Source organism: Heterocephalus glaber, unplaced genomic scaffold, assembly GCF_053883595.1.
Source record: "Heterocephalus glaber isolate CG9 unplaced genomic scaffold, H.glaber_assembly_v1.0 deba00001164, whole genome shotgun sequence".
NCBI lineage: Eukaryota > Metazoa > Chordata > Mammalia > Rodentia > Bathyergidae > Heterocephalus > Heterocephalus glaber.
This window is the reverse complement of record NW_028258205.1, coordinates 210,856-280,281: the sequence shown is the minus strand read 5'-3', so window position 1 is coordinate 280,281 and position 69,426 is coordinate 210,856. Positions and strand designations below refer to the sequence as shown.

Below are 69,426 nucleotides of genomic sequence, written 5' to 3'. Positions count from 1 at the left end.
ACAGCAAGAGAAACCACCAGCAGTGTGAAGAGACAACCCAACTATCTCGAATCTATAAAGAACTTAAAAAGATCAGACTTCCCAAATTTAAAGACCCAATCCGAAAATGGGCATCTGAAATGAACAGACATTTCTCAGACAAAGAAGTAGTAATAGCAAATAAATACATGAAAAAATGTTCAACATCACTGGTCATTCGAGAGATGCAAATGAAAACGCTGAGATTCCACCTCACTCCAGAAAGAATGGTTGCTATCATGAAGTCAACCAAGAACAAATGCTGGCAGGGCTGTGGGGAAAGAGGAACCCTGCTCCACTGCTGTTGGGAGTGTAGACTGGTGCAAGCACTGTGGAAATCAGTATGGAGATACCTCAAAGAACTAGGACTGGAAGTCCCATTTGACCCCGCTATTCCACTGCTGGAGATCTTCCCCAAAGATTTAAAAGAATCATACCACAGTGTTATATGTGTGCCCATGTTCATAGCAGCGCAGTTTGTAATAGCTAAAACTTGGAAACAGCCCAAATGCCCATCAATTGGAGACTGGATAAAGAAAATGTGTTTTTTTTTTATAAAATGGAGTACTACTCAGCCATAAAAAATGAGAAATTAGAGACATTTATAGCTAAGTGGATGCACATTGAGGCAATACTCTTAAGTGAAATAAATAGGACACACATGTGTAAATACCGAAGAGTTTCTCTGGTGTGAGAAACTGAAAGTGTAAATAAGGACTAAATGTATAATAGGTCATGTGAAATAGGAAGAAAAGGGGAAAAGTGGAAGGAAGTGGGAGGGCTAGGGGAAAGGATAGAAGGGAATGGGATTAATAGGAGAAAATGGAAAAATAGGAACAAAATCTTTATAAATAGGGAGGACTGGAGGGGTTGAAGGGAGGGCTGGGCAAGGGTGAAAAATAAGAACCAAGAGAGACTATGGAAAGGTGCAAATTTCCAATGATGAATGTCATTATATTGTATACCTAAAATGTACCAATGATTAGAATGAATAATCGATAATGTAAAATAGGAAGAAAAGGTCCAAAGGGGTAGGGGTAGTGGGAGGGGCAGGGGAAAGGAAATATGATGAGAAATGGAAAAAATGGAAATAAAGTCTTTGTAAATAGGGAAGGGTGGAGGGGGTGAAGGGAGGGCTAGGAATGGGGAAACAATAAGAACCAAGATGTATTATGTAAAGGTACAATTCCCAATGAGAAATGGAATTGTGTTGTATACCTACAATGTACCAATAAAAGAATTTAATACATTTTAAAAAAATAAATGAATATACCCATAGAACTATCAAACTCTGAAAAAAAAAAAAAAAAAAAAAAAAAAAAAGATGTGCATACCAGGTACTTTGTCCCAGCAACAGAAGGGTGGCTAATACAAATGGCTCTCTGTTCGCCGAACAGACCTTCCATGATGGGTTGGATAATCTGGGAAATAAGTTTGTTTGCCATCCACAAGAACTCTTTTCATCCAGGAGGTATTTGTCATGGCTTCTTGACCCTTCCCCTTTCCTCTTGTCTAAAGAAAGTACAAAAGGAAGAAGAAATCTTGAAGTTGTTCATAACGGTCCTATGGCAGTCTTTTTTCTGAAGATATTCATGCCACATCTGCTAGCTTCTGAAATTTTAAACATGTGTCCCTAAGTAAATGGAACTATGGGATCCAGAAGCAGCTTCAAGTCTCTTTCCCACACACCTACTGTAAATGGCAGATCCTTACTGACCCCATAACCCACCAATCCCTCCACTTGGTTTTGCCTCCGGTAATCCCAAGAAAAGCTAGTTAAGTCATCGGAAACTGTGTCAGGGGCCATTCTGTTGTCTTTCCTCAACAGGAGATTCGGAGTTGTTTAGGAAAACCCTGAAAGCATGAGTGTGTGCTTGTGAGGGTAGGGAGCCTGCAGATGACCCAAGCAGTGGTAAGAATAAGAGGGTTGGGTGTAGCCCTGCATTCTAAGGTCAGTAGGGGGACCTCTGCTTTTCCCAGAAGGTCCTTAGCCCTGTCCCTAGCTTGCTGCCTGCCTCCTTTTAAAGGCAGCACAGCACACTACAGGGCCATGAGGCAGCACAAGCTTTCCATGGTGATCAGAAAGGCACCTGCATTATTTATTTGGCCTCTCTAAAGGCTTTACTGTTAACCTAGGCAACGTACCTCTCTTTGCCTCTGTCTACAGCTATCACTGCACTTGCAGCTCAGGCTGCAGATGAAATAACCGTCATCATGCTGATGAACGGCCTCTGCAGCAGGGGCAGAAATGTGAGCCACCCTAGGGCAGCCAGTGACAGCTCATCCGGCCAGGCTGTCCCACTCTGGGAGCCCAAGCCCTAGGGAACTCAGTTGGAGATCTGTGGCAATGTGCCCAAGCTCACTTGTGGCTTGTGAGTTCTTCGGGACAGCTCAGGAGGAAGGATATCAGGAAAGCCTGCTGAGGCCCCAGGCCAGCAACCCTCATAACTTCTCTTGTTAATGGAGCCTTCAGGTCAGCTCAGCTCAAAGAGATGCAAGGCCAGGCTTGCAGCCTGAGCAAGGCCACAAGTTAAGGTGCAAAGTAGAGGGTGGGAGCCCTTGGCTGCCTCTACCCCAGCTCCACACTCATGCCCTCCTACAGGCCCTGGTAACTCAATCCATCTCCACTATAGTGGATAACTTCACCAGTAACTCTGTCTTGCTCTGACTCAACAGCTTCTTCTTGAGGGTCCACCTTGACTCTCCTGCTTTGTGAGAGACTCCAGGCTGCTCCAGAATTTTTCCTGCTCTAAAAGAGAAGAAGCCCCTGGGACCTCATTCTTTCCCATCCTAATTGGCAAATTCATCTCCAAGCCTTTTGCATTGTGGCAATCTGGCTATTCTCACCCTTGATGAGTCATATCTCCTTGAGGGAAGGCTCCCAGATGTTTCTGCTGCCTGTGGTGTCACCAAATGCCACTGTGATTCTGGTGACAGACAGGAGGGGCATGTTGCAAACACCATGATGCAAATGGTGCAAAGGTCGTGGCTGAGTTCCAGGCAGTGTTGAGCATGGCTGCTGAGGGACACAAGTTTCTGCCAACAGGGACAGAAACAGTGCAAGGCAACTCCATTTGCAGCACAGACTGCACCAGTGCATGGCACAGGGCTCGTCGTGCAGCCACAGGAAGCCTTCTGCCCAAGAAGCTCCAAGTTGACAAGATCCAGTTCTTCAGTTCTCGGGAAAGGGTTGTGAATACATAAATGAATGAATGCCCACCTCACAAACAAACGAACAAGAGTATAAGAAAAGGGCTTCTTGGGCACTAAGGATATAGCTGCAGGACCCTTACCGCCTGGCAACACTTCCTGTGACTCACAGCTGGAGTGGCCTCATGAAGCAGCCCAGGCCATTTTCAGGATCAGTAGTCACACAAAAAAACACCTTTTATGTGTTAATCAAACCCAGCATTTTGGTGGCCAACTGTACTCTCTAACCTGCAGACTGATGGCTCATCTTAGGGTTTCCTTTCTGGAAACCGCATGCAGGAAGTCGTAGTCCCTCCCTCAGGATCCATTTTCAGGGCCCTCAAGAGGGTGGCCATGTTTCCCCAGGAATCTGCTCTCCTTCCCACTGAACAGTTCCTATGTGTTTCTGCCATTTTTGATTTGTTTGTTTGTTCTGGTTTGGGTTTGGGGTTTCATTGTTTGGGTGGTACTGAGGATTGAACCTGGGGCCTTTGTACTAGGCTACTGTCCTAGCCCACTTCTGATTTTCAGATGGGGTTTTGCTAAGTCATTGTGTTGCCCAGGCTTGGCTAGAACTTGCAGTCCTCCCGCCTCTTATCCTGGTAGTTTTCGTCCCGTACACCAGGTTACGCCCAATCCTATTCTAGTGCAGAGCACAGAAAGGACTTCACGCCCCCGGACATGGACTGCTTGGCGAGGAGTCACTACTTCCCCCATTCTGCCACTGCAGCTAGCTCTGTAGTCGCGGCATACTTTAGGCCCCCTTCTGAGTCTGAGGTCAACCGAGCTAGGAACTTGTCTTCTCAGTGTCTTCAAATCCCAAGCTCTTTAATCAAGGGCATAAGTTTTGTTTTTTCAAACATAACTCCTTTGTATGGGACCATTGAAAACATTATGTTATTGAGTTGCACTAGAATGCTACAACTACCAGTGACTACAGCCTTCTTTCCAAACATTCTAGCATTGACAAATTTGGCAAAATGATCCTCTATGTCTTCACTTGAATCACTTCTATAAATTCAGGACAGACCAGGGACAGAGTTCTGAGACTTGTCACATTAATCCTCTACCCAACGCCAGGCCCTAGCTCTCGAGGCTGAGGTTGTTGTGAGCTCACCCAGTGATACAATGATTTAGCTCATGTCTCTGAGAAGGTCCTGAGAGTCTTGGACAGGTATTTACCAATTAAGGATTTGGAAATCACTAAGATTCCTAAGAATGTCACAAGTGGAAGGCTCCTTGGGGATTACCTGTCCCTTTTCTTTGTTGGAGAGAGAAGACAGAAGCCTAGAGAGAGGGAAGTGTTGTCCAAAGCTACCGGGTAGCAGAACAAAATGAAACTAACTACCTACAATTCAGACCTTGTTCCCCATACCTAGATGCAGGTTCGAGTCTCAGGGGCAATGGCACTACCCAAATCAACAGAACATGGGAAGCTACCAGAATAACAGTCCCTTCTCTAGTACAGGGCTGACCAAAAACTATGGTGTGTGTTTAGATTTTTTTAAACTATATTATGCTAAAAGACACATTGCCATTCTTGAATGGCAAGAATGATGGGATAAATGTGTTCGAAGTGAGAGGGAGGATCTTGAAGGCAATTAATGGCAATGTGTCTTTCACTGTAATGCATTTTTTATTTAAACATTCACCATATCTTTGATCACAACTTGTATCTTGATGAAAAGCCAGAAAATACCCTTCTCTCTTGCTAGCTGGTGTTGACGGTGGCCAAGCTTTGGTGTACGCAGTGCAAGGCACATCCCCGGATGCTGCCCTGGTGGCCCTGGAGACACAGGTGAAAGTGGGAGCACAGTGGGTCTGGTGGGGCCAGCACAGTCATTCTTTATTCCGAGCTCCTCTCTGAGACTAAGAGGCTCTGAACCTGCCTTCGTGCAGACTTTCCACACCTCGGGCTCAAAAGGAAGAAAATGAATGGACATAAAAGAACTTGCCAGTAAACTTCTTTTTCTTTTCTTTTCTTTTCTTTTTTTTTCAGTACCAGGGATGGATCACAAGACCTTGTGCTTGTGAGGCAGGCACAGTGCCGCTGAGCTAAATCCTAGGCCCCTTCCCGTAAATTTCTTAAGCAGCCGACAAGTTTATTTTTCACTTGGCTTCCCTTGGTATTTTGGTTTTGGTCTCTCTTTTTTGTATTTAACTTCCAACTCCAGAGCTCATCTCTCCCCTTTGCCTGGAAGGAGGAAGTCATTTATCACACTCCTGCCCAGACCCTAAGCCTGTCTCCTGGGCACTGACTCGCTGGCTCCTAAGCTTCCAGGGGGCTCCAGTGCTCTGTGTCTGTGTCTCTGTCTTCTCTTGTTCTGTCTCCTTCCCTCACCCTCGCTCTGTCTTTCTCATTCCCCCTCTCTCTCATTCTCTCTCTCTCTGTCTTTCTCTCTCATTGTACCTCTCTCTCTGTCTTTCTCATTTTTCCACTCTCTCATTTTCTCTCTCTCTCTCTCTCTCTCTCTCTCTCTCTCTCTCTCTCTCTCTCTCTCTCTCTGTCTTTCTCTCCTCTTTCTGCCTCTTTCCACTCTGGTCTTAGGCTCATCTTCGGAGCCCTGAAACCTGGAGCTCACAGCATTGCTAACCCCTCCCACAAACACTAATAGTTTTCCTCCAAACTAGACCTTTCACTCAAGCCCTCAGGTGTCTAACGTTGAACAGCGACTGTTACTGGGACATTGGGTGTTGAGGACCAAGCATGGGCTTTTCCTTGGTGCCAAAACAGTGCTCCTAGGCTATAGGAAATGTAGAGCAGGCAAGGAGAACCTTCCAGACTCCCTGGGGCTGTCCTGGCCTGTCACACAGCCTGAGCACCTGAAAGCACTAGGAGTGAGCTATGCCTGGGGCCAGGTGAAGAAGGCCCAGTCTTAATTTCCATTCCTCCTAGCAGAACATACCCTGAGCCCACCTGCAGTTGCCCTGCAGACTCTGACAAAGCTGTTCAGGGGAGAGACCGCATTCCACCTTCCCCAGCACTCCCTTCCTACAACTGCTCCTACTTGTCTTTTGAAAATGCTTATTAGTATGTGTTTACAATGCATAGCAACCACCTTCATCCAGGGGAACTGGTGCATGCATATATTGACTCTTGGTCATCTTTACTTCCCCTCCCACCCTTCCTTCTTCCTCCTTCCCAAGGTTCCCTTCCCATGCCCACAGAGTCTATTTTTCCTTTGATTCCAGGAACCTCATCATTCTCTCTACCTGCCCTCTATTTCCACGAATTTGTGGCTTTGCTCATGTTGTTTCTGCACCTAGAATGCCTCTTCTTCACCAACTTTGAGTACTTTAAAAAAACCTATTTATTTCCTAAGCCCAAATTGAGAGTTTCCACAATGATTCAGTCATCTAAGAACTGTTTATTGAGCATCTACTGTGTGTCCCATACTTCTGTCATTACCAGAAGCACAGTCCCACACAGGACAGAGGCTTTGCCCTCCTGTAGCTTGTAGCAGACTAACGAAGGCTGCTGTGCAGGGGTCATGTTTGGGAGAGGGGCAGGAGCAGGCAGGGAAACCACTTAAGCAGTTATTTTAGTCAAGCAGGTGAGAGATGGTGGCCTGGACCAGTTCAGTGATAGTAAGGATGGGGAAAAAAGATGTTTAAGAATTAGAGTTAACCTAAGGTAAAATATATTGGAAGTAGAAGGGTGGGACAGCAGAAATATTTATTGAGTGTAGAATATAAGGAAAAAGGGCTTGAGTTTTGTTTTAGAGCAGTGACATAGAAGACCTACTGCATTCCAGGCTCCTTTCCCTGCGTTTGACATGTATAACCCCACTCTTGCTCAAATCCTATGAAGATGGTGATGACAGTGATGGTGATGGCAGTGATGATGACTGTTTTCATGTTTGTTGAGGGAACTGAAGCTCAGGAATGTAAGATACTTGCCTGAGGACTTGTAGCTAACCAGTGAAGGAGTAAGGATTTAAACCCAGGCAGTTGGGCCCACGAGTATGGACTGCTAAACACCCTGCTTTGCTCTCTCATATTGAAGTCTGAGGTCCTACAAAACTCAATAAGTGATAGTAGCTATGGGCTTGGTGACCAGTGCAGAGGTCTCGAGGCTTAGCTGTCACAGGTGCTGAAGCCATCACTGAAACTGTGGAAGGTGAAGGAGATGACCTAGGAGAGTTCACCATGACACCTTGCCCTCAGCTTCCCAGCCTCTGTACATTCATTCACCCAACAACCATTCAGGAGGACCACTCAGCAAAGTCCTGGCTAGGCACTGGGGGTTCAGACAAGAAGGAGCTGTCAATGAGCTCCAAGACTTCAGGGAGAGAGCCTGCTCACAGCCAGTAGGAGCAGTGCTACATGGGTTAGGACCCTAGCCTTTAAGATGGGGTCAGGATGTGGGCCCAGAAGTTACATGCACACGCACACACACACACACACACACACACACACACACACACACACGGGCTCTCTTTCTCTGGGATAAACCTTTAGATAGATAGATAGATAGATAGATAGATAGATAGATAGTAGATAAGATAGGTAGATTGATAATAAATAATAGACAAGTAGATTTATTGCACATAATTGACTGACTCAGTTGTGGAGCTGGCTAGCTAAGTCCCAAAAGCCATAGAATAGGCTATTAGGAAGGGCAGGCTGGAACACTCAGGCAGAATTTCTTCTTCCTCGGGGAAACCTGTTTTGCTCTTAAGGTCTTTCAAGTAACTGGCTGAGGCTCACCCACATTTTCCAGGATAATTCCCTTTACTTAAAGTCAGTTGATGATTGATGCTAACCACAGTCACAAAATAACCTCACAGCAACACTTAGACTAGTATTTGACTGAATATTTGGGAACTATAGCATGGCCAAGTTGACACGTGAAACTGGCACTTAATCACAGGCACCAAGGATTGGGACCATAAAAAGAGAGCTCTTTCAACAAATATGAAGTGAGCACCACCCCTGAGTACAGTGGTAAACACTCGAGATGACCTTCCTGTGCTCATGGGACTCACCTCACCCTTCCTCTCCACGGAATGTGAGCTGTGCACATCTCCAGAATTGAGCCAGGTGTGATTTGTTCCTGACCTCCCTCCCCCAGAGCCTAGCACAGGACCTGGCAGCTGGAAGATGCCAAGTAAACACTGCGGCAATGAACTAAAGCATTTGTGGGGCAGGAAAGAGCTGCCCTGTTTCGAGCAAATCAGTCCCACTGGTCATCTTAGTCAGCACCCCTTTCTGAGCCTTGGTGATCATAAACTTGAAATGGGTCATTTTCCTCAATGCCATCCTCCCTTGGCCTGCTCAGGGCACCTGTGCACAGCCATTCCTCTGTGGCCAGACCCACCCAAAAGCTCTTCCACCCGCTGGACAACAGCCCTTGGAGCTTGGCCAGAAACTTGGGTCTCCCACTTGGAAATGGCACTTCAGAAACCACAAGAGACCTCTTTGGACCAGACCAGACCCTTGCTAAGCTAATGCATGCTTTGTGTCACACAGAGTACAGAATGGAAAGGCCTAGGCCCACTCAACCAAAAAGACACCATGGATCATAGCCCTGTCAGTCTCCAGGTTCTCTGATGGAGCTGTGGGAGCTGCCACCCTTTACAGGAAGCAGGAAACTGGGAAGGCAAGGAAAACTGGGCTCTCTGTGAGCCAGGCCCCGAAGGCCCAGCCCCAGGGCATCTGTGGAAACTAGAATAAGGGCAGGACAGTCTTTGCTGACCAGGGCAGAGGCACAGTGGCCTCAAACCTCCAGACCGGAAGTGACCTCTAGATAAATGGCCCTCTAAACTGGAATTGTGACACAGTCTGGTGCTGATTTGCAGGTCCTTTATCTTAATGAAAATCTGTACAAACGCGCCCCTACTTACAATGGATGCACTTACATATTTTCACCTTTGTGATATGCAGAAGTGTTATGCGTGCAGTAGAAACTTTCCTTTGAATTTTGAACTTGGGCCTTTTCCTGGGCTAGTGACGTGCTGTGTGATGTTAGGATACAACTGAGACACTATGGTGTACTATGTTGCTAAGTTATGGTGTCTGGCAGGTTAGGTCATTAAAATGCATTTTCAACATAAGACAGTTTCATTTTATGATGAGTTTATTGGGACATAACCCCACTGTAAGTTGGGGAGCAACAGTATTAAGGTTCTGTTTTAGCAATTTGACATGTGTGATTTTGCATTTTACCAAAGCGCAGATTGTGACAGAATGGGAATGCAAAAGTGAGTCCTTCCATCATGGATACTTGAAGAAGTACCACTCCAAGCTGCTAATTCCCCACCCTGGTGGTGAATTGGCAAGGTAGAGGCTGATACGTATTTTCCATCTTTCCCATGGTGTCCCTCAAGTAAACTTGGGAACCAGTGGACCAGACATACAGAATCACCTGCACTCCAAACAGGAAGAGTGGGTACAATGTCCGAAGTTTTCAGCCACTCCTTGCATACCTCCAGCGTCAAGCAGCACCCCCACCTTGAGGCATTGCTCTGACCTCAAAATGTAGTGAATGTGAGAGCCTAGTGGCGCAGTGTCTGTGATCACGGGGTGCCTGAAGCCACGTTCTGCATGCAGTCTGCCACTTGGGCTGAGTCCCTCTTCAAGATGGCTCAGGAAGGGCTGTTTGCATGTGCCACCGCAGCTGCAGTGGCTCTGGGAAGACATAGACCTGGCCCATTGTTCACTCCCATTCCTGCACCGCCCAACACGCATGCCCCCTGGGATGTAGGAGGACTTGATTTGGTTAAGAACTGCACCACTGCTTCCATATCCACTCCACAAGCCCCCACACCTTGCCCCAGAACTACCTCCCCTGTCTCAGCAGGGACTAGGACTCTCAGATTCTCCTCTGCTTTAACCATAACCTCCAACTGTGCTTGATGTCCTTCTCATCAAAAGATGACTGGATAAAGAAAATGTGGTATCTACTGATAATGGAATACTACCTAGCTATAAAGAAGAACAAATGTGAGACATTTGTAGGAAAACGAATGCACCCAGTAAATATAATGTTCAGTGAAATAAATCAGACACACAAGCTTCAATACCATATGGTATTTCTCATTTGAGTAAATCAAAGTACAAACTAAGAGTAGAATAAAGGAGACAAGGGAGTAGATCTCTTGTACATAGCAAGGGGCCCAGGGGACCGAGGGAAGAGGGGAGGGGATGGGGAAAGAGGAAAAGTGAAGATACGCCAGGTACGGGATCCTAATCACCTCAGTGAACGTGGACATTATGTGCCATAAACGTGAGCTAAGATTAACAACATCAACAAGAATGAAAAGGGGGAAAGGGCAGCTAGAAGAGGAGGGGGACGGGGAGGGACAGAGGTTAAAAAGAAATACACTATTTTACACGCACAAGCCAGCTCCCCAAGCTGACTGTAAACTTCCTGTACTGCACACACGTACTAATAAAAGAGAAATGCCGGCCAGCCTTCAGCTTGTGCCACTTCAGAGCCACCTGGCCGTGCAGTCCCCCACCCTGGGCATCCAGGCCAGGAATGGGCAGTGGCAAGGACATGTGCTTCGGAGCACCAGTGGCTGCTCTCTCTGAACGCTCAGAACCAAGACAGGGATTCAGGCCACAGGAGTCCAACCTCCGCTCTCATCACATCACTGTGCATAGCTGGGAATCCCTGGCTCGTTCCGAGCCTCATTTACACAGTGGGCAGGTGCTGTGCTTGCAGCATCCACTCAGACACCCACTGTGGTGCCTGCCGGGAGGTGGGGAGCTCATCAGTGGGATGACTGCCATTTGCATGGAAGTGAGTCAGTTAGCAGGAGAGTGGTCTGAACAAAGCTGGCTCGGTGCCCTCTGCTCCCACTCTGTTGCCCTCCATGGTGGGAGGACAGCAACCTGGCTGGTACCCATGGCAGCATCTTCATAAGGGACTCCTTTACCTCCAGAGCCACGCAGCAGTTATGTCTTTTATTTTTATTGGCTCCTTAACTTGTTTTTTTGAAATTTTATTTTATTAGTACATGTTTGCAGTACATGAAGTTTGCATTCATTTTAAGGAGTGGGTACGTGTACTTAACAAAGCTTGATTCTTTTTATACCCCTTCCCCTATCCACCCACAACCTACCCTCTGCCTCTAGATCCCCTTCCCCATTTTCATTATTATTGTTGTTATTTTTAGTTTTAGTTCATGTTTATGACATATGATGTTTACATTCATCGTGGGTATTTGGGATCTGTACATGGCACAACTGAAATCATTTTATTTCCCCTTCCCATATCCCCCTCCCCTCACCCTTAGTCTCCTGTACCCTTTCCCATCTGCAGAAACTCTATATCCCTGTTTCCTTCTGTCAATCCTTTATTTTGCTCTTTATTTACACTTTGCCATACTCAAATGAGAGATACCATATGGTATTTAAACTTGTGTGTCTGATTTATTTTACTTAACATTTTATTTTCCAAGTGTATCCATTTTCCAACAAATGTCTCAAATTTATCCCTTTTTACAGTTGAGTAGTATTCCATTATGAATAGATACTACATTTTCTTCTATCCATCCATTTGTTGAGGGACACACAGGCTGCTCTCAGGAGTTAGCTATTGTGAATTGTGCTGCATGTATCCCTGTAATATGATGTCACTAGGTCTTTGGGGAAGATAGCTAGAAGGAGAATAGCTGAGTCAAATGGATTCTTTCACTTTATAAATCAAGAAGTGCCTGGTATTATAGAAACAGAAGTTGGACTAAGGCAACATGTATGCCCTACTCAAGAACTTCATAAGAGTCTTAAAATGAAACAAGAAATGTGAAGGACATCTGTGATGGCTAAATTACCCACTCCCTTGAAGGAGTAGCGCTCTCTCAGGACCTGAGGTAAAGGAATATTTCCCATTCCACTGCCAAGTCAGTGATACTGGCATGACCTTTTTGATATAGAAGTAGAGAAGAGAACATTGAAAGAAGAAAGGCTTTAAAATAGCTAAGTTGATTTTTATAGAGGAAGAGCAAAGAGGAAGACTTGATATAAAATGCGTAACTACAAATCCATTGAGGAAGGAGATTTGAGTTTATGCTGCTGAGAGAAATGGGCTAGAATCTCACTTTATTCCATATATGAGCACTGATTTTGAAAAGATTCAAAATCTAAGCAGAACAGGTGAAAACATAAAGCTACAGAAAAAAAAAGTAAGAAAACACATTTGTACCCTTGGAGAGGATAACGGTCAGACCTAAACTGAAAAGTTTAAGCTATAAGGATTGATGGATCCAACCCAAATTCTGGATTCTGTTCACAAATAACATACAAAACAAAAAGAAAAATGACAGAGATGAATAGTTTTGTAATGCTTAAAAACAACATAAGGAGATCAGTTAGCAAGAAGACAGGAGTCCAAATTAAGAGAATTTGAATAGGCAATTTACATGAGAAAAAAACTAAATAAAGGTTGAGGAATATATGAAAAGATGTCCAAACTCAGTAGTGATTAGAACAATAAGAATTGTTATGCAGGTGCACAGTGCTGTGTGGGCAAGGGGGAGGGTGCACTTGGGCCCCTGCTCCCTTGAGACTAGGGACCTAGTGACTTCAATATGCATGGCAGAGGTGACAGACTTTTCCCTTCCTGAGAAGAATGGCAAGCTTCATGGAAAACAGAGCAGCAGTCTGAAATAAGTAAATGTATGTGCAGCATCAACCGAGCTCAAAATTACAGTGCTGATTTCTTTTTTTTAAGTAAGAAACAGAACAAGATTTATAGCACAATAACATTTATGCAAATTAAAAACACATGCCCAAAACAACACTATATTTTATAAGAATGCATACATATTCAAGGACTCATCTCAAATGCATTAGGGTGGGTGCTCACACAGGGGGAGAGGATGAGGGACTTGGGATAAATGGGAAGAGAATATTCAAATGAAAGACGGGCTTGGCCTTGCAAATGCTGTAGGTGATCCCAGCCCTGCTGAGAAGTGCAGAGTGAATTCAATTTTCTGTACCTGAAATCCACAAGTAAGTTTTAGCAGTACTGTTGAGAAGGAAGAAAGAAAGGAGGGAGGGAGCGAGGGAAAGAGAGAGAGGGAACAGAATAAAGAGCCCCTGCTTAATGCAGACAGGACTGCTTTTAGGGTGAGGAGATGTTCTGGAATGAGACTGTGGTGATGGCTGCATAGCATTTTAAGCTACTACTCATTGTTATTGAAATGTACACTTTAAAAGGGTTTAAATGGTAGATTTCACGCAATGTGGGTTTTACCTCAATACAAACCACAAGAGAAAGAGAGGGAAGAGGGGCTGCCCACTCCCCACACCTGTCCCCACCAACTGTCCGTATCGCTGCAGCTGCAGCGTGGATGGCAGTGGCCGGCCGGGGCCAGGAGCAGGCCTCTCCCCGGATATCTGGAGCCAGCCGGCCCTTTTGCCTCACAGGCCCATTGTGATGATTGGGCGCTGATGGATGAGCAAGCACAGTGGCGCGGTGTAAAGGATTATTGGGGAATTTATTTACGACCGAGCTGAATTGCTCCTGAGTCCATTTTCTCTCCCTTACTCCTTCCTGACATGGCATCCACTTTCTATTTCAGTGACTTGGGATTCTGAGGAGGCAATATTGTGAGCCTCCCGCTCTCTCCTGATGTCAAATTAAAACGGGGACGAGAACTGTGCGGAGCTGTCTTTGGAGGGACACAGGCTGCAGGACAAGTTGGTGGGAGGCCTCGGGACCTTTCTTTCTTGGGTGGAGCTGCCAGAGGCTCTTTCTTCTCTTGGAGGCCCCCGAAGTGACTCAACTGGTGCCACTGGGTCTCAGGGCACAATCGTCAGCACCACAAATATCGAAACACAAGCGCCCTGTGTTCCTTCCACAGCCGCGTGCACCTTCTTGTCTACCGCAGTCCTTGATACAGACTGTCTGTGTTCTAACCAAAACCAAACAGCAGTAAAACAAAGATCTTAGGCCAGGTGTGGTGGCACACGCCTGCAATTCTAGCACCTGGGAGGCTGAGGCAGGAGGATGGCCACATGTTTCAGGCCAGCCAGAGCTAAATAGTGAGTTCAGGGCCAGCCTCTTTCTGCCTTTCCCCCTTTTCTCTCTCCTTCTCCTGCGCTCAGCCCTTTAACACTGCAAAACACCTCCCCACCCTTCTGTATGCACTGGACTTTTTGCCTCCCCCCTATTTTGTACATGCTGTTTCTCCCACCCTACGTCTCTGCCTAGGAAAGTACTCATCCAGAAAGTCCCTCAGCATACCTAACCCAGGGCCCCAGAGTCCTGCTACCAGGCCTGTCTTCCCACTAGGCTAGAAATCCTGGGTGGAAGGAACTTTGTAGAATTGTCCTCAATGTCCCCAGCACCCAGGGCATGGGACACTCCACTGGGGTAAGATTCTTCTCACTGATGTCTCCCATGACAGCATCACTCATTCACTCAGCAGATACTGATTGAACCCTTGCTGGATACAACAGGAAACATGGTCTTAGGCTAGTCAGGGGAGAGAGAGAGACAGACAGAGACAGAGACACTCTTTGAACCCAAAAAAGGAAGAAAGGGAGCCAACACAAGTGCCTGTGGACACAGGGTGCTATGGTGGGGAGTGACTGAGTGGTCAGAAGCGGGGACATTGCAGCTGAGGATGGAATGCTAAGAAAGCAAAGCCAGCAGTGCAGAGCTCAGTGGGTGGGGCATTTGGGCAGCAGAGCAATGAGCACTGTTCAGAGCTCCCTGAGACTACACTCCTGCACTTTCTGCTGGGGCTCCCTACTCCCCAGAGGTAGCAGCTTTGAAGTTGGTCCCTCTCTCGCTGGGCACCTGTGGCCAAGTACTTCAACTCTCTGTGCCTGGTTTTTGTGGGTGCAAACACAAACTAGGGAGGCCTGGCTTGTCAAGTTCATGAAGGGCTTCAAGGAAACCACATGTTTGAGTACCCAGAAACTCAGTGCCGCCATGCTCTGTAAGGCCTTGGTGCAGTGAGCCATGTGTGGTTTCTCCAGGAGCAGAACAGGGGCTGGGAGGTGTGGAAGGAGCTGAGAGCGCTTCTGTGGAAGGGCAGGTAGAGGAGGGAAAGAGCCAGGGAAGCAGAGAGCAGTGGGGAGAAGAGCAAAAAGTAAGCCAGCAAAAGGGAACTACAGAGGTTCAAGGCAGGGAAGATACTTCAGACGACCCTAGGACCCTCTGAAGCCCCAGCTGCAAGGGAGGGGGAAAATAGCCTGGTAGCCCTCTCCCAGGACCTGCTGCCATACCACCCCGCACCCCACCCCCATGGAGCCAGCACACCACATTACCCACCGTGACCCTTCCACTCCCAGACTGACCCCTCCATGGCCCCAGCTGTGCCAGTGAGCCCCCCGCTTTGCCCCAGAGCTGCACACAGAGCTTTGAGTGTCCAGTGTAGGTCCTTGGCCTGGCCTGAGAGGCAGCTAAGCTTTTCCAGCTGTAGTCATTCTGTGACCATGAGTCACCACAATAGGATAGGAGCCCAGATATCTCCCTCCCTTTCTTTCCTCCTTCCCCTCCTCCCTCCCTTTCTTTCTTCTTTCCCTCCTTTGCTTCCTTTCTTCTCTTCTCCATTCTGAGCTGAGCACAGGCTGATTTCTCCTCAAGATTCCTTAGCCCCACATGCGCACAGAAGCCCCCGGGGGGGTGTGACAGCAGCCACTCCAGCCCCGACTCCTCAGGTTGCAGAGGGAGAAGCCACTTCCGCCCCAAGAATGGCTTTGCAGGGCCACTGGTCCAAAAGGACTGGTCTTTCTAGGTCTACTTAAGAAAAACACTCTTAAAACAACAGGCAAATCTATTAACCAGTGAATATGATTTGCACGCCTTTCAAAAATGATTCACTACACAGCAAGATTTGAAAACAGACAAAAATCAGGTTTCAGCCAGCTCCCTTTTGAACCCCCAAATGTCATCCATCAGTGCTTACTCCCTCTGGCTATCATGTTATCACTGCAGAAATCTGGGTTTCTGGTCTGCGGTGGCTCACCTTGCATCTCCTACTGTCACATTGGGGCTCAGGAGCAGCTCTGGGGTCCCACGCCCATGGTGAGCAGGGTTTTGAACCCCACGCCAAGGTATCCAGCTGCTGACCATACCTGCAGCTGTCCTGTCTCAGAGGCTCTCAGCACTCAGCAAGATCAGACAATCACAAGTCACTGCCTCGTCTCTGGGCCAAGAAAAACTGCTCTGTGCTCCACACGGTCAGAAGGGAAAAAGAAGCGCAAGATCATACGCACTGTGACCCTGTTGCCAGGACTCTGAAGGCCGCTTTCCTCTTTCGCACACTCTGTTTCCTGCCTGCCCACAGCCCCACAACTGCACAGAGCTGGTGTACTCCTCGAAGTCACTGCTGTGGGGACTGCAGCTGTTGCCTAAAGGGCTGTGCTTTATTTTCCAGGTATCATAGGAAACACAGACACACTGACATAAGCTAAGAAGTCAAGAAATACACTGGGCTCTTCCTTCTTTCAGCAAATATTGATTGGCATCTCCTCTGAGCCAGGCACTAAATGGGGACAAGGAAATGTAGCAAACAAAATACTAATAATAACTAGTAATAATAACTTGATCAATCTGGGCTAGGAGGAATCTCTAGAGCCCCCAAAACGTTGGGCTGCCTTTTTAAAAAGTCTATTTTAACCTGAAACCGGGGGCCAGAGAGTACAAAAGAACGGTCAAAGCCAGGAGACATGGGTCACTGTTTGGGGGGTCTGGCATGAGGAAGGAGTGGGGGTCTCTCCGAGCCAGCTGCTCTGCCTAGCACATGGAATACCTGGGTACCAGGCATGAAATCCATCTGCAGAGGTGACCCACAGTGGGACAGCCAGCGCAGTCACAGAGTCCTGTCTGCATTCCCAATTCGCCTGCGCGGGTCGTCGCTTTGTTAATGCTATTTAATAAGCCCAGTGGCCCAGATGCCTGTCCGCAGCCCCAACTGGAAGGGAGTCTTCCAGACACTGTCCCTCTACATCTGTCACATCTTGTCACTGCCTCTCTGAATTCAACAGGCCCAGAGCCAGGCACGTAACCCAGAGAGCCCAGCCCTATGTCTTCCCGCGCAGGTCGCAGCTGCGCCCTTCCTTTCCCTGGGCAAGAAAGGGGCTATCTAAGGCATGTGCCAGAAGAGCCTTAGATAGAGCCTTAGAAGAGCCCTGTGCCCGCCGCTACCCTCTTCACGTCCCCTGCTGCCTGAGTGTTTTGCGCTGTCCCCCTCCCCCGGAGTGCACATCTTGCAGAAGTGCTCCCCCAACTTGCAGGGTAGTGCAGCTCCCGATGTGGAGCACGGGCGCGGGCTGTGCTCTACTCATGGCGCGAGAGCGCCCCACCCTGCTCTGCGGTCGGAGGCGGAACAGCATGAGAGCGAGCCGTCTAGAAAGGCAGCCTACCATCCCTAAGAAGGCCGGATCCCGGGGCCAGGCTGCTGCTGGCCCCAGCCCTGGCCAACCGGCCACCTGCCCACCCTGCCTCGCTCAGCCTCCAGAAATTTGGACCCCCCCACACACACGGAAGACCAGCTGTGTTTTGGTGGCAATGCGACAGCCCCCGGTCCCCAGAGCCAGAGTGCCCCAGAGACCATGGCTGTCCTGGAGATAGGAAAACAGGCTGCAAGCACAAGGCCCCCCTTTGCCCATGGGCTAACCTGGAAACGTCTGATCATTATCACTGCATCGTGCTTCCAGTCTAGTCCAGGACCTAAGACCCCCTCTTAGTCCCCTACTTTGCCCTCTTAGACCCAAATGGAGAGTTGGACTGTGGCCCAGGGACACAGAACCTCAAAGCCGGAGGCTCATCTGTAGTTGCAGGGGATGCTCACTCCTCTACATGGCCTCTGATGCCATCACTTGGAAGCATTCAGATGTGGCATAAGCCCAGGCTATGAAACTGAGTTGATATTTAAATGACCTAACAGCAAATTGCTCAATTTAATTTGCTTACTAAATCCAATAAAGAAAAAAACAAGAAAACCCATCTAATTAAAAACATTGATCCATAGAAACTGGCAACTCCAAAGGCCTTGCTGGAAGTTAGCACTTGAGTGATGCAAGAGTTATGAGTTATGATAAGAAATCTATTCTCCTCCTTCCTCCAGGAAGGCTGCAAAAGGCCCTGAGAAACTCCTCCCTTTAAAAACGGGGAAACCGTGTCCAAATGGGGAAGTACTTTGTTCCATTCAACCAGCAAGGCCAAGCTAACTCCAGGAATGGAGAAGCCTAAGAAAGAAGTGGTTCCGTGCTAAACTCCACCCACTCCCGCCTCAGACCAGGGCCCTTCTTCAACATCTTGGCTTGATTGGCCTCCTGGACCTGGCACCCCATCCTACTTGTCCAGTTAACGTCAAGACCCTGGGCAAAAATGATATTCTCAGGGACAAATTGGTCCATGGAGGGCAAAACAGCAGCTTCCTCGGCCCTTCTTCAACCGCCACCCAGTCTGAGCCAGAGGAACACACAGCAGGTCCTCACCAAGTTTACAGGAGCCATTTATGTAAGGCATTCTCACTGGAAGTATGGAGTACATGTCTTTAATCTGTTGAGAAGGTTCTGTTCTACTTCTAGTCTCCTGATAGCTCTTACCATGAACAGCTGTAGAATTTAGTCCAATACTTTTTCTCCAACTAGTGACAGGACCATATGGCTTTTTCCTTTCCTCTGTTAAAATGATGACTTTTGGGGGTGGATCTTCCAATGCTGAACCAACACTGCCATCCCTATAATAAAACCACTTTCTACATTCTGCCAGATCTGACTTCTAAGAGTTTGTTTTGTTAAAAAATTTTCTGTCTATGTTCATACTTTTTTCTTCTATTATCTTTATCCAGTTTTAGGATTAGCACAATGTTGAGTGCCTAAAATGAGGGGAGAAATGTTCCTTCTTTTTCCTGCTTTAATTGTTTGATATAATTTATCAGTTAAAATGTATATGAGCCTGCTGTTGTCATATAGGTAGGTTTTCAAGCTAGGAATATACTTTCTTTAATAGGTGCTATTCAAATTTTATGTTTCCTCCAGAGTTAGTTTCATTAATTTGTCTTCCAAGGTACTTCTTAGAAGTTGTCAAATTTATTTCAAAACAGATTTTTGTAATATGCTTTCTATGTCCTTTTAAATTCTGTAAAATCTGTGGTAATGTCCCCTAGATCTTAATATTGTAATTTTTAAAATGTATAATTGATATTGTGTAACAGGAAGAAAAGGTTTAAAGGTGCAGGGGAATTGGGAGGGGTAGGGGAAGGGAAAAAAAGGGAAAGGAAAAAATATGAGAAAAGGAAAAACAATGGAAACAAAGTCTATGCAAATAAGGAAGGGTTGAGGGGGTGAAGGGAGGGCAAGGGAAGGGGAAAAAAATAAGAACCAAGATACTCATGTAATGGTACAAGATCCCAATGATGAATGTAACTGTATTTTATACCGAAAATGTACCAATAAACTTAAGGGGAAAAAAATAAAAGAAAGACGGTTTCATTGGATACGAAGATAATGCTCCCTTCTCCAACTGCTCTTCTATGCTATTTCTAGCAAAGTCCCTAGCAACCGGAAATGGAATGGAACTGCCACCTGACTGTCATCAGGTTACAGGTCTTCCAGCCCAGTGTCCCGCCCAGGCCCCAGCCACAGTGCCGAGGTTTATTTGGACCTGCACTTAACAAAGCTGTTAGCTAAAACAAATGCATCTTCAATGCCCTCCCCATCGGGGCTAGTTGTACCTGGCTTGGTGTCAGGCCCTAAATCAGGACTAGATTGTCCTTTCAGGAGAACGTCTGCCTCAGAGAGAAGTGAAATCACTTAGTATTTGGCAGCTCAGTTCCTGCCAGGGGAAGGTGACTGCAACTGAACCCACAGCTAGAATGGTATATCCCTCCTCCTGTTGGGCCAGATGGGGCCCGTGCCTGCCTACTCCAGATCCCTATTCAGGGCAAGAAGCTCTGCTTTCAGCAGAGCCCTCTAGGGCCAAGTATACACACACACACACACACACACACACACACACACACACACACACACGACCTCCCTCTGCAGGTAACGTTAGCTACCGATGGGCAGGATGAATCCCACTCACAGACCTGAGCTCAAGGAACAGGGACTAGGAGAGCCACAAACAGATAAGCTCTAGAAGGTAGGCTGCAGAACAACCAGGGCTGTGAGAACTGGCAGTGGGGTGAGGCCGAGAAGGAAGCCAGCCATTGTGGTGCCCCCAACATTTGCCATTTAAAGGATGCTATGCCATGTCCATCGCTGCTCTAAGTACTGGGGATTCAGAAGAGCTCTTGGAAAAGATCTCTACCTCAGGGCGTGGATAGTCTAAAGAGGGAAGGGGACAGTGCACTGGAAACAGACACACAAAATGACTGGGGGAGTGAGAAGTGCTGTGGGGAGCCACTGAGGGGCTGGGGCTCTGGCAATGGGGCGCTCTCTGAGGGGTCCTTTGCAGTCCTGAAGACAAGGTGTCAGCCACAGCAAGACCCAGAGGAGGACGAGTCAGGACAGCAAGTATGAGGCCACTGAGACAGGAAGAGAGAAGCGGGCTGAGGACAAGAGGGGACCAGCACAGAATCTACTGGACAGGACCTGGGGACCACAGGCATGAGTGAATCTTCTCCTAGAGTCATGGAAAACTACCAGGAGGTTTCAAGCAGAGGAGTGATGAAATGTGTTTTTCATGTTTAAATCTCTGGTGGGCAGCTGGGGAATGGGTCACAGGGGCAAGGGCTGGAGCCAGGACATCACTCCAGAGGTGACCAGCTGTCCAGGGCTGAGGTAGGGGCAGTGGAGCTGGGAGAGGTGCATGCCTACAACATTTCCTGGGTGACTGAAAGTGGTGGGTGAAGGAAAAAGAATCCAGGATGACTGCAGTGGGTTTGGCCAATGTGGTGAGGATGAGCAGGCTTGGGAGAAAAGTGCTCAGGAAGTGAGCTATAATGATGCTAATTTTGAAGCTCCATGGTGGTGTCAAGTAGCTAGTTGGATATATACCATCATTTTTACTGCCTTTATGTAGGACTGGAAAAATCATTTACATAATAAATTTCTTTCCATCAACTTCAAATATGCTCATGTTTTACTTTAGCTCAGTGGGTTTTGCAGACTACTAGTATATTTTCCTGAACACACATGCAAAAAAGTAATGACGACCATAGTGCCCAGGTCCCCTTGGAATTCAACTGCAACATTTCTTCCTTCCCCATCCTCCAGGAGGGTCTGGGCACCTAGCATGGATGGCGCCATTGGCTTCTACACTTGGGAAATCCTGAGGCATTGGTTGGAGATAGCCTAGCCCAACAGCTCTCCCAGTCTTGGGGACATCCACCCGACTGCCCAGCAGACCCTGCTCAGTCCCTTGCTTGGTAGGGGGAGTCACAAAGGAGAGCCCACTGCACTTTCCTGAGGTCCATGCGCCCTCTGGTGGGCGGGTTCCTCATCTATGGTTTCCGGGGGCTTTGTTTCCAGAGTAAATAGGGAACAAGTGGCCAGACTACCTTAAGCTCCAAACCAAGAAACAAGTCAGTGCTGCTGAGTCTGGAATTTAGGCCAGATTAGAACAGGGATGGCAGCCTGTAAGCCACACGGGCCGCCAAGGTAAAGGGCCAAAGGAGAGGGTGAGCGGTGGATGGGAACACAGGCTTTTGTTTCCTATAAAGGTCACCAAGGCAGAGAAAAGCGAATTGGCGGCCGTATACAAATAGGGCAATTTACTCCCTGTGGGTATATTCAAAGGAAAATAAAAAGCATTCCAATTTAAACATTTTAAAATTAAGAGCAGAGAACATCAGGCTGTGCCGCATAAATACAACACATAATGGAAAATGTACTTCAGTTCTTACATTACAGCCAGTTACAGAAGAGAGACGGGGGCGGTGGCCAGCAACCGGCAGAGTCACGCTCCTGCTCCTGCGGAGAGAGCTGCTGAGAGGGAGTGGGGGGGGGGGGGCTGGTCAGAAACAGATCCTGCCTGTGGTGGCTGACATCTAGGGCCTCACACGGGTACCCACATCATCCACGGATGTGCACCTACACAAGGCACAAGGCACACACTCTCTCTCCAGGTCACTGGAGATAGACATTCGGGGCACAGCAAAAGGTTGTGGAAATTGGACCCGAAGATATCTGGGAAAAGGGGCGTTAGGGAGAGGGTGGAGCTGAGCCCTGAAGTCTGGGACCCAGAGGGACACCTGCTTTGCACAGGGAAAAGCAGCTTCGAGACTCATTGTGCACCCTGTGATGTGGGCTGGGAAGAGGACTTCCTTTGAGGGGCTGCACTGAGGGTGAGCCAGGCTCCAGGGAGCAATATGACAGAGCTCTTGCTAAAACCAAGGCAAACATGTGCAATGCAGTCATGCTCCCGGCCCTGGCCCCGGTGCCAACCTAAGTCTGCAAAAATAACAACTCTTGCAGGTTCCAGCACTTGGTGAAAAATGAACTCCTTGATGCAACCTTAGCAACAAGCATCTTAGCAAGCAGCCGCCTGAGTCCCCAAGGACTTCTCCTCCTGTTGGCTGGGCCTCTTGAGGTGAAAGGGCTTAGAGGCTTCTCTTCCATCCTGATACCCAAAGGAAGCGCAAGCACAGAGCACTAGCCCATCATGAATGCCATCTCGTGCCGCTACCACTCCAGGGACCATAACGTGGGCCTGAGGTGTCACAGACCCCCTTGAGTGAGGTTTCCCCTGGTGGACACATTACCATAAGCTAAGGATGGGCCAGGAAATGACACTGCATTCCTAAGAAGTCTGGCTAGAAGAATGAATTCACATAAAAATACCTAGTGACACCAATAGCACAAGCAATGCAAGGGAAAAACTAACAAACTGGACTGCAATAAAAGCAAAAGCTTCTGTGCATCAAAGGGCACAGTCAATGGCGTGAAGAAGCAAGCTGTGGAATGGGCTGACATGTTCTCCAATCATACCTGGTAAGAGGGTTATAACCGCAGTGTTTAATGAACTCCTGCAACTCAGCTCTGTTAAAATGGTTGAAGAACTCGAATGGACATTTCTCCAAAGAAGATGCACAGACGGCCAGCAAGCACGTGACTGTATGCCCCAAATCATGACCCATCAGAAAAAAGCAAGTCAAGGCCACAGTAAGTTATCATCTCACACCAGTTAGGTCGGCTACTGTAAAAACACCAAAAAACGAGGAATGTTGATGAGGATGTAGAGAAATGAGGAAACTTGTGTTCTGGTGGTGAACTGCAAAATGGTGGAGCCCCTCTGGAAAACGGTCTGGCAGTTCTTCCAAAACTTACAAGTAGAATTATCAAAGGATCCAGCAACTCCATTTCTGGGTATATAGCCAAAAGAATGGAAAGCAAATGAGATATTTGTGTAGCTATGTTTATAGCAGGAGTATTTAAACAGACAGAAATCATAAAATTGCCCAAGTGTCCATCAACACAGGGAATCATATTCAGCCCTAAAAGGGAAAGGAACTCTGACAGAATTCCAATGGGGCCTACCACCTGGATGGGTATTGGCAGTGGTATGCCAAGTGAACTAAGCCAGAAACAAAGATCAGCAGGATCAGCAGGTGTTTCCATTTCTATGATGTTCCTAGAGTAGTGAGATGGGGGAGCGGCAAGGAGCTGTTTAAGGGGAACAGAGGTTTGGCCTTGTGAGATGAGAAAGGGTTGGAGATAGATTTCATGGCAATGTGAATATACTTCTTCATTCTTATTTTTATTCGCCCATGTTTGCAGTGCACACTGATCACATTCCTCGTGGAGCACTGGTGCACATACATAACCCATCTTAATTCTTTTTTCATCCCCTTTCCCTCCTCTCCCTCCCCCCTCCCTCCATCCCTCGGTCCCCTTCCCTTTTGCCAAAGATCTATGTCGCTGTTTCCTATTATCTTTTATGTTGCTCTTTAATTTACTTATATTTTGGGTTTCTCATGTAAGAGAAACTATTCAATATTTAAGCTTATGTGTCTGATTTAATTTACTTAGCATCTCAAGGTGCATCCATTTTCCTACAAACGACTCGTTTATCCTTCTTTGTGGCAGAATAGTACTCCATTGCATGCAAATACATTTTCTTTATGCACTCATTTGTTGATGAACATATAGACCACATCTGAGATTTAGCTATTATGAGTTGTGCTGCTATAAGCATGGATGTGCATGCATCACTGTGATATGATGTCTTTCACTCTTGGAGGAAGGTACCTAGAAAGGGAATAGCTGAGACAAGAAGAATTTCTACTTTTAGTTTTCTGAGGACTTTCCACACTGATCCCCCTAGTGGTTACACCAGTCTCACTCCCACCAACAGCCTCACCAGCATCTGTTATTATTTGATGCCTTGATGAGAGCCATTTTTTCTGCAGTGAGATGGAACCTCAGTGTTGTTTTAATGTGCATTCCTCTAATGGCAAAAGATGGTGAACATTTTTTCATGTATTTGATGATGCAAATATACTTAACACTATTGAACTAGATTCTTAAAATGGTGAAGAAGAAAATTTATGTGGGTTTTACCACAGTGAATGAATGAATGAATATTGTGCATGAAGGTGAAGGCACAGGAGTCTGCAGCTTGACCTTCTTGCCCACAAGCCAGCACAGGTCCCTCAGCCTCCTGATCACCTCATGACCTCCAGGAGGCTTCCCCGGGCAAAGCCAGTGCTTCCTGCAGGACCTGGCTGCTGACAGGTGGAAGCACATGCATCTAGGTCAGTTGTGTCAGTTCGCTCACTCACTCACTCACTTCACTCAGTGTTCACATCTCTCGGTGGCTCTTCTGGGCCAGACATACGGCTGAGGCTGCAGAGAGCAACGTGGGTGGGAGGCTATGGTGGCCTGGCCCTCAGAGAGCCCACAGTCCAGTGGAGAAGCGTCCCTTCCAGAGATTAACAAGAATCAGGACAAGGAGGCTCCTGGGCAACGTGGCAGCCTGGAGATGGGGGTGATTGTCTGCCTCCCAGGGAAGTGGTGGGTATAGGTGAGGGCCTTCTCCAAGGAGCCAGTGCCAGGGCTGTCCTAAAGTACCACCAGTGTTTGCACAGGCAGGGGAGGATGGCACAAAGTACGCCAGGCAGAAAGAGTGGGGGGTGGGTGAGGAAGGATTAATGGAGGGAAGAAGAGAAAGTAAATACAGAGTGGAGCAATACATACTGCTCAGAGTTCGAAGAGATTTACTAACTTGTAAGTGCCCCTAATGCACATATTGACTTGAAGTCTCCCACCCACTGCCAACTTTCAAGAACTCTTCAGAAACGCCCTGCCCTTAGGAGTGGTGGCCAAAGCAGCCAGGTAGCATGGCAGGCTGGGCGCTTATCAGTAGTCTTGTTCCTTATCTCCTGTTTTGGAATAGACCAGAAGCCAAAACCTCATCATCCTTCTGCCCCAGAGAAGACTGCAGAACCCCCACTCCCAGCTGGCAGGCAGGCAGGCAGACAGACAGACCAGTCAACAAAGCCCAGTGGTCCACAGGAGGCAGGCACCATGTGTGCCATGCTGCACATAGGCTTCCCAGACCAAGCTTTCCCTGGAGACAGGACAGCTCAGCTGCTCTTCTATTCCTTCTTTAAGACTGGGCAAGCTGAAGCTCCCGGAAGCACAGCAACAATCCACACTGTCCACAAGCTCAGCTCTTAGCTACACTTGGAGGGCAACTCTTGGGTGGTTCAGCCAAAAACTAAAGCCTCAGAGAGACTCTAGGGAGAACCCTAGCGGCAGGAGAATGGAGAACATGCGTGTGAGTCTGGAGGCCTATAGGCTCGGCTAGATCTGAGGCCAAGGCAAGGCTGCAGGGGCCACTGGGCCCCAAGCTTTATGGCTGCTCCTCGCCATCGGGCTCAGGGCTGTTCAGCCCGTCTGAAAAGTAGTCATCTTCATGCTGCCTCACCTTGGTCTCCAGGACCGTGATGCGCTGCTTCAGCTTCTGCTGGGCCCCTGTGTACTCCGCCAGCAGGCGGCTAAAGCGGGTATACAAAGTCTCCATGTTCGTCTCCAGCTGCTCTAGCTTCTCCTGAACATCCACCTCCATGCTGGCTGCCACCTCACTCTCGTCCAGCAGCCCCTCTTTCATCAGGATCTCCCGGCCCCTCTCCTCTAAGACCTTCTTGGCATCAGGGTACTCAGTCACCGCTTCCATAAGATCATCCTTGGACAAGCAGAAGAGGTCTGAGTAGCCCAGGCTGCGGATGTTGGCTGTGCGCCGATTGCCCATCTTGCTGCCCTTAATGTTAAGGATGCTGATCTCTCCAAAGCAGCTCCCAGCTGAGAGGAGGGCATATTGAGTGATGCCATCATCAGCCACCACTGCCAACTTGCCCTCCTTGATTATGTACATCTCCTTGCCAATGTCCCCCTTGCGGCAGATGTAATCCCCAGGGCTGAAGACCTGAGGACGAAGCTTCAGGACCAGCTCCACCAGCAGGCCAGCCTCGCAGTCCTGGAAGATTCGCACTTTCTTGAGTGTGGACAGGTGGACGTTGATAGCTATCTCGGCCCTGAGTTTGGCCGGCAGGTTCTTGAGGACTTCCCGCTCATCTACTGACTTCTTATTGGTCCACAGGTAGTCAAACCACCTGATGACCTTGGCTTCCATCTCCTTACTAACCTTGCGGAACTGCATGTAGTGTTTGACGGCATCAATCTTGGCCTGGAATTCTGCCCGTGTGGCATTCATGTTGGAGATCATGGAGCCCACGTTTCCCACGATGGTGGCAAAGATGAGGACACCGATCAGGAAGTCAAAGATGACGAACAGGAACTCTTCATCCTTTACAGGGGGTGGTGTCTCCCCAATGGTGGTGAGAGTCAGTGTAGACCAGTAAAGGCAGTAGATGTACTCCCTGGCCAGGTAGCCATACTCAGGGTCAGTGATGTTGGGGTAAACCCACGTGTCCACCCCAAAGCCGATGGACTTGGAGATGGCGTAATAGATGCAAGCATTCCAGTGGATGATGACCAGGATATAGAGGACCAGGTTGCTGATGCGGAAGATGTTGGGGTAGCTGGTACGTGTCTCTGTGCGGTCAAAGAACTCAAACATGCGGGCAAAGTGTAGCAGGCGGTTGAAGCGCACCTCAGGGTTATGGATTCCCACAGCAAAATAGATCAGGTCCGTGGGGATGACGGAGGCCACGTCCAGCTTGAACTGCAGGGTGTGGATATAGTTGTCTCGAAGTTTCTTGGTATCTTTGACCAGCAGCCCCTGCTCTAGGAAACCTAGTAGACATACAAGCCAGTATGTCACCCCTGCCTCCAGGCATGTCCCTCCCTAGAGGTTCACACTCAGCAAGGACCAAATTACTCCCTTAGCCCTCCTTCCCAACGAAGAATAGAGCTCACATAGCAGGGCTGACCAGACAGAACTCAGGAGACCACTCCCAGACCCAAACCTCTGGAAGCACACAAGACCATGAGATTCAAAGCAAATCGGTCACCTATTGGAGTCCCAGCCAAGCAGTTGAGGCCAATAGCATGTCCAGTAGTTTCCCTGAAAATTTAGACTCAAGTCTTTGGGCTTGTGGGTCCTACTGCTAACTGTGCGTCCCAGCTTCTCACTGACCTGTGCGCAATCGGATGAAGAGGTCCGCGATGTAGATCAAGTCTGAGAAGTAGTCCAGCACCAGCCACACCAGGAAGTAGCCCCTCTGGAGGTCACTGAAGCAGGCTCTGCAAGAGAACATGGCTGGTTTCACCTTCAATGTCTGCCAACATTCCCTGGAGAGCCCAACTGGGTGCCTATTTGTGCAAGGCTAAAAATGGCCACCAGGGGCGCTAGCGAGTCACAGTCAGCCTGGTGCTAAGCAGACAACAGGTAACTCCTACCTCCACCACTGTAATTACACAGACATCACGCCTATGCGTCACTATGGCCTACTTCATCCATTAGACCATGACCTGCAGGAAGGCAGATCCCAACTCAGTCATTAGCGCATGCCCATCCCCAGCCCTGGGCACCAGGACTCAAGTGCTCAGTGGTGTCAGTTGAGAGAATGAATAACTCATCTGACGAACAAACTGCAGTGCATTGCTGACTAGCCTCTGTGCCCATCACTCTACATGCAAGGAGTGATTAAAACATATGGTGTGAATGTTTAAATTTTAAAAACACATTTATTAGAAAGCCACATAGCCATGAATCTCCCTGTCTTCCAACACACTGATCCCATTGTTCTTGCCACGTTTCAAAGCAGTTCTGAAGTCCTGTTTCCTCAGTGACTTTAGATGTGCTGCTGTGGCTGCCTCAGTGTCCTGAATGGATTCAAAAATGTTTCCCTTTCTTGGTCATTTGGCTTTGGGGAAGAGCCAGAAGTTGCATGGTGCCAGACTCAGTGAATGGTTGGTGGATGAGGACGCAGTGTAGTGTCTTCATGAGCTTGCTTTCCCTTTGGATGGCACTGAGCAGCAGCATTCAGTGTTTCTGATCACACCTAGTAAAGACACTCAGGAAAGAGGACTCTAGAACTGGTTCAGAAAGTGGGAAGAATGAAGGGATAAGTGTGTTTGAAGAAAGAGGGAGTACTTTGAGGGGGACTCATGGCAGTGTGGCTTTTACTGTCATAATTCTTTAAATTTAAACATGCATCATACATTTTGATCACCCTTTACACACCCGTGATCACTGTAAATGTGACTGTTCCTCCTGGTGCACATTCACCAGATCCCCATCCAAATGCTGCAGGACCAGCAGTGCCTGCCACCCTGATGGCCCAGCACAAGGACTTTGCATGTGCTGCTTCCACCCAGCCTAACCCTTCTGCCAACCTCACGTATCTAAGCAGCTGACTTCCTCCCACCAAGTAGGCCTAGCCTCCTCAGAAGCCTTGGCTGCCCTTTCTAGCAGTTCTCTGCCACCAGACCCTGGAATCGTCTTGCCATTTCTCTTGTTTCATGTTTGCAGTCGGTGTCCCCAACTAGACTTCGAGCTCCACGAAAGCATAGTCCATGCCTGCCTTGCTCACCATGTTCTCCCCAGCACTGAGCACAGAGCCTAGCACCCACTAAGTGCTCAGTGAAGAACCTGCTGAATGAGTGACTGAGCTGAAGGATGGAGTTGAGTGGGGAATGCTGTAGGGGGAGAGGGCTTTGAAGACCAGCCTTAGGGCTTGAACTTCATTCTGTTGGCAATGGGGAGCCACTGAAAGGTCTCCATGGAGTGAGTGGTGTGACTGAATCCATTTCTACACTGAGTGGTAGTCGTGCTGGAGGGGGAATGGGTGCCTGCAAGGAATGGAGGGGCTGCTGTAGCTGCATCGGGGAGAGCAGAGTGGTCTTACGTAGGGCAGTAGTACATACGCAAAGAAGCAGGAGCAGGTCACAGAACTGGGAAGACAGAAGTGAAGGGCTGGTGGCATACTAAGTAGTGAAGAGTGTTGGGGTTCACAGGGTAGACACAGGTGCCATTGGCAGCCAGGGAAACCCGGGGGGAGGTGTGGCTTGCCATGAGCTATGTGTCCACAGCTGGAACAGATTTGTTTCTGAATCCTGGGGCCCATACACTGTGCTGGTTTGTTTACCCCCTCCGAGGTCCCTTTCTGCTCACCTAGCCACCAGCAGGCACCAGTTGTAGAGAACGGGCATGGCAATGACAAAGAGCCAGCGGTAGTACCAGTCCCCAGCAGGGTCCAAGACAAATAGTTGAAATTTCTTCCTGAGGAGTTAAACAGAGGCTAGGTTTGGCCAGGTGCCGCACGGTATCAGCACTCAAGCTCCCAGAGGCCAGAGGCTCCCAGAAAAGCACTGCGGATGGGCATGTGTGGAATGAGGGGTAGGTTGGCTTAGGGCTCCAGTTTTCAGAGACCCACAATCTTGAGCCAGGCAGGTGGAGGGTGACAGATGCCCCTCTTCCCATTCCGACCACAGAGAGGACCTCTGGATTCACTTGCTCGAAAGGCATATCTGGGGCAGAGCTTTCAGCAGGATGCCTGTTGTCACATCCCTCCCGGGCAGAGAGAGAAACCCCAGGCAAGTGAGTGCACCTCACCCTCTCTTCTCGGTCCCTGGCCTCTAGCCTCCAAATCACTTTCTCAGATGCTCTGTCCTACCTTCGCAAGGGCCCTTTTCCTCCACTGACCAGTGGTGGCGAAAGTTGGCTTGGCCAGACATCAGCAGGCACCCGCTCATCCCTCAAAGAACAGACCCTCCACTCGGCCTTCTCTACCCTGCCGCCTCTCCTGCTCAATCATCTGGGTCTTTCGCACCGACTCCCTGCATGTCCCCTTCCTTGCCCACTGAGGAGCTGGAGGCAAGCCTGCCTTCATCAGTACAACCAGAGTGCACCCTCCTGGTGCATTTACTGACTGCCCACAGTGACTTCATGAGCCTGGAGAGAACATCTGGTATGGGAGTGTCTAAGGCCAAAAAAAGCCACCAGAGGTTCCCATGGTGTGATTCCACTGGCTGTTGGAGAAGCTGTGGGTAAGGACCGTGGAAATGTTCTGGAGTTAAAAACAGCAGGTGTCTCTGCCAGCCCTTTCCCTGCTATGACAGGAATTGGCCTATTCCCCGGTCTGCCCCTGGCAATGGCATTTGAAGCCCCATTCAGCACTCCTATCACATGTTTGGGAGCCCTTGAGCCCCACTGGCTGGACAACTGTACTTGGTGGCCTTTCTCTCGCCGTCCTTGTCTCCTTTGCCATCTCCTTGCTGCGTCTTCACCGTCTGAAGCTCAGGCCCACGGAAACGCTCAAGGAATGAGTCAGGCCTAGTTTCCTCCTCACGGAAATTCTTGTTGGCCCAATCTCTTATAATCCCCACCAGGCGTACAACCCTAGAGGAGAGAGAGAGAGAGAGAGAGAGAGAGAGAGAGAGAGAGAGAGAGAGAGAGAGAGAGAGAGAGAGAATGAGCCAGAAAGGAGACCTTTGCTGTTCTGAGAGGACTTGCCCCTGAGAGCTCATTGTCTGGTGAGAGAGATGGAACATGAAGAGGGAAACGGAAAGACAAACAGGCCAGGCCATGATTTCCTGTGTTCTAAGAGTTGGGATAGAGGCCAGCACCTAGAGCAGGGACTGGGGCTCCGGGAAGGACCCGGAATGCATTCTGGGGGTCAGAAATTAGGAAGATGCCCTGTAATGTGAAGAGCAAACAAGGAGTCTTCAGGGTAAGATAGATGTTGAGTTTAGGCAAGACATACCAGGGTGATTTCCCCGTGCATGGCCACCTTGGGACCACCTACCTAGGCCCCTCAGCTGGGAAGAATACCTCCAGCCAATGCTGAGACTGCTGGCCACTCCCAGCTTGCCTCACAGGAGCCTTGGAGCTGCTCGGACCTCTTCGGTCTTACAGAAAGACCTAGTGGGGCTGTGAGGAGGGCCATGGTGTCCACCCTGACAGAGGGGCAGCAGGTTAGTGGAGGAACCCACCTTTGGAAGCCACCCCTCCCCCGGCGAGGAGCATCCATGTCGGCCAGCCTCTGCAGTTCAGAGGAAGTATCATCATCGGCTGCAGACTGCGGCCTGCAGAGAAGAGGAACAGATTTGCTGGATGTAGCGGTGCACACCTGTAATCCCAGTACTCTGGGAGACTGAGGCAAGAGGACCACAAGTTCAAGCCCAACCTGGGGAACTGAGGGACTTAATGAGATCTTGTCTCAAAATTTTAAAAAAGAAGTTTAAAAAATGGGGCTGAGGATGTAGCTCAGTGTGAAGGCCCTGGGTTCAATCACAGTATCACATATTAAAAAAGGACCAGATACAATCCAGTGTTCTCTGGGCATGACTTGTCTCACCCCTGAAGCATGCCAAGAAATCTCAGTGTCCCATTGGAAGAGGTCATGGAGGCAGCCGAGAGGAGCAGACTAGCAGACTCACCTGCTGCTGGTCTTGTGCTCGTCTTTGCCATTGGCCTTGATGGCAGGGGCTGCGCGATGGTTGTGGTTATTGGCTGGGGAGCTTTTCACACCATTGGATTTTTCTGTCATCCTCCATGTACAGCTGGGACTCACCTGCCAAGGACACAACCATGGAAGGTCACAGAGTACCCTGGTACCCTTTGAGGACAGACAAGCTACTGCTGAGTAGTGTGAGAACAAAACCAGGGCCCAGCTAGCTAGTTCATATGCCCAAAAAATTCACAAGGGTAAAGGAAACAAGAGCACGTTTTGTAGTTTGGCACTGTCTGCATGTGCAATGTCACATCGGAGCTGGAGGAGTTCAGTCATTTTCTTGGGCTTTGGAGCCTGGCACCGAGGCAAAGCTAAGTCCCGCTGGCCCCAGAAGTACCTGGGTGCTGAGGTTTGCCCCTACATTGGGGAGTTGAGCAGAGGAGAAAGAGTATACAAAATAGACTGAGAGGAAATAGCCCAGAAGGGGCCATCAAAACAGAAGGGAGGTTGTATCCCACAGTATACCTTGCTGCAGTCGGGAGCCTGGGCCAGCGGACACTCAGAGCAGCTGTTCCCTGCCTGGGCTAGTCAGGTGCTTCAGCAGATGGGAACAGCAATGGTCATCCGGTGCCCCCAGATTTCCCAGGGCCCCTACTGCTGGACTCATAGTCCTGAAGCTGCTCCTGGTGTCCACCCCACCTAGCTTGTTCCAGCTCCTGAAGCCGTTGCCATGGTGATGGCAGACCTGTCAAGCAGCCTCAGAGATGCTTGCCTGGTGCACCAGGTTGCTAATGAGGGCACCTGAGGGAGAGGTACTGGCATCTGTGAGTCCCTGGCTGCACCCTGGAGGCAGCAGACCATGGAGACAGAAAGCTCCAGGCAGTGCAAACAAAGCCAGGCCCATGCACACTGATCGGTTTTCTAGCTGGCCTCCTGGAAAAGGTGGTGTTATAAAGACCAAGCTTGCAGGCGAAGAGGAGAGTGGGTCAGCTCTGCGGACACAGCACACCTTTATACTCTCTCTGGGCTTCTGCCTAGGCATGAGGAGATGCACCTCCCTGCCAGAACAGCCCAGCCCAGCCCCAGTCTGGCTGCATGCTGGTGAAGAGGACAGAGAGACATCCCCTGCCTCACCCAACCGTCAGCCCTGTGGTTCTCATAGGTGCATTCTGGCCAAGAACCCTTATCCAGCCCCGATGGTTATATTAGGACCCTAATCACATTCCCGGCCCAGAAGTGTCTTCCAAGCTGCCTACTTTTATCTTCAGATGCCTGTTGGACATCTCCTCTGAGGGACCTCAAATGCCAAATTTGACACAGCTAAAACCAAACCTGACACCTTCACCTACAAATCAGCTGCTCCCTCGATTTACCCACCTCATGAAGGGGGCCTGCCTTTTCCCAGCCCCTCAAGTCAGAAATGTGCATGTCAACTGTGACTCTTTCTTTGCTTCCTTCATCACATCTGAGCAGCCTCTTTCCTGGAATGATTCCCCAGAAGGGTCTGCCCGTCTATTGCCTTCTATCCCCATGGCTGTGGCCTGGTCTCCTGGCCACACCATGGACTTCTAAGCCTGCAGCAGCCAACTATGACCAGCCTGGCATTCCCTGGGGCCTGAACTGGAGGGGCCCATGGACACCATGGAGGTGGGCCAGGGAGCTGAAGCTCTCAGGGGAAATGAGCCCATCCTCCGTATCATGAAGGCAGAGAGGGCTGAGGGCAGAGCTCTGAGAAGCTACAACCATGACAGACAGCCTAAGTTGCTGGCTAAGTGGAGGAGGAGGAGAGGCCGAGGGCTGTGAGAAACAAAAGAACGTTCCCAGGGGAGGGTGAGATGCGGGAAGGGAGCAGTTGTTGGGACAATGTCCGCCACACTCCCCTGTCAGGAAGATGAGAGCAGCCTGGAGAGGCCCCGCACTGGCACTGTCCCCTGAGATGAGAGCCCATGTGGGCCACGGGGTGGGACAAGAGGGGCCTTGCTGGTGATCTTATCTACAGCAGCACTGAGGAGGCCCAGTGATAAAAGCGGGGGTGGGTGCATTCCACAGGGTTTGGGAGTCAGGAAAGAGTTGTGAGGAGCAGGAGATAAGGCGCATAGCTAATTCTCTAGAGCTTGGCTGAGAATGGGCAGAGATAGAGTGGGAACAGAGCAGGATGTGAGGTTGGGAAAGTTTCTCTGTGTTGCTATTGTTACTATTTTACATTGAGGAGATAGGAAAGCAAATCGAAAAGTTGTGAGAAGAGATTGCATAGAAAATGAAAAGATCTGCGCTTTGGCCCTTGCAAGGTGGGTGCGAGGACTGTTTCAGGTGCCAGAGGAAGTGAGTCGCAGGGAGAGGCTGCGGAAGGGAAGGAGGTGCCAGGTATTTTAGTCGCAGGCAAGGGTACCGTGAGAGGAGTTTCAACTTCAGACGCACCAGGCTGCAGGACATACGGACCTTGGTGGAGGCCAGAGGGGTTCGAAATGGCCGCTGGGGGTGATGGACAGGGGAAACACGATGAGTGTGAGGACAAACAGGCCCTCCAGCTGCCACGGAGAGCGGACATGGCCAGGGGACCCTAGGTGAAGGGTGGAACACTCAAAGATTGTGGCTTTCAATCCCAGAGGAAGATAGGTCAACTGCATAGAAAAGCCAGCTTCGGAGACACTAAGGCCGGAGAGAAGGAGCAAGTGAACGGGCAGACCTCCAAGACTCAGAGTTCCAGCCTGGTTAGCTCAAGTGCACGCTGCTGCCTGTTGCTTTCACTCATTCATCTAGTCCAGGCACAAACTGAAGACACCTACTGTGTGCCAGGTCCTGGGCTGGGTACTGAGGTGAGAGACATGGGCCTGGCAGGGTCTTTCAGCTCAGCGTTGCTCCCAGGTTAAAAGAGGAGACAGTCAGGAGCACAGTCGGTCCAAAAAGTCACTACTCTGCTCCTGTTCTGTTGTGTTTCTCAGCCGCGCCTCATTCTTAAAATAACGAGTTCTATTCTCCTCCTGCTTCACTGATCGCTTCTTCTCTGTGTCTTCAGAACTCTCCTCCTCTTCCCTAACTCTCGACATTGGAGGGTCCTGAACCCAGTCCTTGAACAGATCCCTTCTGTTGTCTGGCTTTACCCTTTTCCCCGGTCTCACAGCCTTAAATACAGCTGGATGCTAACGGCCTACACACAGGGAACACCAGCCCCACCTCTCCCCTGAACTCCAGCTTGTCTCCCTAACATAACCAGGTGGGTTTGGAGCAAGCAGCTCAGGCTCAGTATGCCCAAGGCTGAACTTTTGATCTCCCCTCCCACCGTTACCTGCATCTCAGTGATTCTCCCAGTTAGTCAGGTCAAAAACCTCAGTGCTCTCCCGACCGCTCTTTCTTTCGTGCCCCACTCTATGTATGCAAAGCTCGTTGCACCCCACGTGTCAAGTCATTTCTCGCCGTCGCCATCAGTACCATCTGGATCTGTATTTTCTCAGTGCACAACACATGGCAGGTGTTCTATGAATGTTTTGGATGAATAATCTATGAGTGATCCCTGCATTTTCCAAGTCCACTACTCCCTCTCTACTTGACTTACTCAGCTTAGGCTACTGCGATGTCAATTAGGTAATTTTAGTGGAACATGCAACACCTCTCCACTTGGCAAGGATGGAATAACAGGGACCAAACCTACCCTCCAGAATGCAGCCACCAAACTTAGAAGAAGGTATGAAACAACAGTCTTCAATCCTCTAAACAGTAAGTTCCAAAGGGTGGTATTCCCTAGTGGACAGGAAATGGGTGAGATGAGCCCTGGGATTGCCCCAGATTGCTCCCATGGAAGACTTTCTAGGCCATAGCACAGAGAGGGGAAATACAGATGGAACCTGACTGATTTCCTGGGTTGAGGTGACACCGGAAGGAATCCCAAGAGACCAAAGCAGTTGGGGTGTGCAGAGCAGAATATGGGAGAGGAGAGAACTGGAGAGAGAGAGGGAGAGACGGAGAGAACAAACTCTGGGAACCTGAAGAAGGTTGCCCTCAAGGATCTAGCTGAGCATGTATCAGTCCAACCAATAAGGAAGCTATTCCTGTTTGAGGCAAGAAACATCGCCTAGAATTAGATAGACAGCCCTCCCCTCTCACACAGGGCCTGATGCTGTCAGCCACACTGGAAAACCCAATGATCCACGGGATATTTGAGAAGGGTTAGTGCTTAGACTGAGCACTGTTGAAGTCCCCTGAAAAATCTTAAAAGCAGACTCAAAAGGACACAGCTCTTTCCAAGGAATTTCACAGTATCCCAGAAACAAGATTTAAGAATGATTTGAGAAATATAAAAATACCCAGCGTCTAATAAGGTAAAATTCACAAAGCGCAGTATCTACCCTGAAGTTACCAGACATGCATATAATTTCTCCACAATGAGGAGAAAGCACTCTATAAATAGAAACAAACCGAGAATTGGCACAAATGTAGAATTAGCAGACAAGACCTCAAAAGTTAATATACCACTGTAGTTCATTTGTTCAAGAAGTTAAGTTGGGGTATGGAATGTATAAAAAGACCCAGGCCTACCTTCTAGAGATTAAAAGTAGAATTTGTGTGGTGAAAAATTCACTACAGCCATTCCTCAGTATCTTTCAAGACCCTACTGTGCATAACAGAATCCACTAATGTTCAAGGCCCTTATACTATTTGTATATAACCTAGACATCCTCCCACATTTTATCATCTCTGGATTACTTATAATATCTAATACAATATAAATGTTGTGTTGATAGCTGTTATACTGTGTTGTCTAGGGGATGAAAACAAGAAGAAAAGTCTACATGTTTGGTATACATGCAATTTTTAAAAAGATCTTCAATTCACAGTTGGTTGATTGCAGAGCCCATGGGTGTGGAAGACAGACTGTCTCTGGGATTAATGGGAGATCAGTGAACTTGAAGACAATACAATAAAACTGTCCAAAATGAAACATAGAAAAAAACATCAGTAAGCTGTGGGATAGATTCAATGGAGTAATATGGGTGTGATCTAGTTCCAGAAGGACAGAGAGGATAACAGATGTTTGAAAACGTAACTAAAATGTTTTGTAACTTGTGTATATCTGTTTATATTTACCTAAACAGGACATGCAAGCACGCGCACACACACCATGAAAATTACACCAAGACAAATCATAATGAAATTTTCCAGGCCCATTAATGGGAAAAATCTTAAATACATCCAGTGAAATATGACACGTTATACACTGAGTCACAAAAGTAAAGCTGGCATTGTATGCCCAGTAACAAAGTTAAGGATGACAGCAAGACCTCCCTGCTAAGCTTAGATTTTCTTTCCAGCTTCCAAATGGACATTTCTCTCTGGCTGCCCTTGGAAACCTGCAGCTCACCCTGTCCCATGTCACACTGAATTCCCCATCACCATGATTCCTTTGATAGATATTTGTGACTGACCAGGACTTCCAGCCCTCAGCTAAAACAGGAGGATTGCAAGACTGAGCTCAACCTGGGCAACTTCACAACTTACAAAAAGCCTATCTCAAAATAAAAGGACTGGCGATATAGCTCCGGGAAAAAGCTTTGGGTTCAATCACTAGTGCTAGAAAACAAAAAAGAAAAGAAAGAATCTTAGGCATCATTCTTGATACCTTCCACTTAGTCTCCAAATCTCATTGGTTCTACTCCTGAAATCTCTCTCCAGCACTTTTCCCCATCCGTCCTGACTGCTGCTGCCCCAGGTCCTACCTGTGTCCTGTCACAGCCTTTGATTCATTGTTCCTCCACATTGAGATCCCCAGATCTCTTCTCCCTTGTCACTACCATCGACATCGCCAGTGTGAATTCAGTGTAACAGTTATTTGTCATGTATTTGGCAAACAATTGAATACATTCATAGGTGAATGTATTTATGAATGGATTCCCTCAACTTCTCTCCACTTCCCCAAATCCATGCCTTGTTTCATGTTCCCTTTTCCCCACTTTGTCTACACCATAGATTTACCATCTCCCGACGATGAACTCAAGGTTGACTTGCTCTTCGTAAGCCACTACAGTTGGGCCTCAACTTGATGCAGTAGTGTGTGTCCCACCCAAGCCCTCAGTCTCCTCTCTCTGGAGAAGGCAAGCACTGCCAGAGGATGCTAAGGGATAGCTGGAGGGGTCCTGCCTTGGGGAAGGAGGAACCTGGGGTCCTACTACTGGCAAGAGGTCTAGAGATGAGGGGTGTGGACCAGGCCTACACATGCTGCTACAGACTCAAACTGGAAGCCAAAACAGAGTGCTGGACCCACAGCAGCCCTGAGAGTCTGCCACTGTGCCAGGCCTGCTACCTGGCTCCACAATCTTCCCTCAGCCTGAAGCTCCCAGAGCTTAGCTGCAGAAGGGTTTGCCCAAATCATGCTCCCCTCGAGGGTCTCGTGAGGAGGCAGAGGAACCATGTGAAGGGCCAAAAGCAAAGACTGCGATCCCAGCAGGGTTTCTGGGAGAAGCACCACATAAGATACTGGCTCCCTACCCAGGGAGTTCCTCCCTTGGAGAGAGCCGTGGAGCTGCAAGCAGCCTACCCCATGCCCTGAGGCTGGGCCTGGCTGCACTCCCGGCAGGCAGGCAGTGGAGGCAGGTGCAGGGCAAAGGCCCATGGGCACCCCAGCTTCCCCTACAGAACCTGGCCTAGCCAGGCAGCCCCTCAACCTTTCTGCTCCTAGCCTTCTCCAGCCACCCCCCATCACCTTTCTGAGAGGCGACAAAGGCTCGGGTGCCTCAGGGCAAGCCTAATGTGGCACTCATAGCCACTGCGCTCCTAAAGCCTCCAGGATTTCATCTCACTGCGTTGACAGGGGAAGAGTTCCCCAGACAGCCATTATCCTCAGCCTCCTCACAACCTATACACACAAAGGCCCGTGCCAGCCCTGGCCTGAGGCCTGCACACTTCTCTAGGTTCCAGCCCCAACCCCCATGGAGGTCACCAGCCTGTGGCCACAGGAAGCTGTCAGCCCCAGGCCAGCCCCTTCCCTCACCAATCAGATGGCTTCAGTCAACATCGAATGGTCCATCCACACCACCTCCAGTCAGACGCACGCCCCTGAAGGATCATGAGCTCCTGAAGCCAAGAGAGACCCCTGTTTCTCCAGCCCAGGGCCAGTGGGGTCCCAGAGCCCACAGCAATGCAGATGGCAGCCTCGCAGTCAGGAAGCTGTCCTACCCAACCTGACACCCGCAGTGGAGACCAGCAGAGACCCAAGGCAGCTCATGCCCACAGCTTAGGTGAGCTCAAGATTGGCCCAGGGTGCCACCTGCCCCCTGGAGAAGCTGTCCTACCAGGGGGCCCTGCACACCCTGGGCTGTCCTCAATGCTGGCTGCCTGCTGTGGAGGCTGCTTTCAGCCTAGACCCAGGAGCTGGCCCCTCCCAGGCTCCCCAAGGGACACTCCCTTGCCTAGAGTGTGCTCAGGGCTTTGTATCTGGAGACCGCCAGCTTGCATGCACGGCCACCATGCATCTGGCCTGAGGTGCTGAAGCAGGCTCAGCCAGCCCACCTCACTGGAAGCCAAGCAAGGAGAGACAAGAGGAGCAGAGGCGCAGCCGTACTGAGGAGGAATCCATTCTCCCCCTCTAAGATCCCCTAGAACTCGGCTTCCAAGAGGGGTTGGGCAGGGGAAGGGAACTGATCACGGGGCCCAGGGCAGTAGATCTTTGACTGCTTTTCAAGAGGCCAGCATTTCAGAGCCCCTCCCTGCACCTCCTGTCCCCTCCCCACAGGCCCTCTCGACTGTCTACCTTCTCCAGCTGTGAGAAAGCCATGGTGACACAGAAGCACTGGAATACTCAGTTTCAACTTTGTTTTTTTTGTACAGGGGATCGAACTCAAGACCTTGCGCCTGTAATGCAGATGCAGTGCCAGTGAGCTACATTCCCAGCCCTTAGTTTCAACTTTTGCCCAGGGCTGGTGAAGATCAGGAGCCAGACAGGAGGAACAGGATGTAACCCAGGCTCACACTTTCTGCACCTGCACAGAGGGCTCGGAAGACGAGCCCCTCCCTGGGAGGCTGTGCAAGAAGGCTTAAATGACATCTGTGCACAAAGCCTGGGCCGGCCGCAGGCAGGTACATGACATGCGACCCGTCTGGGGCAGCATAGGGTCTGCAGGGTCGTGCACCATGCCAAGGGTGGGAGTTATCTCTGGGCAGGGGCTTGACCTGGGGGTTCGGGGATCATGTTAGCTGATGTTTGACTGTTTTAGGAGACTGCACTCACGAGTGACACATACAATTAAGTGTTTATAAAATGCAGTGTGCTCGACATGTAGTACATAGACCACACTGACGGTGGTCAGATACTTCCTTGGATGGGGAAGGTGTTCTTGCAGAAAGCTTGCCCTTAAGGCCAGAGGGATGCAACCTGGTCAGAGTTTCCCCTCAGGAGTCCCTGAGGCCTTCTTGTGGGGTGCGTAGTGACCCCCAGCCGTGCCAGTCAGAAGCCAGCCACGCAGCCACACAGCAGGGCAGGCTCTCCAGCTCCAGCTCGGGAGCTGTTCCTCCAGGGGGCCCGTCTGTTTGTTTGCAACTCAGCTAAATTGCTCCCCCGGGGGGACCTTTGTTTCACAACATATTTCCAACCAGACTTTTCATGCAAACATGTCCATGTCTGCACAGGCGTGCCCGCACCCAGGCCCCAAAGGGTGGACCTGGCCCTGCCAGCAGCAGCGGCCTTCTGACCGGTATAGGCCCTTCATCTCTGGGGACCTGGTCTGCCCCAAGGCTGCAGAGAGTGGAGGGCTGGTCTTCAAGAAGGTCCTCAACCTTGCTTCCAGGCCTCAAGGGGTTCCTGGGTCTCCCTCCGGGGCCCATTTGGAGGGGCCCCAGTGCTGCTGGCTCTCCTAGAACCCGGTGCTGCTGTCTCCCTGCTCCCCAAAGGGGCTTCCTCTGGCATCCCATTGCTCTCTGTGCTCTGCGCTCAGCACCCAAGGGTGTTCACTCAGCCCCTTCTTTCAGGTTGCAGCAAGGCGAGGCTCTGGGCACAAGTGCTGCCCTCTGGTCTGAAGAGCCCTGCATCTGGTCCCAGAGTGTCCGGAGTGGGGGAGCCTCATCATGGTACAGGGTTCAGCTGAGGGCCTCTTCTCTCACCCCTACGCCCTCTCTGCCACTTCCTTTGTCACTCCTTCTCCTCTGTTTGTGTCCCTCTCCTTCCTTCCCTCCTCTCTTACTCCTTCCCCTCCCTCTCTTTCCCTTTTTTCCTCTCCTGCCCCCATGCACAGATGTGTGTTCTTGTCCCCAGCTCCTCCCTTGCTGCTCTGCCTCCTGGCTGCCCTGGGGTGAGCAGCTGTCCTCTGCCACACCTTTCCGCCATGCTCTTTCTACCTTGGACCCAGCCAGCCATGGACTGAACCTAGTGGAAACTGCGAGCTCTTTCTGTAAATTGTGAGTGCCAGGTATTGCGTCCCGGAGATGGGCGGGTGACTAATACCCGAGCCCAGACAGCAGCTCTTCCACGGGTCTCCGAGGCCTGGCGCTCCCACCCTGCGCTTGGCCCTGTCTGACGAACTGATGAACGCTGCCAGGGGCTGTGCCCCAGCGAGTCAGGACCTCATGCCCAGAGAGTCTGCAGGAACAGGCCAGTCCCTAGGCTAGGGTTCAGGAGAGACCATCCCACCCGACACGGTCCCTGTCTTGCTGGACACCCCTGGGACGTGCTTCCCCCCTCTGGAGCTCAGTCTCCTCCAGTACAAGTGGAACGGTTCCTGCCTCGTCTCACTGAGTCCTGGCAATGCCCGGGCTGTCACAGCCTACAGCACCGTGTCCTCACGAGCAGTCACTGGTGAGAAACCGACAAGGGAGCCCTGTGCCTGGGCTGGGGATAATGAGAGTGAGGAAGGTGTGGGCAATGAGCCTCACCGGCAGGTTTCACGGCTGTCACCAAACTTTTATTGAGCCTGTGCAGAGCCCTGTGCACAGCTTGGAAGCAAACGGGAAGAGGAAGCCAAAACCGAAGCAGGGGATGGGTTGGAAGGCCCGCTGGTGTCACTGTGGGCGGGCTGCCCTGTCCTCTCCCTTGGGGCCATGGCTTCACTGGCGCATCCACAGCCACACGTTGGCAACGCAGGCCAACACCATCATGGTGAAGATTACCGCCTCCTTAAAGCGCCAGGTGGCATCCCGATCCTCAAGGGCACACAGACGCTCAGTGATCACAAGCAGCTGTGGAGGGGCCGGAGGCAGGGCTGGGGAGCAGGGTTCTTCCCGGGTGCCCCAGGCCCATGGATGGGGAAGTCCGGCATTAGAACAAGGGGGCTTGGCTGTCCCTTAGGGGCCAAAATGCCCCTGGTACGGCCCAGCGGGCCCCAAGGCCAGGCCTCCCCAATGTCACTGCAGCCCCTCCCAGCTGCTGCAGGGGACAGCAGTGACACGGGAACAGGCGGGAGGGGGGGCTCTTTGGCCTAGGACTGGTTCCCTGACAGAGGGACTTTGAGCATGCACCGAGGTGGGGTGCCAGGGAGAAAGAGAAGGGAGCCTGACCCCACCTCAGATGCTCCATGAGCTCACCTGTCTTCTCATGATTTCCATCTCCAGTCCATTGAGCTCATCCAGGCCAAGCTCTGCCAGCAGATCCAGCCCCAGATTGCTGTGGAAAAAAAGAAGACAGAGGATAGGAGCTGCTGGTGGCCCCAGCCAGGGCCTGGCAGAGAGGAAAGCCACGTGAGCAAGCAGGTAAGACCAGGGGCTTCTCTGACAGTGACTCTTCTGTCCTTGGTAAAGAGGGCCTGGGGCTGAAGAGCAGGAAGCCAGCCTGGCCAATCCTGCCACAGAGCACCTGCAGGTCCCAGGTGGCCAGGAGGCAACAACCCCAGTACTCCAAGGACCCACAATTCCTTCCCAACCAAGCTGCGCACCACCCCATCTGCCCCAAGGTGCTCCAGCTCTTACGGGTCATTACAGCCTTGGAAGCTGCCAGGGCACTCCTGGGAATGGGCATCACCGTGGCCTGGTTCTCCAGACACCCTGGGCCCCTGCCACTGGTGCGCCTACAGAAAGGAAGGGCCACTCTAAGCCATGTGCTCAGCCCCACTTAAGTGGCCTCCCACATAGTGTCCGGGACGGACGGCGCACGCCATGGCACCCCAGCCACGTGGTACCTGATCCTCTGGAATCAAGGGCTGGCAGCTTGAGGCCACTAGAAAAGCCTGGAAACCCCACAAGTGAGCTACCCACCACCACCCCACCCCTGCCATGCTCCTCAGCAGCCCCTGCCCTTGCAGGCTGTGACAAGGGAAGAACAGTGACAAGGGTCCCTGTCCTCTGCCAGAAGTTTCACCTGCAGACATCACTGAATCCTTCCCTCACTCAAGGCGAATAAAGAATTGACTAAGAAACATGAGGCTCACATGAGTTCTTATAACAGTCAGGTCTCCCACTGAGGGCCAGCTTTATATATACTCCCTACACAGTATACTTCAGACGTTCTGGACTCCCAGTGTTAAACTCCCAGCACACCAAAGGACAGCTCTCACCTTTCACTAGACCACCCCCCTGCCTGTCCTCATTTGCCTGCTTGGCACATAGGGACTTCCCCTCCTCCTGAGCAACTTCCAGCCCCACTTGATCTACCATGGTTAGGCAGGAGCCTCTACAAATCAGTACCTCCCAGCCCAACCCAGGCACTGTGTGCCAAAGACCCCAGACAGTACTGCTTTTCTGGCCCCGGAGGAAGTCATGTTCCAAGGTGACTGGGTTATAATGGAGACAGCAACCTTTGGTCCCGCCTTCTGGTCCCTCTGGGAAACACCCGTCGACCAAGGTCCGTGATCCAGTATGTCTGGAGAGAAGAAGAGAGACCCCAGGAACAGCCACAAAAGTTGTACAGAGCTTCCTGGGCACAAGACATATCAGATACAAGACAGGTCCCGAAACTTCTTAGGAGTCATTCAAGGCCCATTGACCACTGCTGATCCCAGGTCTGTTTGTTCATCTGTTCAGAAGTTCAGTGAGTATTCACTGAAGGCCAAGTCTGGGCCTCAGTTACTGGAGAGAATGAGCAACAACCAGGAGACAAGATCCCACCCATGATGGAACTGACAATGTTTGTGTACAAAGGAGAATGGGAAGCACAAAATAGAAAATAATGCTTCAGTGCAAACTCACGAGAAATGCTCTCAGAATGACAAAATCAGGGTGACATGGTGGGAAGGAAAGACTTCCTCAGGAAAAGGAGGAGCCAACAGTGAGGAGGCGATATGAAGAAGACACGGGGTTCACTCACAGGGACCCAGGGGAACAGCAAGTACAAAGGCTGTAGGGAGAAGCAGGCTCGGGCCATTGTGAGAACAAACATAACTGCAGCGTGGATTTTTGTGTATGTGCCAGCATGAAATATAGTGAGGAAGTGGCCCTAATAGGATCTTGTAGATCATGGATGTGGATGGAGAAAGCATGACAGGGTTAGGAGAGAGGATTGACTGATCTTATAAACCAAGCCCTCCGAATGCTTTGCAATAGACAGAGTGCTAGCTGAGATGGGGGAGAGAGAGAGGAACCACACCAACCTATCTCCCACTTGGGCTACAAAATGCTTACATCCTCTGTCCCTTTTCCCCCCAGCTCCTCTGCCACCCAACACACAAATACTCCAAGGCCCAGACACATGTCCAGGAGGACAGTGCATGCAGATGCATACATGTGCACATGTGAGGGTCTGTACCTTCTCCAACACACACGCACAAGTGTAGACAGAAGGCCACATGGTTGGCTGTAGTCAAGGGACATTTTTGGGGATCCTCACCTACTATCATCAGGTGGTCTTGGCCTTGCCTGTGGCTTCCAGGTGCCGGTTCTTTGTTGATGCACATTTCATTGTCTTCCTCGATGCTGGAAGGGCTTGCTGCCATCACTGCCAGTTGCTCAGTTGGACGGGACAGCTGAGGATGCACAAGGCAGAGGAGGCACTCGCACAATCTCTTCCAGGGTAGGAGCGCAAGGAAGATATATCCAGTCATGGAGGTGGAGCCAGATTCTCAGGGCTCAGGCCTTGGACTCGGCACCTCCTGTTCCTGCTGTATCTACTTGGCTGGGACAGTGGCCTTCTCCCCTGCTGCTCTATAAGCAACTTAGAAGAAGAGATACGAGGCCAAGTCTTTGCCCTTGAGAGCCACCATGGCTCACAATCCCTTCCTTGATTCAGCTGGGCAGAGGGCAGATGGGGACCACCCTCCATCACTTGTAGTAGAGGGAGGCACTAGTCCAGAGCCTTAGAGTCAGTGATCAATGCAGGGTCAGGCCCGGGCCTACCATGCTGTCTGCAAAGCTCAGCTCTGGCCCATAACCCAGGCTACACTGCCCATCAAAGGGCTTCTTTGTAGAGAGCATCCTGCCTCTCCCAGTGCCAAGTCTCCCAGGCAGAGGAGATGGCCTCTTTCTCATCTGAGTCAGCTTGGCAGAGAAACCATGAGAATCAAGGGAGGGAAGGACAAGACAGGAGGGACCTGCCGCAGCCACTGGAGCCCCATGGACTTGTGCCCTGCACTCCCTGGCTTAAGTCCCAGCTCCCACTCAGCTTCCCTCACTTGACCACTGAGAGGGCCAGGTTCAGGTGTCAGCTTAGCCAGGCTCCAGTGCCCAGTAAGCCCCTCCAACACTAGCCTAGGAACTGCTGTGACAGTGTTTTGTAGCTGTGGTTAGCATGTACAACCAGTGGACTCTGAGTAAAACACCTCCCCCTCAATAATGTGGTGGGCCTCTACCCATGAAGGCCCTAAAAGGCTGACTGAAGTTTTCCCGAGAAAAGGGAATTTCTACCTCAGGACTGCATTGTCAACGCCTGCCTGAGTTTCCAGCCTGCCAGTCTGCAATCCACCTTCCGCCTCCTAGTCATGTTTCTCTACATGCTTATGCATGTCCAGATACATATGAAATATGTGGTGAATGTCTAAATACATAACGCATGTAATGCAAGAAAAGACACTTTACCACTAGCCGGCCCCAGTACTTACTCTCTCCTCAAACAAGTTCCCCATCATTCTTGCCACCTTCTGAAGCAGTTCTGGAAGTCCTTTTTCCTCAGTGTGCTCAAAATTGTGGTGAATGCTGCTGTCAAGCACCATCCACCCAAAAAACAAGCTGGAAAAGCATCATAGTGTCCTCATCCACCTTATTCACCAGATCTGGCACCATGCAATCACGGTCAAAATGGCCAAGAAAGGTAAATTCAGGACATGGGGGTAGATAGGACAGAGCAAAAGACCCTCAGGAAAGAGGACTTCCAGAACTGCTTCAGAAAGTGGCAAGGATGGCAGGAGAAGTGTTTGAAGGCAGCAGGAGGGGAAGTATTTTGAGGGTGATTCATGGTGTTGTGTCTCTTACTGTACTTAACTGTTTTTTTTTTTTAACTTTAAACATTCATGGCAATTGGTGGCTCTGGGGAACAGTGCTAGGGCCCCTGAGGGAAGAGGAGGCCATCTGCAAAAGGAGCAAAATACAGAGGGGGTCCAGGTGGGAGAAGGAGGCAGAGAAGGAAGGAGGCAGAAAAAGAGGGAGGGAGGGAGGGGGAGGGACTAGGTGAGATTTGAAGGTGGCCTCCTGGGGCTGCCCTCCTGACTCTCAGCCTCCAGCCCAGCACAGAGCTGATAGGGGCTGTGCCTGCACCCCTGCCCCCCGGGGGCTGGAAGAAGCTCTTCCTTTCCCAGATCTGGAGGAGCAGCTGCAGTGAGACCCGAGATTTCTTGGAGAGCCCTCCTAGGAGCAGAGAGGCTACTGAGTGTGCACAGGAGGGTTCAGGAGCCCAGGGAACTGGAGCCTTCTCTTTCTGCCCAGCCACAGTTGCCAGATTGAGAAATAAAAATAAAAGCCAAGGAAATTTGAACTTCAGGTAAACAAATCATTTTAATGTCCATTTTATGCTCCATGCAACATTTGAGATATACTAAAAATTATTCATGGTTTAGCTAGTATCCAAATGTAACCAGATAGCCGATATTTTATCTTGCGACCTTTTCTCTGCCCATCCTCACCAGGCAGATTTGACCTTGAGCAAGTCCTTTTTCTTTGGGCTTCAGTTTCCCTAGTGGACAGTAGAGTTAAGAGTCTCTCCCCAACCCAGTGGGTGGACCGGGAGGAGCACTCAGAAGTCAGCAGAGCAGAGTAGTGCTGGTGCTGGCTGGCCACAGGGGCATGAGCAACTGATTCCAGACCAACTTCTTGTCTGGCTGCCAATGGGCGTTGATCCACTGTCTTCCTAGGAACAGGGATGCTGAGCGGGGTGCATGAAGAGCCACGGCCCCCTGGTGGCAGAGGAACCTTCCACCTAGGACCAAGCAAAAAGAGTGAGGCTTTCTACCAACCCCTGAGCTCCTAATGCCACCCAGAAACCCTGGCATGTCATTTCCTCAGCAGGCCGCCTCTCTAGGGTTGGGTGCCAAGGGTGGCTGGGAGGTGAGAGTTCGAATTTGCTGTGTAACTTTGAAGTTGTCCCTTAGTACATCCCTAACGTACTAACCTTTCCATAATGACATCTACATCATAATTTCCTTCTCAAATTACCCTAAGCTCACAATAGAAACAGTCTCAAAAGCCTCACCCATCTGGTGTGCTAATCTTGGAGGCCTGAAGAGTTAGAGAACCCAAGGTACAGAGAGATCTGACAAGTCTTACATGGTTCCTGAGTCCAAGTGGGTGCCCCATGGCCAAGTGTGCCTGATAGCTGCGGGAGACCCAACATTGTCATGGCAGGCTCCCAGAGGAGGAGGCCTGGAGTCAGATAGATGTCCCTGGGGAGGGAGCGGGGTGGGGGGGCTCCAGAGCACTTCCAGCTCACAGCACGTCTGTATGTTTGCATGTACAGAGATCTTACACAAATGTGACCCTATATCTGAGGGACAAGCTGTTCTCTTAGTTTTCAGTGAATCCTGTGCCTTGGGATTCTCCCCAGGCAGTACTGAGAGATCAGATTTCCTTTAAACCCAGCCCACCTTTTATTGACCTGCTCAGGGACATTTTGAGTGCTAGAGCTTTCAACTTCTATAAGCAACATAGCATGAGTGCTCCTGGATATACTCTTGGCACACACATGCAAAAGTGTTTGTAGAGAAGGTGCTTAGAAGTGGAGTTGTGCATTTCCAGGACACGTGTGCTGATGACTCTGAGTTGCACTGACCGATATTGTCAAGGAAGAAAATGCTTGCTTCTTCTCAGTCCTATCAACAGAAGATATCATGGAGCTTTGTAAGGTGAAAAGTGATATCTATCTCATTATTGCTTTAATTTATATTACTTTAATTATGAATAAACCTGCCTGATTTTTTATTTGTTTACTGATCTTCTGTATTCCTTCTCTGTGAACTGCCTGCTGCAGGGCTCGGATCTTTATTAAAATAAGAGCTGTTTTATTAACACAAAGGGATGGGAGTGAGAGAGAACTCTCCCTCCCTTCAAGCCAAGCACACCCTAAAGAAACAGATCAGCCTTTCCCCTAAGGTGGTCTTGAGTACTCAGCCTCCCCTGGGAGTAAACAAATCCGGCTAATGGCATGCCAGTTTCGCTTGAAACCTACAGGGCACTCAGCCCCCAGGCGTCCAGCTCAACACGGCCCCATGTCCAGCTCTCTCTGCCTGACCTCAGCCTGCCCATCACCTGCCCTCAACAATGCCTCCCCAGCCCAGAATCCGGGCAATCTGCTCCCCATTCCCACCTCTCCCGCCAGCAGCAGTGGGAGGCTAGGGCAGGACACCCTCACCTCTCTTCATGCAGAGCATTCTTCTCTAACTACTTTCTGCTAGTGGGGTTCCAAGCCAGACGTTGTTCAAACCATGGGTCTTGAAGAAAAATCCCAAAGCCACTGGGTGTGAAGCAGCTGGTCTGGACATCATCCCTAGAGCCCTGGGCACAGAGGACAGACAGAGGGCCATGGGATCAAACTGTAGGAACCGTGGCACCCTGAGGTCAAGCCAGGTGACCTCTGGCCCTGAGGGCCTAGTACTGTGGCTCCCGGTGGGGGAACCTGCCAGGGAAAGGGCAATTTTTGCTGACTGGTTGCCCCAGGGGTAACTCAAGACTGCCCTGCCTGCAGGGCAGAGAGCAGCACCTAAAAGTTCAAAGCCAAAATTATGGGAGCAGCCTAGATGTCCATCAACAGATGAGTAGATAAAGAAAATGCGCGTCTATACCCAATGGAGTACTACTCTGCCATAAAAAAGGGTAAACTTGAGTCATTCATAGTAAAATGGACACACTTTGAGAGCATCATGCTAAGTGAACTAAATCAGACACACGCGCTTACATACCACAAGGTTTCTCTTATATGAGAAACTCAAATATAAATAAAGAGCAAAATAAAAGGAAGATGATAGGAAACAGGAAGGCGGGATCTGTGAAGACAGGAAGGGGATCTGATGAAAGAGATGGAGGGAGGGAGGCAGAGGGGAGTAAAAGTGATCAGGATGTGATATGCATATGTACCAGGTCCCCAAAACAAATGTAGTTGTTAGGTTTCACAAACTTATATGAATAATTTTAAACTAATACAATAAAATCAAAAACCCTTAAAAACTAATGGAGCCAGGAGAGGGGAGGCTCACCTGCAGATGTAGCCAGTAGCTGTCACTTCCTGCTCCCGGCTCTTTCTCCTCTTTCCTTGGCTGCTGCCGGAGAAGCCTTTCCTGAAAACACTGGCAGCAGATCGAGGCCCAGTGGGGTTCAGCCCCTGTCTATCTGTCAGACAGCGGCCCAGCATGCGGTGCCCCTCGGAGAGAACAGGACAGCCGTGCCTCTGTGTCCAGGGGCCTTGGAGCCTCTTTCCTGATCACTTGTGAGCCCTCAGCCCCAGCCCCCCCCCCCCCCCCGGCGACTCCGCAGACGGAAAGCGCGTGTCCATGCCCAGTGAGTGACAGGTGATGTGTGTGCAAGAACTGGGAGCACGGGAGCCCAAGGGCAGCAAGCTCAGTGCAGCCTCAGACCCTGCCTGACTTTGAGGAGGGGGCAGCGGCTGCGCCTGAGCTGGCGGAGAGGAGGGGCCCCAGGAGCTGCACGCCTTCTCAGACAAGCACAGGGCAAGTCTGTGCACTTCCGGGAGAGGAGACCGGGGTGTATCACAGCCTCCGCCCTGATGCCTGCCATTCCCAGCTGTTAGTTCTGACTCATAGATCCTCATTTATGAGCTGTGTGACCTCAGGTGAGTCACTCGGCCTCCCCATGCCTCTGTGACCCTCTCCCAGGAAGGCATTCTCCAGAAGCCTCCACAGTCGGTCACACGGGTCTTCCCATAAGGTCAAGTTCACTGTATGCCCCTGCTGTGGCCTGTTTCCTGCCCTCTCTGCAGTCACCCGCTCCCGTGTGCCCTGTCAGCCGCAGAGCCCTGGGAAACCAGCCTTGATGGCCCACCCGCTGGGCTCCTGTGATTCAGTGCAACTCACCTGACACGAAATGTTACCCGGACTATTTTTACAGCACACCAGTCCCAGTGAAATTGCATCAATCACACAGTTTGAGCTCTCCAGAGAAATTGTTGAAAGTCACTGTTATTGGAGCTGCCAGTCTTAGGATTCCTGAAAACAGCATGTTTTATCCATAAAAACGCTCTGAGGGTGCAAGCATTCTGTGCACCCTTCAGGTGTTGGGTTCTCAGGTCACTTTCCACAGAGGGATCCTGCGAAACCATTCTGAAGCTCACGTCTCCACTCCCAACCCCACTGGCCCTGTGAGGATCGTCGGCATTGTCCCACATCCTTCAGAGGCACCAAGGGAGAAGCTGATCCAGGGCCTGTCTTTGCCTGAATCTCAGAGAAGCCACGATGCCTGCCCCTCCCACTATCCCCAGTGTGAATGATGTGCCCAGCCTGGGAGAAGGAGCAACTCAGAGAAGACATGACATCTACCCTGCTCACTTTTCCCAGTGGGTGTAATGTGCTCAGGTCAGGAGGAGCAACAGAGACCCGCCACTGCCGTGAGTGGGCTTGTCTGGGCTGAATTCTGCACCCCCCAAATTTGTCTGTTGAAATGAAGTTCCTCATCATGCAACTGTATTTGGAGATAAAAATCTTTAAAGGGGCCCCAATCCAGTGTGATTGGTGTCCTTATAAAAAGAAGAGACCAAGTTAGAAGGACCAGATTTCGGCCTGCCAAGGATTGGAACTAGACCCATGCCTATCACCAAGCACTAGACTAGGATCGAAATGGATTGGGGATCTGAATGTGAAAACAGAAACACTGAGCCTGCTGGAGGATAGGTTGGGTGGAACTCTTGAAGACACTGGCATATCTGTCTGGGGTCTACCTAACCATGACCTAAGATACTGGGTCAGCAATCTCCGGGTTTTACAGGACGGTCATCCAGGAGCTGCCCCCACTCTCGAACCTGATGACCAGGAGTACTGCTAAAGATAAATATCCCTGCCCCTCCACAGAGTCTGACATGTCCTCCCCATCTCACTGTAGACTGAACAGTTTTAAATCATGTCAACGGGATAATGCTTGGTTTGTGTGAGAATACCTCAGCAGAATGGATACAAATTTTTAAGTCTTTTCATATCTATGTATTCTATATTAAAAGTGATAAAGTCATGTTTCTGGGGTGTATTCAAGTAGCTGACAAGTAATTATTTAATAATAGTACATGAGTGCATTGTAATTATTCTCACTGCCATAGTCAGGTAATAGTATCCAATGGAAATTTCCTATCAACCTGCTGTATCCAAAGTTTTGTAAAAAGTTGTAGAAGTTGTTCTTTTTGATTTTATATTCAAAAAGTCTTTTTATAAATATTATTTATTACACAATTGAGTTAACTAAGATTATATATTATATAAATATATATATATATTTGGAGAAAATATATTTCATCATGCAGTTTTTTTCTGTTAAAGTCATTAAAGAGAAGGTAAAAAAAAAACTTAAAATGGAAAAAAAAAATAAAATAAAAATAAAAAGAAGAGACCAGGACCCAGATAGGCACAGAGAGAAGACGACCACCTACAAGCCAGTGAGAAGGGCCTTAGAAGGAACCAAACCTGCAGACACTCTGATCTCAGACTCCCAACCTCCAGAACCGAGGAAGTTAAGTTCCTGTTTAAGACACCAGACTATGGCGTTTTATTACAGCAGCCCTGATGAACTAACAGGTAGCTTGGGCTCTCATCGGAGAATACAATTGGTCAACACACTTAAAAACAGCACTCTTACCATGAGCCAGGCACCGCGCTGTGTTCCAGGGCAGCAGTGATGAGAGAAGTCAGACACTGTTCCTGCTCTTCCGGAATTAACAGCCACTGGGCGGGGAGATGCAGGGCTGCTGGAGGGATGCACGGTCAGTACAGAAACAAAAGCAAGGTGACCTTTCTGTGCAGGAGACCACAGTGCCCTGCGTAACTTGAGGTGGGACAATCAGGGCAGGCCTGCATTCATGAGACAGCATTGGCATCTACTCCCTGTGTGCCCTGGGCCCAGGGACAGGCTCTCTTTGAACCTGTTTCCTTGGGCTGTTAAAGGGAGCTGGTTATAAGGCACACATCGAAGGTCCCTTGGGAGACCCTGGCACGAACTAAGTGCTCAGTAAGTGCTGCCTATGATCCTTATAAGTTCAACTCATGCATCTTCCCCTTGCATTGCCCAGCCTTCAGGATGAGGGCCAGGGAACAGGTAAAAGACTCTCTTCCCCCACCATCATTTCATTAAGTTTCTGTCCCTGACCTGTCACCTTCCACAAGCAATTCAAGTGCCTTGGCCCAACAAGAAAGGGAAGCCCAGGCCCTCCATGGTGTCCCCAGGGAGACTTGGAAACAAGAGGCCTCATCATATATTAACTTTATTGCCTGGACCAGCCCAGATCCCTAAGGCACTGTGTAAAACACTTACGTCAGGTAAAAGCCTGAGGGTCAAAACCCAAATTCCAAACCAGGGCCCGCCTGTGTGCCAGGGTCTACTTGCAGAGCGTTCATTTGTGGTCCAGCATCCCCAGGAGGGTGGCATCACTCAACTACGCCAGCCTAGCTAGGACAAGCATGAAACACAAGGCCCGTGGTGTTTAGCTTCCACATGTCATTCTCTACGACATCCCAAATACCAGCATCATCCCATCACTGCCAGGACTCACCCCATTAAAGGACGGCTTGCTTTTATTACTGTCCCAGTGCTTCTTAGCACATGAGAGTCCCTGAATCCCCAGAACTGCAAGGAGAAGGAGGAAAAAGAGGAGGAGGAAGAGAGAGAGAAGAGGAGGGGGAAGAACAATCTCCAATAACTTTCATTACTGAGGGCTGGCACACCTTGGACTAGAGAGTCTCGTGGCTCACGTCACTGCAGAGAAAGCTGGGCACCTTCATCCCAGGCTCACAGCCCTTCCATGTGGGGGCAAGGCCACGACTGCCTTCCGAACAGTCTCTGAGCCTTGCCAGCTGTAGAACTCAGGGAATACCGTGTCCCATCCACACAGGGCATGGATGGACTTCTCTCTCTACCCTTCCTCCAGCTCCGAAGCCAAGCAGGGCATCCTTAGGGCAAGGGACACCTCCACTAGTAACCAGGGATCAGATGACATGGAAGTTGCTAACCCAGATCTTGACACCTCTTACTCACCTCAGCTCAGGGAGAGGGGTCAGATCTTCTTACACTCCATGTGACAAACGTCAAGGCCCAGGACAACTCCACTTCCTGCTCCTCAACTAGCTTGGGTTATTTCCTTATCTACAGTCTGATTTTTGCAAAACCAGGTTTCAGGGGATGCAAGATAGACCAGGACAGAGTGCGAAGGGATGCCATTTGCTCTTTATTATTATTCATTATCTTCTGGTACAGAAAGAGACAAAATTTAACAGCTAAACTCAACAATTGTAAACAGGGAGCAGAGAGCAAGAGATCAGAAGCAGGCTCGTTGGCTGGCCCCAGGCTCCAGTGAAACCCTGACATATTACTGAAAGGACAGATTTCCAGCTGACATGGGTCAACACATGAAGACGGGCACTGCAGAAAGTGGTGCCAAAATGAGTCCACTTCACGGTGATCATTTCTATAAGCTCAGTTGCACACAGCAGGGTTTGCACTGTCACAAATACACAGTCACAGCGAGCTAGCGGGCGGGTGTGTTCAGGCCTGGGGAAGTGGCATCTGAGCAAGGAGGAGACTGGCTGGGAGGCAGAAGCACAGCTGGGGGTGGGACCCGCTCAGACAACAGCACAGTGGAACAACTGTTGTGGCCTTGAGCCAGGGTGGGTGTGCTGTTCCCATGTCTTTGTCAGAGAAATTCTTGCTAGAGAGAGAGACTCCCCACCCACAGCCTGTGAAAGGAAAAACTCCTAAAGTTTGAATATTTGAGGGCGGATGACAAGAGCAGCCAGTCTGCTAGTGCAACACTTGCTTTACAGAATATTTCAAAAGACACGTGCTTGTGTTTCAATTGCACTCAAGTTCACGAACAATATTATTCTCGTAGGATAAATACAGGAGTGGAGGAAAAGACTGCACTACCCTAACTCCCCAAGGTGGAGGGAAAACAAGGGGTTGCCCTGCCCACGGGCCTTGCAGATGAGAACTGCCACGCCCCAAGGCACAAGGCACATGGAGGGATCCTTAATACCTTGAGCTTTTCCTTTGAAAAAAGTACTCCTTTTAAACCAGATTCCTCTTACACAGAAGACCCTGAAAATGGATCCAAGGGGAGAATCTTTCCAGTATTATGTCCTAAGGATCGTAGCTACTATTGAAGTATTTGAAATTATAGTTTTTTCCCCAAGTTTTGAATTAGTGGGTTTCAGATTAATGGGCTTTTACTGTCATTCCAAGCAGTGTGATTACAGCACTTTTTAAATTAACTAATTATACTGATTAGTATTAGCAGACGTCAGTGGGGAGGATGTGCTTGTTTCTGAATTGGCAAAGTTCCGAAACGGAGTTTCATGCCTTAGCAAGGTGCACGAAGCCCAGCAGCCTCAGCCTTGTGCTAGAGAGACAGATCCTCTCTCCTTCACCTTGCTCTCACTTGGACAAAGCAATCTAGAGGCAGTGTTGATGTTTTCTTTCTCCTGGGATGCCTTCTGGGTGTCAGATCAACTCTGCCTGGGGACTGGGAGTCTCCACCCACTGGGAGTGGGGAAGCAGCTGGCTCCAACTGCTCAACAAAAAAGACACTTTCCTGTCCCAAATTCCTCATATTTGGGTACCAAAAAGACATTGTCCAGCACAACAGGCAGACTCCCATTTTCTAAGCACCCTAAGGAATTCACACTAATGGCAGTGGATTGGCAAGTAGAAGTGGGGCCCTCGGCCTCCCGGTGGGGTGGGACTCCTCAGCCAGGGCTCGAGGCAGCCGTGTTGGGCACCCCGCTCTTACTCTTGTGCTTTCACTTGGGAAGCCCTAGGTGGTGGCCGTGGGGAAGGGACAGGATTGTGACTCTGGTTTTTAAAAAGTCTTAAAAATTTTTGGTTGAAAACAAGTGACAGTTCTATTTCAGTGAATTTTTTATAGACTTTTCTTCTTTTTAATTGAAAAAATACCTAACTAGCCCACCACTCCCAAGTCAATAGTCTCAGATCTTTCTGTGAAAGAAAGGCAAGAAAGGGGGAGAGAGAGAGAGAGAGAGAGAGAGAGAGAGAGAGAGAGAGAGAGAGAGAGTCCAGGAGTGGTCAGAGTTCCCTCAGCTACTGAGGGCCGCATAACAGGAGTGAGGAGGAGGGAGCATCGTGCCAAACAAAGGGGCATGTTGGGTCCCCCAGGGTGACGCTGCTTCATCTTCTTCTCAAACCTTTTGAGGGAGGACAGAAGGCAGCGACCTTGGGGGGTTTTGACAGCTAGTCTCAGCTTTCCTCACTCAGGGCCCTGTCATGAGGCTGCCCAGCCCAGGAGGCAACATTTCTCCCCTCAGACTGGATCCTCCTGGTATAAATATAGCCGCACACTGGCTATTGTTTCAGAGAAGCAATGAGAAAAGGCGACGTGCACACATGTGTACACATATACACACGTACACACACAAGTCCCAAAACAACCAAAATGTGGCAACTGTAGTGTTAGCATCATATCAAATCAACATTCATACAAAGACAGCTTGAAAAGCTCTGTACAGGGCATTCATAAAAGCCAAGTGTGCACGGTTTGGAGCTCTGCACAGTCCTCCAGGAAGAGCTCCTCAGAGTGCCAGAGCCTAGGCCGCAGGCCACAAGGAGCAGCCTTAGGCTCTCCCTGCAGCCAGCCCTCGGGCCAAGGGAAGCACGCCGCCCTGGGGCCAGTCCCCGGGCTCCACTTCCTAGGCTCTCCCAGGGCCCAGCCTCAGGCCACTGGGCAGATGCCTAAGGTGCTGGCCTTCCTGGCACACTCCCTCTGGCTCTGGTCAGGGGCAGGAGGAGAGGCCTTTGCTCAGGTCCTGCAGGTCACACTTAGGTCCCTGCTTGAGAAAATACTGGGAGAACTGGGGCTGGCCCCAAGCTTCTGGCTTTCCTTCTGAGGTCCTCCAACATGGCCGAATGGGATTGGGCCCAGGCTCCATCATGGAAAAAACAGAGACCTTCTAGACCAAAAATCCCCTCCTGAGGAAGGGCAGAAGTGCAGTGCCAGAGGCCCAGGACTGGGCAAAAAGAAGGAAGGAAAGGTGGAATGCCACCTGGTCGGCATCTCTGGCATCACAGAACTCAGGAAGGGCTGGAGGGCATAGAAAGGGTCAGGCAGGAGTTTGACTCCTCTTGGGCTGAGACCCCACATCAGAGGCAGATGGGGCCCTCACTCAAAATGGCCCCCTTGGAACCTGCACATTTCTAGAAGCATCTTTCCAAGGGCAAACCTCACTGGCTCCCCGGGGCTCCAAGCACTTCACAAGCAGCAGCCCAGTCAACCTCCGGTGGGCCTGTGAGGTAGGGGGAAGGACGGAAACCCTCATGGCAGAATCCAGTTATCCAAGCAGGGTAGGACACAGGCCCCCAGACCAGAAACACAGCCTGGGGGCAGTCCCCAGGTCTCCAGCGGCCTCCAGAAGTTATCTGTGGCCTCAGAAAGGGCTGCATTCAAGGAATGAGCCCAGTGACTGCCTTGGAGAGCCATTTGGACAGGAAGCTTGTCCACTCAATGGCTTCTAAACTGCTGTGGCTGCCTATGCACCCACGCTCTGCACTCTTCTGGGTCGCACAAAAGGTTGCTACATTTTTTGAAAGCACCACAGAGGAAAACTGATTTGGCACCAAGGCGAGGCCAGGCCAGGAGGATAGAGATGGGGGAGGGGAGAGATGGTATCAACAATGTCTTTTACTGATCAATGACAGTTACAGGGCAGGTCACCCCTGCCCAACTGCTGTCGCAAGTCTCACTGAAATCAGACCAGCTCCTGGCCATGGCAGAGCAAAGCCTGGACAGACCTTCCACCCGGGCTCATGGCTCCCCCACAGAGAGATGTTTAAAAAGAGACACTTTAGGCTCTCCTGCTCACGTGGCACCATCGTTACTATGAAGTTCAAGTCCCACACACCCATGCACAAAAAGGGAAGTATCCTAAAAGCTCAAAGCCAGAGAGCTCGGTGCTGAGGAGACCAGGCTCAGGATAACTGGCCAATGGGGGGGAGCAACCACACACGGAGAAGTTCACTGTCCCAGCCTGTGCCCTGACTACTCAGGGGCCGTGGGCTCCCGGCAGGGTCGGAGCTTCCGCTTTCCCCGGACAAAGCTTTCCGGGGCTTCCAGTGGGCTCGTGCCAGCAGGCAGTGGTTCTGGCGCAGCAGGTGCACAGGTCTGGGGGGCAGGCACACCAAAAACAGGGCGGCAAAGTCCATGAGGGCCCCTTGGTGACTATGAAGGAAGGAACTCTGCCACCCAGCCCCCTGCCCCGCACCCTTCACGCACCCTGTCCTCCAGCCAGGTTGCTGCGGGCCTGGTCAGGAGCGAGGGTGGGTGCAGGGGGAGGAGCCTGTCACAGATCTGCGCAATTGATTTCCCCGGTTTCCTACCCACGCACGGCCTAGCAGCACTGTTTGGTTCTGTGGTATTCACTATTCGTTCTTTGTTATTACTTGGTTTCTTTGTTGTTCAGTCCTTGCCCCTGTCCTCGAAAGTGGAGGACAGGAAGCACAGGATTGCGGAGGAGGAAAGGGGAGCTGCAGAGCTGGCTTCTCTCCCTCTCCTCTCTCCCTACCGCCTCAGGCACAGTCAGGCCCCCACCCCAAGGCCCAGGTGGCAGAGCCTGGGCACATTCTGGCCACAATCAACACACTGGGGTGATTCCTTTGGCATAAGAGAAGTCAGTCCTGGACGGGAGGACAGGACAAGGGGGTGGGGGTGGGGGAGGCTTCCAGAAGAGCCGGGATCTGGAATCCATAGCTCTTCCCAGGGGCTTTGCCTCACGCACTTTCCATATGCCCGCCCACCCTACCTGTCTCTGACAGCTGGCTTCCTAAAAATCCACGGTTAGAGAATTATTTGGCAACAAGGAGGCTAAGGCTGTTTTGTGGTGGCAAAGTCTTTCCAAAGTTCCAACGTAAGCTGGAAGCCTCTGAAAGAGGCCTCCCTCCAGGCCAGTACACGGCCTCCCTACTTGTCTTCACCGGGGCTGGCAGCCACTATCTCCTCATACTTCGGGGGCGGGTCACTGTATGAGACACTGGCCTCCTCACTGCTACCTTCCTGGGGCGCAGTCACCTCCTCATAGGACGGAGGAGGAGTGGCACTGGACAGTCTGGTGAGAGAGAGCTCCGGGAGGTAGAGGGTGCTCTCCAGCCGGACCGTGGCTCTGCTCCCCCGGCTGGGCCCCAGAACCACCTGCGGGGTGCCCCCCGCCTCCCGGTGCCCGGAGGACTCCCCCTGGCTGTGCACAGTGCCCCGGTACACCATGACCCGGGGCAGGCTGTGCCCGGCACGACTGGCTAGGTACCGGTTCTGAGCATAGGAGGGGTGGTGGCGTGTTGCTTTCTGCAGCTGGCACCTCCAAATGATGAACAGGACGATGACAATCAGCAGTGCTACCCCCAGAAGGGGCACGACCACGTACATGGCATCAGAGCTTTGCGAAGGGTCTCGGACGGAGTAGACAGCATTCGGGTACCCCTTCCAGAACTCCATCTGCAAAAGAGGAGGGCGGCTCACATGTGCAGAAGAGGGTGAATGGACATGACAGGATGCTGCAGGGCAGACACTCTTACTTGCTTCACAGGGACCCAGGAGGCTTTTGCCGTCCCACCCACCACTCCACCAGCCTCGCAGAGCTCTCAGAGTGGCTGTGCAAAGCACCCAGGACAAAGCACAACACTCCCACGTGAGAAGGTCCCCAAAGGCAAGCACTGGAACCTCGTTCACTTCTGGTCCCAGAGGGCAGCTCCTAACGCTACTTCTCCTCCCCAGACCCAGCCTCGGGTGGTACATGCCGTTTTCTCCTTGTTTTCAAACACCTCCTTGACCTCCTCATAGCTGCAGATCTCCTCCATGCACTCGCGCTCAATGGTGCCCTGGCGCAGCTCCTCCAGGAACTCATTGGCCCGCGGGAAGCGTTTCAGCACAGAATGGGCATTCTTGGCCTCCAGAAACACTGAGGAGAGAGCCCCAGGCAGGCCCGGAGTGTGGAGGTGCCCAGAGCCTCCCTCAGCCCAGGCTGAGTCAGAGACCTAGGCCCAGCCACGGAGGGAAACCAGGCACAACAAGCCGGCACACCACCAGGCTTCAACCCGAGGGACAGGGCAGAAAAGGGACAGAAGCCTGACTTTCCATGACACCATGGAACACGGGGGCCCAGCAGGGATCAGGCCCTGGCTAATACAGGGAAAATGGGAGCCGGCTAAGAGAGAAGACCACATTGCACAGGGACGAGAGAGAGTCGGAGCACTGAGCATAGTAGTTGTCAGTGAATAAATACCCAGGTTCTTCTGCACTTCAAAGGGGCAATCGGAGCCCCTCTCTGGGGCTGATGCTGTGGGACTAACACCAGATAAGACCACAGGACCCCTCGAGGGCAGCAGCCAGCCACCTGACCGGGCCCCTTTTCCATCACATCGGCTAGCATCAGTGGTCTGAGAGACTGGAGGCACATGCTCCTGGGAGGGTCTACATGGAGAGTCTGAGCACTGAAGATTGGGCCAGACTCTCTTGCAAAGCTCTCAGGGTAGCACCACTGGTCAAAGGGACAAACCCCACTCTACTGGGCAGACAGCATGACATGGATGGAGCCGAAGCTTCAGAGGATAGAGGAAGAGATGATTTTGCTCCTGGTATTCACCCACAGGTAGGATGTCACACAGTGCCCAGGCTGGTGTTGGCCATGCCCTTCCCATGCCCCGTGGCCTGCCACATTGGTGTGCCTACAGAGCCTGGCAGGAGCATATCCCCAGGGGACAGCTGCTCCAGTGGGAGCCTGAGGGTGAGCCGAGGCTGCTGCCCAACATTAGACAATGGCCATGGGCTCCCTGAGAGGAAATCTAGGAAGGACTCAAAAGAGGGATGTGCACCTTTGCCATGCTCGGACTGGAAACTTACCTGCCATGGTGCTCCCTCACTCAGCTCCGGAGTCTCACTTGCCTGGACGGGGAGAAGCAGAGTTGTGGTCGAAATCCCAACCAGAAATCTACACAGCACCATCTTCACCCTAGACTGCAACCCCCAGACCTGGTCAAAAGGTCAAAGCAGCACCCCGAGAGATGAAGCACCTCTATGCAGCCACTCATAGCTGTTGCTGCTGCTGCTTCTCAGTCTCCCCCTCAGCTCCTCTGCAGAGCTCCCCACTGCCCAGCAGAGCCCACAGCAAGCCTTCCACTGTTTCCCCCAAGAGTACACCTGAGCTCCCAGAAAACCCAAGGGTTGACCTTTTCTTTAAGAAAGGAAAACTCCTATGGGAGGAGGCTCCTTCCTCACTCCCCTCTAGAGATCCCTGTGCCTGTGAATCAGAACAGATCTCAGAGACAGATGAGAAAATGAAGGCCAGAGATGTGGAGTGGGGGTGGTGGGAGGAGGCAAGGTCAGCAAATGAGCTGTGACAGAGGCAAAACGTGAATGGATCACAACGGCAACTCCACCTCCGTCCAATGGCAAGTACGTTCCTTGAAAACCAAATGTACGGCAACAACAACAACCATCTCAAATGTCTGGGCCCATCTGGGACTGGCCTGCAATGACCTTCAGAGGCCACCTGTTCTTCAGGGTCCGAGCCTCTATGTGCGACAGCAGCCAGATCCATGTGACCTGACAGGTTCATCTCCACCCTGTGGGCTCCTCTCTGTACTAGAGACCACCATTGCAGAGTGCCAAGATTCAGATTTCAGTGATCAGGGCAGGAGATGCAGCTCATGCTAGAACTCTTGCCTAGCACACGTGAGGCCCTGGGTTAGCTCCCCAGTCACACACCCTGAGATGCTAACTGGCTACTGTCCCAAGGCCTTTCCTCCCACAAAATCCCTGTCTGCTCACGATTCGAGCCCTGGGCACAGTGCACCACTTCCTCTGCTTCTGTGCAAAACACACTCCCACTCCTACACATGTTCTGGAAAGCTGGCCGAGCCAGCCACATCTGGGAGCAATCACCGCTGCTCTCCTCCCAGGCAGAAGCTCGTGTTTTAGCACTACCAGTATACAAGACATAGGAGCTGTGCAACCCATGAGGCTGCCCTTTTTGCCCAGGCTGCCAGGGAGTTTGGTACTGACACGAACTTTCAACCACAGGCACCCTGCAAGCCCAGCTGTTGGGCAGAGATGCTTCTCTCCTATGACTAGGTACACAGTCTTCTATTTATGTTTCCAGACCCTCACTGTGCATTTGTAACACGGCCTCTAATCTTCTTGGCAAACAGGTAGGATATGATGGATCACTGAAAACGAAAGGGTAAACTGCGAATGTCCCATCCATCTGGCCTCCCAAGTCGGGAGGCATCCTCTTTTGAACCCTACAACAATCCTATCAAAAACTCTCAACATGGGAATGTGAAATCTGCCAAGGATGGGGGTTCCACTGTGAGAGGAATGGCCCTTGATGAGTTCTCCTTCCCTTGTGAATCTCCGATGAGGTGGGTGGTGAGGGTATGGAGGAGGAGGGCCCAGTGGCACCATGCTTTGGTTGAAGGAAAATGGAGCCTGTGTCACATCATGGTGTGAGAAGAATGAGTGGAGGCTTCACTAATAAGGGAAGAAAGAAAATGTTTCGTTGTCTACCAAAGAGAACTGCAGGGTTTTAATTTTTTACGTGAAAACAATTCCAAACAGCCCCAAATGTGTATGATCCTGGCACCTGCAAAAGTCAGTGGTTCATTTTTCAGCTCCAAAGAAGCCAGGATCTCCCCAAAACAGCTCGCATAGCATCGCCCACTCCATTAGTGATTCTGTAGCCATCATCACTGCTGCCGCAGCCTGCCATGAGGCCTTTTCCCCCTCCCCAAAATTTAGCGCCTGCTTCTTTCCCCTATAAATACTCCATCATTAGGCAGTTACTATGGCAACAGTGAGGAAGCGAGGGCTCCACAACAGAGAATGCTGCTGCAGTCACGCATGTATATGTCCCTCCTGCCCCTGGTGGGTGCTGGAAAGCTGCTGGAAGCTGGAAGAATTTTTAACCCCCTTCCCACGGGAGCACAGCTGAATCCCCACAGGATGGCGGGGAAGGGGGACACGGGACAGCCACCACGGGGACCTCCCTGAACCCCACCCAGGGAGGAAGCCTCTGAATCACATCACTGTGGGACCCAGCTCCCGAAGTCCCTCACACGGGGACTGGTGGCCACCAGAGCACCTGGTGTCCCCAGACATGGCCTCCAAACCACTTCTCCAAATCCCAGCGCTTTTTACTTCCATCACTCAGAACTCATCGCCAGGAAAGGGTTCGGTGCTCTCCAAATCTCATGACTCATCGACCCACCCTGTGACAAGGCAACTCCCAAATTATGCTCAAACTCAAACTCTGGGGCCCCTTGTCCCCTTCCATTCATGCGAACCCTGAAAGTGCCTGTCCTTCGCCCAACACCAGCGCCCTGGCCAGCAACTCCTGCTTCTGGCCCAGCCACACTCTTCTCCCAGGTCTGCTCAGGACCCCAAATGCCTGGGCTGGCAGAGCCTTCAGATTCCCCCTCCCCAGCAGTGCCTCACGCCCAGCTCGGTGGCCTTGGACACCAAGCCGTGCCCTCGGGGGGCCGGGCCGCCCAACCCAAAGGGCCTCACCGTTCTCCGGGCCCAGGAGGCGGCCGCCCTGTTTGCGCACGCAGCCCGCCACCTCGCAGCTGCGCCTCTTCCCACAGGGCCCCTGTCCCCGCCCACCTGCTCCCCGTCGGCCAAGCCCCCGGCCCTGCCCGGCCCGCCCCGCCCGCCGTCCTCCCCGCCCAGCTGCCCTCCCGCCTCCCCAGGCGCCTGGTGGCCCTCCTGGCCAGGGCCAAAGTGCGCCTGGGGCCCCCGCCCCTCGCAGCCAGGCGCCCAGGCCCTGCCCATTACCTCGGCGCCCCCCTGCCTGGCCCCGCTCTCCTCTGGGGGCTCCGCCGGTCCCGCCCCCCACACCCCGGTGAGCCAGGTCTGGCCTCGCGCGCCACCCTCGAGCGCCACGACCGCCGTCCCCTGCTCGCCAGGCCGCGATGGTCGCGCTGCACCGCGCACCAGGCCGCCGGGCCAGGAGAGGAAGGAGGGGTGGGGGCGACGGGCCGGCCCAGGGGTTAGGGAGGGAGGGCTGGCGGCGCGCACAGAGCACCGCGCGCCCGCGCCCCACTCCGCCGGCGCCGCCCCTGCCCCCGCCCGTGGCGCCCGGGGGCGGGGCCTGGCCGGCGGGCCCGGGACTCGCTGGGGACCCTCGGCCACCTCTCCCCGCCGGCCGTGACCCAGGGCGACGGCCCTCGCAGGACCCGGCGAGTTTGGGCAGCCGCGCCCAAGGCCCGAGCGCCAGGCGGCCCCGCTCAGCCCAGCCCCCGCCCCGGTCCCCCCCCATCCCCGCTCACCTGCCATGCCCGCCGGCCTGGCTCCCGGTGCCGCCTCCCTCCCGGAGAGAGGCTCGAGCTAGCAGCCAGCCCGCCTTCCCCGGCCCCGCCAGGCCCGCCGAGAAGGGCCGAGTCCAGGCCCCGTTCTGCCAATGACTGGGTGACCTTGGCTTTTTCGCGTACCCCTCTCCCCACCCTGCCGGGGGACCGCAGCTTCCCCCGGGAAAATCTGAGAAATGGGGAGAAGCCTTCGTCCTCGCAAGGCTGCGGCCAGACGGAGGAGGAAATGGTCTTGGGCAAGCTGAAGGCACAGGAAGGGGAGCGGAAGGAAGGGATCTTCTGGGGCCCCTCCGCAGGCCGAGCGGCAGGACAACACGCGGGGAGCACAGGTGACACTCCAGGAAGCGCAACACAGACAAAAACCACAGAACGGGCCAAGCTGGCTCCGAGGGGGCTCAGGTCCTCGTTCTGGTCCAACCTCTGAAGAGGGGCTGGCCCTCCTTGCTAACAGGGTTCTCTGCTTAGCACAGACCCCGGCGCGCCCTGTGGTGCGTTTAATGGGAATGACCCTGAGAAAGTCCTAGAGCTGGCCCCACCCCCATCCCATCCCGGGCAGACAAACCCCACCTGGCCTCGGCACCCCGGGGTGTCCCGCCCGCTGCAGCTCCCAGCACTGCCTGGGCAGGGCCCCCTGCTCAGCCCCGCCCCACCCTTCCGTCTCCTCTCCCTTCTCACAGTGACCCCTGGCTGGCTTCCTATCCCTAGTCCACACCACAGCCTTGCCTGACAACTCTGCAGTCCTCCAGTCCTTGCCATTGAAGCCCCGGAGGGCCACGGCTGGCGGCCTGAGCCACAGGTACCACAGAGAAAGAAACCACCTGGGGACAATAACAGGCCCCTCTGGGCACCAAAGGAAAGCCTGCTTGGCGCATAGACTGTGCTCTCTCTCGGTGCACTAACCTGAGCCTCCTAGGCCTGCAGCAGGTTCACACCTGCTCTCAACAACCATGGAGCCGGTGCACACAACTGCCTAGGAGAGAGGGGATCGCTTCCGGTGTGCACGAAGGGAGGGCGCATGGCTCTCGCCCTCCTCTCTCACCTGTACCAGAGCTTCTGGCTGCAAGACACCAGCCTACTTCTACCTCCCTCTCGGTCCTGAATGCCTTTCCTCCCACCCGCGGCCTGGGCCACTAGCATTCATACTCCCCACACAGTGTAGATGAGGTCACCAAGGGCCTCTGCCCCCACCCAAGGGGACCATGCCATTCCCAGAGTCATCTGTGGGAAACTAGAAATCGGAGGTCTCTGCGTGTGGCCAGAGAGGCCAGGACCAAGAGCAGCTCCTTGGGCGGGGCTGCCTGCTCCACCTCTAGGCTTTGTAATCCTCATCAGGGGACTTAGCTTGTCTGTACCTCAGTTTCCTTTTCTGCCTGCAGCAATGGTGCCAGTGTGCCCCTCCGAGAGTTGTTTGGTGGGTGGAGGAGACAGTCACGTTGGCAGTGTAGCGTGTGCCTGTTGCTTCCTTGGGAGCTTTGGCTGGCATCCAGCTGCCTGCTGTTTGCCGGGCCATCGCTTATATCACGCATGTCCCTCTTCTCCCTTGGGGCCAACTTTGCGCCTTCCTCTGTCCCGGCATCCAACACGGACCAGACTCTCTATCGCCATGGTGTTGTCCCCAGCACCAAGAGCAGCTGCGGCCCCGGCTTTCTCCCTGACATTCATCCATCCCAGACCTGGACCCTGCCCTGAGCACAACTGCCCCAGCCCCCTGTGTCATCGCCAAGTCCCCCCCCACGTCCTGGAGCCTAAACACTGACCCTTCCTCCGTCTCCACACATGAGTAGCCAATTGATCAGGTTAGGGCTGCACTGTGACCCCTCCCCAAGCTCCTGAGTGGAATCCTGACCCCAGTGCCTTAGAACAGGACTAGCCCTGGAGATAACATCTTTAAAGAGGTAGCTCAGGTAAAATGGGGTCCTCAGGGAGACCCTTCGTCCAGTGAGACTGGGATCCTTATAAGAAAGGGGGGACTCCCTAGGAGGACACAGCCAGAAGACAGAAGTGTGCCAGCCCAGGAGAAAGGCCCTGGGAGGGATCAACCTGCTGACACCTGGATGTCAGACTCTGGCCTCGGAAACATTCACAGTACGTTTCTCTTGTTCCAGCCCCGCAGTCCGTGGGGCTTTGCTATGGCAGCCCAAGCAAACTAATATACAAGTATTTACCCAGCAATATTAGGTGCCAAATACTCTTTGAGGACCCAGGATTACTGAGACTAATAAACGAAGCGCAAACACCTGCCCTTCCAGATACTAGGCAAGAAGACAAGCAGTCAAAGATACTATACGGCAGCTGAAGATGGACTGGGGACGGGGACAGAGGAAGCAGAGTTGAGGTGCAGTGACGAGGGAAGGCCCTGCTGAGGGTGTGGAACTGGTGCCCAGGCTGGAAGGAGGAGGGGCCTCGTGATTGAGGTAGACGAGCCTCTGAGGCTAAGGCTGGGGCCTTCGGAGTGTGTCCTGGGGTCAGTCATGAAGAGCAGTGGGAGACAGGGGAGGCCCAAGGGCCCCAGACGGGAAGCAGGAGATGGTGCACACCTTCCAGGCCATCTGGTGGGCCTAGGCTGTTTGGTCAAAGCTGTGGCGAGACACCGAGAGTTCAGGGTGGGGTGGGGTGGGGGTGGGCCTGTGATGTTATTCCATCGCCATCGCCATGTGAGTCATCAGTAGGGGGCGTTATGGGCTAGATGGCAAGGGGAGGGGCTGAAAGATGATTCGGGGATGTCCCAAGTGACCCAGGTGAGAGATGACAGCGGCTTAGCGCAGGCGGTGAGCAGCACGTACGCTCTGGGTGGATTTTAATGGAAGACTCATTGGAGCCTGTTGACAGTTTGGTGCTGGGCAAGGACAGAAAGGTCCAAGTCAAGGATGGCTCTATGGCTTTTACTGAAAGGGACAGGAAGGGCGGAGACGAGGAAGATGGCAGTGAAGTAGATGGCAGAGACAGGAGTCCGGCGTCAGAGGCCCTGTCTGAGCAGGAAGTGGGACACTGAGAGTCCTGAGATTGGGCATCCATCCGCAAGGTAGTGGGTACAGAAGCGAGGAGCAGCCACAGCACCAAGCCGGAGCAGCGAGGAGCGATGGACTGGCAGGCGGAAAGCGGTGGGTGTGCATCCCGGAGGCAGTGACAGAGCTGACCATTACGTGGTTGTGAGTGGGGTCAAGAGCAGTCTCCGAGGGGAAACAGTGGGATAAAGGCAGATCAGAGTCCTTTCCAGCAAGAGTGGGGAAAGAGGAGTCGGAAACGGCATGTTGTTGGGGAAGAGAGCAGACAGGCGGGCAGGAGTGTGGGTCCAACTGTGCACTGCCTTGGCGATTTCCACCTCAGAGCTAGCCCAGCTCCCACCCTGCTCGCCGGCAGTGCCCTTGCCCTCCTGCGAGGCACAGCCACCTCCCGTGCCCTGTCCCAAGACCTGGCTCGTGCGGATAAACGCCTCCTCTCCAGAGGCCTGTGGTGCCTGGAGCTCCTACTCCTTGTAACACTGTAGCAAGTCCTCTGCAGTGACCCCTACAGGGACCCCCAAGTTCCTACGCTGCTCTTCGCCTCCCCTTCGCCTCTCCTGACTCCTCACCTCCTTCCTTCTGCAGCCTAAAATCCATCCCCACTGCTCCCTTGAACCCCTGCAAGCCTGAAATGTCCTCCCAGGCTTTGGGAGGGAGGTGCATTTTGTGCGGAGCTGGAGGGTGCTTACCAGGCTGTGTCAAGGGCCCACTTGAGGGCGAAGGTCATTACTTTCAAGTGGCATCATGGGCACGCCTGCACGGCTTCCTCGCATCCGCATCCGGGCAGACCCAGAGTGAGTACAGGAAGTGACAGAGGAATACAGGAGTTGCGTGTGGCTTCAAGGGAAGCGGGGAAGCGCTCTGGCTCTTTGGTTTGAGTCTGCCCCCAGCAAGCGCCAGAGCCCAGGTTTCAGCCTTTCCCAAGCTATAAGGCCAAAGCCCTACTCCAGGGTCCCAACAGACCAGGCTCAGCCACCGGTCCCCAAATGCCAGTCAAGAGACTGCCGTGGTGAAGGACAGGAAGTGGCCATGCTGGGAAGCTCAGATAAGGAGGTGCAAACTCCAAGAAGCCCTGCTGGTTCGAGAGGACAGTCGGGCTCCCGTGAGATGACAGTCCCTGCTTGGGAGGGGGTGAGCTCATCATGGGGTGAGGATGCCTTAATCACTGTGGTCCGGGTTCATAACTAGAGTCATCAGGATGAACTGCTCTGGGTCTCTGACATTTTGTGCCCTTTGGTGGACTCCCCGCCCCCTGGCATCCACCTCTCCAGCCCCAGCACCCACCTTCCTGCTGTGCTTTGACTAGTTTGACCTCTTTAGATTCCACATGAGTCACACCGTGTGGCGTTTATCTTTCTGTGCCTGACTCATTCCACCTAGCACGATGTCCTTAGCATAGAAGCATCCTGTTGTTGCAGATGGCAGCATTTGCTTCCTTTTTAATGGCTGAATAGTATTTCATTATGTATGCATAGGGCATGTCCTGTGGAGAAAAGGGGGCCCTTGTGCCTCGTGGGTGGGAATGTCAATTTGTACACCGCTTATGGAAATAATTGGAGGATCCTCAAAAGCTCACATGGAACTCCTGTATGATCCAGCCATTCTGTGTCTAGAGGAAGCAGAGTCAGTATGCCCAAAAGATACTTTTGGGTTGAAGAAGCGTCTGTGGCAGCACTGTTCACAGTAACCAAGAAGGAAAAGGTCCTCCCTTTTTAATTGAGCACCTACTATGAACCAGAATCACCAAGCAGCTTTCCTGGGAAGATGCCTTGAACAGAGTTCCTCCTCTCCCCAACCTTCTCCCTGATCTTCCAAGGACTCAACCATTTCCTGTGCCATCTAAATTCTAAACAGGGGTCTCTATAATGCCCCCTCTTTTCCTCCCCTCAGATAAATGAACTCCACAGAAAAGTACAATGTCTCTCAAAAGAGAATGGAGATGCTGGCTCCTGCAGGTCAAGGCCTAGCGTTTGATTTGTTTGGATGAACTCCGAAAGATAGGGATTTGAGGCAACAAAGAAGACCCTCTGTCTTCTTCAGAGCCAGCCTTGAATGGACCTGTTTCTTTTCACTAATTTTCACAACATTTTTTTACCAGTGTATGTTTGCAGTCCTTACCAGTGGCATTCACGTTGGGGAACTGGCACACATACATACTGCACTTTGGTCATTTTGATCCCCTCCCCATCCCCATCCCTCCACCCTTCTCCAGACCCCACTGCCATCTCCACAGAGTCCTGCCTCCTCGCCTTCTATCATTTAGCTTTTATTTTGCTCGTTAAGTTATTTATATGTTGGGTTTCTCATATAAGAGAAATCATGTCATAGTTAACTTGTGTCTGCTTTATTTCCTTTAGCATTATGGTCTCAAAGTGCATCCATTTTCCCACAAATGATTAGAATTTATCCTTCTTTATGGCTGAGTAATACTCCATTGTGTATAGTACCACATTTTCTTTATCCATTTGTCTGTTGCTAGACATATAGGCCACTTCCATAATGCAGCTATTGTGAGTTGTGCTGCTATGAACATGAGTCTGTGTCTTCCTACTAACTTCTGACTGGAGTTTTTCTGGTTGTGCAGCGAGCAGTAAGACCCTAGAAGTCCTGTAGTGGCAGCTGTTAGGGACATGGAATATGCAACAGGCAGGTGCTGCTCGGCT

General features: G+C 51.4%; 3 protein-coding genes across 9 annotated transcripts; all 3 read right to left on the bottom strand.

Annotated features, from left to right (window-relative positions):
- Nucleotides 1–23,552: 23,552 nt before the first annotated feature.
- On the bottom strand, nt 23,553–32,039 carry Cnga2 (cyclic nucleotide gated channel subunit alpha 2). The gene is made up of 6 exons (XM_004871075.4): nt 31,912–32,039; nt 31,465–31,557; nt 30,701–30,871; nt 29,645–29,752; nt 27,665–27,771; nt 23,553–27,321 (listed from the first exon to the last, which is right to left on the bottom strand). Exons 1-6 carry the CDS (start codon nt 32,019–32,021, stop codon nt 25,919–25,921), a joined length of 1,992 nt encoding a protein of 663 aa, XP_004871132.1. The 5' UTR covers nt 32,022–32,039; the 3' UTR covers nt 23,553–25,918.
- A 9,748-nt stretch (nt 32,040–41,787) lies between these two features.
- On the bottom strand, nt 41,788–44,920 carry Fate1 (fetal and adult testis expressed 1). 4 transcript variants are annotated; one of them, XM_021249158.2, is made up of 5 exons: nt 44,662–44,920; nt 43,571–43,752; nt 42,810–42,907; nt 42,429–42,507; nt 41,788–42,083 (listed from the first exon to the last, which is right to left on the bottom strand). In XM_021249158.2, exons 1-5 carry the CDS (start codon nt 44,873–44,875, stop codon nt 41,952–41,954), a joined length of 705 nt encoding a protein of 234 aa, XP_021104817.1. In that variant the 5' UTR covers nt 44,876–44,920; the 3' UTR covers nt 41,788–41,951. The 4 variants fall into 4 exon arrangements, with proteins under 4 accessions (XP_021104817.1, XP_021104819.1, XP_021104818.1 ...); XM_021249160.2 differs by having other exon boundaries at nt 43,634–43,752; nt 44,662–44,896; XM_021249159.2 differs by having other exon boundaries at nt 43,571–43,698; nt 44,662–44,890.
- An 8,688-nt stretch (nt 44,921–53,608) lies between these two features.
- On the bottom strand, nt 53,609–64,260 carry Prrg3 (proline rich and Gla domain 3). Of its 4 annotated transcripts, none has more exons than XM_004871053.4 (4): nt 63,723–64,260; nt 60,298–60,339; nt 59,196–59,356; nt 53,609–58,893 (listed from the first exon to the last, which is right to left on the bottom strand). In XM_004871053.4, exons 2-4 carry the CDS (start codon nt 60,302–60,304, stop codon nt 58,366–58,368), a joined length of 696 nt encoding a protein of 231 aa, XP_004871110.1. In that variant the 5' UTR covers nt 60,305–60,339; nt 63,723–64,260; the 3' UTR covers nt 53,609–58,365. The 4 variants fall into 4 exon arrangements, with proteins under 4 accessions (XP_004871110.1, XP_004871108.1, XP_004871109.1 ...); XM_004871051.4 differs by lacking the exon at nt 63,723–64,260 and adding an exon at nt 63,229–63,586; XM_004871052.4 differs by lacking the exon at nt 63,723–64,260 and adding an exon at nt 62,962–63,056.
- Between the last annotated feature and the right edge of the window lie 5,166 nt (nt 64,261–69,426).

Excerpts from the sequence above, each read along its gene's own strand:
- Prrg3 (XM_004871053.4), bottom strand. Across the intron at positions 58,894-59,195 it reads TTGAAAACAAGGAGAAAACG|ATGGAGTTCTGGAAGGGGTA; the intron begins GCATGTACCACC and ends CCTCTTTTGCAG.
- Cnga2 (XM_004871075.4), bottom strand. The coding sequence starts at position 32,021 with ATGACAGAAAAATCCAATGGTGTGAAAAGCTCCCCAGCCAATAACCAC. Across the intron at positions 27,772-29,644 it reads TGGTGCCTGCTGGTGGCTAG|AGCCTGCTTCAGTGACCTCC; the intron begins GTGAGCAGAAAG and ends GTTCTCTTGCAG. Across the intron at positions 27,322-27,664 it reads CTTCATCCGATTGCGCACAG|GTTTCCTAGAGCAGGGGCTG; the intron begins GTCAGTGAGAAG and ends TATGTCTACTAG.
- Fate1 (XM_021249158.2), bottom strand. The coding sequence starts at position 44,875 with ATGACTGGATATATCTTCCTTGCGCTCCTACCCTGGAAGAGATTGTGC. Across the intron at positions 43,753-44,661 it reads AGACCACCTGATGATAGTAG|GAAGCTCTGTACAACTTTTG; the intron begins GTGAGGATCCCC and ends TCTTGTGCCCAG. Across the intron at positions 42,508-42,809 it reads TTCCAAGGCTGTAATGACCC|CAATCTGGGGCTGGATCTGC; the intron begins GTAAGAGCTGGA and ends TTTTTTCCACAG.